This window comes from Arvicanthis niloticus, chromosome 24, assembly GCF_011762505.2.
Source record: "Arvicanthis niloticus isolate mArvNil1 chromosome 24, mArvNil1.pat.X, whole genome shotgun sequence".
Lineage (NCBI taxonomy): Eukaryota > Metazoa > Chordata > Mammalia > Rodentia > Muridae > Arvicanthis > Arvicanthis niloticus.
Window position 1 is genome coordinate 36066976 of NC_133432.1, and position 63599 is coordinate 36130574.

The 63599-nt window shown below is 41.2% G+C and overlaps 1 protein-coding gene across 1 annotated transcript; it reads left to right on the top strand.

The window, feature by feature from the left end:
* Window positions 1-21350: 21350 nt before the first annotated feature.
* LOC143438118 (cytochrome P450 3A11-like) lies at window positions 21351-53942 on the top strand. The gene is made up of 13 exons (XM_076923700.1): window positions 21351-21528; window positions 23505-23598; window positions 26738-26790; window positions 28333-28432; window positions 30691-30804; window positions 30885-30973; window positions 31251-31399; window positions 33956-34083; window positions 34966-35035; window positions 45286-45446; window positions 47164-47390; window positions 49134-49296; window positions 51871-53942. The coding sequence occupies exons 1-13, from the start codon at window positions 21458-21460 to the stop codon at window positions 51964-51966; spliced, it is 1515 nt and encodes a 504-aa protein (XP_076779815.1). The 5' UTR covers window positions 21351-21457; the 3' UTR covers window positions 51967-53942.
* The last annotated feature ends 9657 nt before the right edge of the window (window positions 53943-63599 follow it).

Sequence of the window (63599 nt, forward strand, 5' to 3'; positions counted from 1 at the left end):
TTATCCCATCTATCAACTGGGGGCATGCCTTTCCACTGGATATGGTCTCTATAGGATCTCTCTCCCCTTTGTTGGTATTTTGGCTAATGTTGGGTTCTGGGAACCTCTTGAGTCCCTGGCATCTAGCACTTTCTAGTGGATATCCCCAGTTCCCCGTCTTCCCCTGCTACATACCTCCTTTCAAATTCCTGACCCTCTGTACTTCTCCTCTATCTCTTCCCTTATCTGAACTGGCCTCTCTTCTTCCCTCCCCTTCCTTTCTCCCTCCCAGATACATCTCTCCCTCTACTTCCTGAGATTATTTCTCTTCCCTACTGAGTAGGACTGTAGCATCTACACTATGTGTGGTCTTTTTTCTTCTTGGATTTCATATGGTCTTTGAGTTGTATCATGGGTATTTTGAGCTTCTTTTTGGCTAATATCCAGTTATCAGTGAGTACATACCATGTGTGTTCTTTTGTGACTGGGTTACCTCATTCAGGATGATATCTCCAAGTTCCATCCACTTGTCTGTGAATTTCATGAAGTCATTTTTTAAAATAGCTGAGTAGTACTCCATTGTGTAAATGTACCACATTTTCTGTATCCATTTCTCTGTTGAAGGACATCTGGGTTGTTTCCAGCTTCTGGCTATTATAAATAAGGCTGTTATGAACAAAGTAGAGCATGTATTCTTGTTACCTGTTGGAACACCTTTTGGGTATATGTCCATGAGTGGTATAACTGGGTCCTCAGGTAATACTATGTCCATTTTTCTGAGGAAACGTCAGATTGATTTTCAGACTGGTTGTACCAGCTTGCAATCCCACCAAAAATGGAAGAGTGTTCCTCTTTCTCTACATTCTTGCCAGCATCTGCTGTCACCTGAGTTTTTGATCTTAGCCATTCTGACTAGTGTAAGTGTAATGACCAAATCTCAGGGTCATTTTGATTTGCATTTTCCTGATGACTAAAGATGTTGAACATTTTTTAAGTGCTTTTCAGTCATTCAAGAGTTTTTTAGTAGAGAATTCTTTGTCCAGCTCTGAACCCCATTTTTAATTGGGTTATTTGGTTCTCTGGATTCTAACTTCTTGAGTTCTTTGTATATTTTGGATGTTAGCCCTTTATGGGATGTAGGGTTGATAATGGTCTTTTCCCACTCTGTTGGTTGCCATTTTGTCCTATTGACAGTGTCCTTCACATTATAGAAGCTTTTCAATTTTATGAGGTCCCATTTGTTAATTTTTGATCTTAGAGCAGAAGCCATTGGTGTTCTATTTGGGAAAATTTCCCCTGTGGCAATGTCTTAGAGGTTCTTTCCCACTTTCTCTTCTATTAGATTCATTCTATCTGTTTTTATGTGGAGGTCCTTGATCCACATGGACTTGACTTTGTACAAGGAGATAAGAATGGGTCAATTTGACCTTAATACTTGCATGTAATTAAAATGATATAAAAGCAAAAAGCATGATGGGGATGGGATAGGGGGTTTCTAATGGGGGGAAATGGGAAAAGGGGATGACATCTGAAATGTCAATAAGTAAAATATCCAATAAAAAGAAGAAAAAAATGAACAATAGAAAGAAAGAAAGAAACAAAGAAACAAAGAAAGAAGGAAAAAAGAATGAGTCAGTTTGCATTTTTCTACATGCCAACTGCCAGTTGAACCAGCACCATTTGTTGAAAATGCTGTCTTTTTTCCACTGGATGGTTTTGGCTTCTTTGTAAAAAATCAAGTGGTCAAAGGTATGTGAGTTAATTTCTGGGTCTTCAGTTCTATTCCACTGATCTATCTGCCTGTCTCTGTATCAATACCAAGCCCTTTTTATCACTATTGGTCCATAGTAAAGCTTGAGGTCAGGAAATGTGATTCCATCAGAAGTTCTTTTATTGTTGAGAATGGTTTTTGTTATCCTGGATTTTTCTGTTATTCTAAATAAATTTGAGAATTACTCTTTCTAACTCTATGAAGAATTGAAATTTCGATGGGGGATTGCATTAAACCTGTAGATTGCTTTTTTGTAAGATGGCCATTTTAACTATGTTAATCCTGTTGATCCATGAGCATGGGAGATCTTTCCATATTCTGAGGTCTTCTTCAATTTCTTTTTTCAGAGACTTGAAAGTCTTGTCATGCAGATCTTTCACTTGCTTTGTTAGCATCGCACCAAGATATTTCATATCATTTGTGATTATTGTAAAGGGTATTGTTTCTTTCTCAGCTCACTTATCCTTTGAGTAGAGGAAGGCTACTGATTTGTTTGAGTTAATTCTATATCCAGCCACTTTGCTGAAGTTGTTTATTAGCTGTAGGAGTTTTCTTGTGGATTTTTCTGGGTAACTTATGTATATTATCTGAAAATAGTGATATTCTGACTTTCTCCTTTCTAATTTGTATCCTTTGATCTCCTTTTGTTGCCTAATTACTCTTGCTAGAACTTCATGTAGTATATTGAATAGATGGGGGAGAGTATGCAGCCCTGTCTAGTTCCTGATTTTAGTGGGATTGCTTCAAGTTTCTCTCCATTTAGTTTGATATTTGCTACTGGCTTGCTGTATTTTGTCTTTATTATATTTATGTATGGGCCTTGAATTCCTTATCTCTCCAATACATTTAAGCATGAAAGGGTGCTGTATTTAGTTAAAGGTTTTTTCAGCTTCAAATGAGATGATCATATGGTTTTTTATTTGAGTTTGTTTACATAGTGGATTTTACTGATTGATTTCCATATATTGAACCATTCCTGCATCCCTGGGATGAAGCCTATTTGATCATGGTGAATGATCATTTTGATGTGTTCATGGATTCAGGTTGCATGAATTTTATTTAGTATTTTTGCATTGATATTCAAGAGGGAAATTGGTGTGAAGTTCTATTTCTTTGTTGGTTCTTTGTGTGGTTTTGGTATTAGTGTAACTGTGGCTTTATAGAATGTGTTGGGTAGTGTTTCTTCTCTTTTTATTTTATGAAATAGTTTGAGAAGTATTAGTATTAGGTCTTCTTTGAAGGTCTCATAGAATTCTGCACTAAAACCATCTGGTCCTGGGGATGTTTTGTTTGGGAGACTTTTAATGAGCGCTTCTATTTCTTTAGGGGTTATGAGACTGTTTTAATGGTTTATCTGATCCTGATTTAACTTTGGTGTTTGGTATAGGTCTAGAAAATTGTCCATTTCATCCAGAGTTTCCAGTTTTGTTGAGTATAAGCTTTTGTAGTAGGATCTGATACTTCAAAAATTTCTTCAGTTTCTGTTGTTATGTCTCCATTTTCATTTCTGATTTTGTTAACTTGGATATTGTCTCTGTGACCTCTGCTTAGTCTGGCTAAGGGCTTATCTATTTTGTTGATTTTCTCAAAGAACCAGCTCCTGGTTTTATTGGTACTTTGTATAGTTCTTTTTGTTTCTACGTGGTTGATTTCAGCCCTGAGTTTGATTATTTCCTGCCATCTACTCCTCTTGAGTGTATTTTCTTCTTTTTGTTCTAGAGCTTTCAGATGTTCTGTTAGCTGCTAGTGTATGCTCTCTCAATTTTTTTATGGAAGCACTCAGAGCTGAGTTTTCCTCTTAGAACTGTTTTCATTGTGTTCCACAAGTTTGGGTACATTGTGCCTTCATTTTTGTTAAATTCTAAAATGTCTTTAATTTTTTAAAATTTCTTTCCTTGACCAAGTTATCATTGAGTAGATAATAGTTCAGCTTTCATGTGTATATAGGTTTCCTGTTGTTTTGTTGTTGTTGAAGACCAATCTTAATTCCTGGTGATCTTGTAGGATGCATGAGATTATTTTAATTTTCTTCTGTTGGTTGAGACTTGTTTTGTGTCTGATTATATGGTTAATTGGAGAAGGTACTGTGAGGTGCTGAGAAGAAGTTATGTTCTTTTGTTTTAGGATGAAATGTTTTATAGATATCTGTTAAGTCCATTTGGTTTATAACTTCTGTTAGTTTCACTGTGTCTCTGTTTAGTTTCTGTTTCCACGATCTGTGCATTAGTGAGACTGGTGTGTTTAAAGTTTCCTAATACTATTGTGTGAGGTTCAATGTATGTTTTGAGCTTCAGTAATGTTTCTTTTTTACAAATGTGGGTGCACTTGCGTTTGGAGTATAGATGTTCAGAATTGAGAGTTCCTCTTTGGTGGATTTGTTTTCTTTGATAAGTATGTAGTTTTCCTCCCCAACTTTTTTGATAACTTTTGGTTGAAAGTCTATTTTATTGAATACTAGAATTGCTATTCCAGCTTGTTTCTTGGGACCATTTGCCTGGAATAATTATTTTGAGGTAGTGTTTGTCTTTGTCACTGAGATGTGTTTCCATCATGCAGCAAAATGCTGGGTCCTGTTTATGTATCCAGCCTGTTAGTCTATGTCTTTTTATTGGGGAATTGAGAGATATTAAGGACTAATGATTGTTGCTTCCTGTTATTTTTTTGTTAGAGGTGGAATTATGTTTGTGTGGTTCTCTTCTTTTGGGTTTGTTTTGAGAAGATTAGTTTCTTGCTTTTTCTTGGGTGTAGTTTACCTTTATGTGTTGAAGTTTTCCTTCTATTATCCTATGTAGGGTGGATTGGTGGAAAGATATTGTTTAAATGTGGTTTTGTCATAGAATATCTTGGTTTCTCCCTCTATGGTAATTGAGAGTTTTGCTGGATATAGTAGCTTGGGTTGGCAGTTTTGTTCTTTTATGGTCTGTATGCTATCTATCTAACTAAGATCTTCTGGCTTTTAGAGTCTCCGTTGAGAAGTCTGGTGTAATTCTGATGTGTCTCCCTTTATATGTTACTTAACTTTTCCCCCTTACTGCTTTCAAGATTTTTTTCTTTGTTCTATTTGTTTGGTGTTTTAATTATTATGTCACGGGAGAAATTTCTTTTCTGGTCCCATCTGTTTGGTGTTCTGTAGGCTTCTTGCATGTTTATGGGCATCTCTTTCTTTAGGTTAGGGAAGTTTTCTTCTATAATTTTATTGAGGATGTTTTCTGGCCCTTTGAATTGAAACTCTTCACTCTTTTCTATACTTATTATTCTTAGGTCCAGTCTTTCCATTGTGTCCTGGATTTCTTGAATGTTTTGAGTTAGGAACTTTTTGCTTTTTGTAGTTTCTTTCACTGTTGTGTCAGTATCTTGGTATCTTATAGTCCTGAAATTCCCTCTTCTATCTGTTGTATTCTGTTGGTGATGCTTGCATTTGTGACTCTGGGTCTCTTTCCTAGGTTTTCCATCTCCAGTGTTGTCTCACTTTGTGTGTGTGTGTGTGTGTGTGTGTGTGTGTGTGTTTTAATGTTTCTATTTCCATTTTTAGATCCTGGACTGTTTTGTTTAATTCCTTCATCTGTTTGATTTTGGGTTTTTTTGCATTTCTTTAAGAGATTTAAGTGTTTCCTCTTTAAAGGCTTCTTGTTTACCAGTGTTCTCCTGCATTTCATTTTTTCTTTTTTTTTTTAAATTTATTTTTTATTGGATATTTTATTTACACTTCAGATGCCATCCCTTTTTCCCATTTCCCCTTCCTAGAAAACCCCTATACCATGCCCCCTTCTCCTTTTTGCTTGTATACAATTTTATAAATGTTAACCAAAGGCTTTATAAGTTTGCTAATGTTCAATATCAGTCAGAAGTGTAACCTAATACCCAACCTAGATATATCAACTATCTTTGACCGGCTATCAAATATGTGAACATCTGCCTCCATGTCTGACCCCCCTCTCTCTTTCTCTCTCATCACCTAGCTCCTCCTCTCCGTCTCCTCCTCCTCTCCTTTTCCTCTTCTCACTCCTCCTTGTCCTCTCTGTACTCCTATCACCTTAGCTCCTCCTACATATCACCCTTCCTGTTAAAATAAAATTTTTTTCTCAAAATAAAGTTAGAGCATAACTATACCAATTTATGTCAGTAACGTCCAAGATAGACCTAAGATCCAGTCCATCATTTTGTTGACTAAGCAGAACCTCTGTCATCTCTCCTAAATAAAAGACTTAGTTCTGAACCTGGCTTTTTTTTCTTGGCTTTAGAATGAATGTCAGCTGAAAACCATCCTCTCAAAATCTTTTCTCTCAAAGTAAATAGCAAGGTTTGGCTATGAGACTATAAGTTTTCAACCCCATCAGAAATCCAGAATGACTGAGTTAATTGAAATTATGGGAAGCACAAAGCATATCTTCTAAAACTTAGCCAATTTATAGAGACTACTGAACACCTGGACAGTCCCTATACTACAAAACTTTGGAGCACCTGATCTTCAGCCTTCTGGCCCAGGATCATCTGACAGATCTAGTGATGTAGAATTATTAAGAGTTGATTACTCTGTCTTGGCAGATATAATCAGTCAACTATTCTGCAAGTGTGTCCTTTTCTGGACAGTAATTTGTCTGTAGATGAAAAGAGGCAATTCTTGCCTAGTGGCTGACTCACCACAATTGGAATAACTCCAAAGATGCTCAATTTCTTCTTAGAATCCAAGAGTGGAAGCTGTCAGGAGCAGACAGGTCTCTGATCAAAATGAACATTAATACAGAAATGTTTGTAACATCAATTCTATGGACTTCTGAGGTTTTGAAAACCAACTATCCATGTAAGGTAATCTGGACTATTGTCTGTTAACTCATCTCAGCTATTTCTAAAGAAAATATAGAAAACACCCTGACAATAAACTCAATGCCATGAATTTGCTATAGGCTCTTAACTCATAGTCTAACCATCTCAAATAAGTTAAAAAAGTTAAAGAAAGACTGGGTCTAAGCCTTGTATTCCTAAATGTGTTATATAGGCACAATGCCTATGATAGTAACAATATTCATCTCACTTTTATATTAATAGGGAGCTTATACCATTGGAAACCTTAAATTTGAAATCAAAGTAAATTTTGTACCATTTAAGAAATTATAACTTCATCTTGATAACAATTATACAGCTTTCTTCCAGTAGGTTATGGCTATGTAATAAATCCCAGCTAATCTTCCCTGTTCCAACAAAACTACTACTTTTCCCTAAAAAGACAGCCCAATATTAACCACCTTAGTCCCCAAGTCCAGGGAATAGGGGCGCTGACTCTTCATTAACTTCTTCAAGCTGATTATGGCTGTTGAGATATTAAAAGAGGGGTTGGAGGAAGAGTAAATTGATAAGCCTCTGACACTGTGTCTTCACTGCATCCAGCTGGAATTCCAGGACATCAGAGTTTCGAGCAGGTCTGCTTAGCTTGTTTGATGAGTAGATACACCAAGGCTATGTATTCTGCAATATACAATTCTCAAAACCAATTTTAGTATCAAGATAATTGTTTATTTGAATTCTGGAATCTTGTTTTCTGGCAGCCTGCCTCTGTCATGTCTAACCCATATAATTTTGAGAGTTTCTATGAGGGTGTGTTCCCACTATCCTCCCATTTTTGCTTTCTTGCTTTCAAATTTCTCAACATTCAAGAATCCAAACTTTCAGGCACCAAGGCCCTCCACTTCCACTGATGCCTAACCCCTTACCCCATCCCCTCTCATCCAATTACTATAAGGGTGTGCTCCCAACATCCTCTCATTCCCGCCTCCCTGCTCTTGCAATTCCCCAACACTAGGGAATCCCAACTTTCAGGTACCAAGACTGTCCACTTCCACTGATGCCTGGCAAGGCTACTCTCAACTACCTATACTCACAAAGGTGAGTCCCTCCCTTTGTGTTCTCGGGCTGCAGGTTTTAGAATGGCTACTCCAGCTTGTTTCTTAGGACCATTTGCTTGAAAAATTGTTTTCCAGCCTTTTACTCTAAGATAGAGTCTTTCTTTGCACTGAGGTGGGTTTTCTGTATGCAGCAAAATGCTGGGTCCTGTTATGTATCCAGTCCATTAGCCTATGTCTTTTAATTGGGGAATTGAGTCCATTGGTGTTAAGAGATATTAAGGAACAGTGATTGTTGCTTCCTGTTATTTTTGTTATTAGAGGTGAAGTTATCTTTTTGTGGCTATCTTCTTTTGGATTTGTTGGAAGAGGGTTACTTTCTTGCTCTTTCTAGGGTATAATTTCCCTCCTTGTATTGGAGCTTTCCTACTATTATCCTTTGTAATGCTGGGTTTGTTGAACGATTTTGTGTAAATTTGGTTTTGTCATGGAATATCTTGGTTTCTCCATCTATGGTAATTGAGAGTTTTGCTGGGTATAGTAGCCTGGGCTGGCATTTGTGTTCTCTTAGGGTCTGTATGACATCTGTCCAGCATCTTCTAGCTTTTATAGTATCTGGTGAGAAGTCTGGTGTAATTCTGATAGGTCTGCCTTTATATGTTACTTGGCCTTTCTCCCTTACTGCATTTAATATTCTTTCTTTGTCGTGTGCACTTGGTGTTTTGATTATTATGTGACGGGAGGTATTTCTTTTCTGGTGTAGTCTATTTGGCGTTCTATAGGCTTTTTGTATTTTTAAGGGCATCTTGTTCTTTAGATTAGGGAAGTTTTCTTCTATAATTTTGTTGATGATATTTATTGGTCCTTTAAGTTGAGAATCTTCACTCTCATCCATACCTATTATCCTTAGATTTGGTCTCCTCATTGTGTCCTGGATTTCCTGGATATTTTGTGTTAAGAACTTCTTGCATTTTGTGTTTTCTTTGGCGGTTGTGTCAATATTTTCTGTGGTATCTTCTGCACCTGAGATTCTCTCTTCTGTCTCTTGTATTCTGTTGGTGATGCTTATGTCTATGACTCCTGATTTCTTTCCTAGGTTTTCTATCTCCAGGGTAGTCTCCCTTTGTGATTTCTTGATTGTTTCTACTTCCATTTTTATGTCCTGGATGGTTTTGTTCAATTCCTTCACCTGTTTGGTTGTATTGTCTTGTAATTCTTTAAGGAATTTTTGTGTTTCCAATTTAATGGCTTCTACCTGTTTTAAATCTGAATCTTGCTTTTCTAGTAGTACGGGGAATTCAGGACTTTCTTGTGTGGGACAACTAGGTTCTAATGATGCCAAGTACCCTGGGTTGCTGATGCTTATGTTCTTTAACTTGCCTTTTGCCATCTGGATCTCCTTAGTGCTACCTGCCTGTATCTGACTGGAGCCTGTCTTTCATATTATCTTGGTTTTATCAGAACTGTGTGGGGTGGGTGTAACTACTGGGGTAAGCGCTGGGGCCCAAAATCTGCTCAGTGCTCAAGCGCAGACAGGATGCTGCCCAGGTTAGAGCTCTGGGAGCCCGTCTTCCTCTGAGTTCTTGGAGATTGGGGGCAGAGCTTCTACCCAAGATCTGCTCAGTGCTCTGGCCCAGACCAGAAGGAACCAGTGCTCCAGGCCAGGAGTGACTTCTTGGGTCCTTGTGAGTCCCAGTTACTCCTTGTTTGGGACAGACATTGCTGTCAGCTTACTTAAGATACTGCCCAGTTTAGAGTTCCTGGGAGCCCTGCTTCCTTTGGGTTCTTTGTGATTGGGGGCAGAGGTGCTGTCCGGGATCTGCTCAGTTTTTCTCCTGTATTTCTTTAAGGGAATTATTTATGTTCTTCTTAAAGTCCTCTTTCATCTTTATGAAATGGGATTTTAAATATGAATCTTGCTTTTTCAGGTGTGTTGGGGTATCTAGGGCTTGATGTGATGGGAGAACTGGGTTTTGACGTTCTCAAGTAGTATTGGATTCTGTTGCTTATGGTCTTGCCCATGCTTCTTGCCATCTGGTTATCTCTAGTGCTAAATGCTCCTGCTATCTCTGACTAAAGCCTGTCCCTCCTGTGAGCCTGCTTTTGTCAGAATTTCTGGGAGTCTAGCTGTCTCTGTGATCCTGTGATCCTGTGATTCTGTGATTCTGTGATTCTGTGATCCTGACATCCTGGATTTGGGAGAGCTCCTTGGAGTCAAGCTGCCTCTGTGATCCTGAAACCCTGGTGTGTCCAAGCTCCTGGGATCCTGTTGTGTCAAAGCTCCTGGGAGTCAAGATTTTTCTGGGTGTTGCAGGAGTGGGTGGAGAGCCAGAGTCCTGGGCCTGCACCAGGCACACGTACATGCTGGAAGGAACCTGTGTCTCTGGCTGGGCAGGGGTTTCTTATTCCCTGGTTCTGTGGGTGGTCTCAGTTATGCTGGGTTTTGGGGCAGATGTTGTGACATCAACTGTGATCTTCGGTGTGTCAGATCTCCAGTGATCCTGGGTGTGTCAGATCTCCTGGGTGTTATGCTTCCTCTGTGATCCTGGATGTATCAGAGCACCTAGGAGTTGAGCATTTCTGGGTATTGTATGAGTGAATTGTGAGCCTCTGCCCTGGATCTGCTTTGGGTACTGGTTCAAAAGGGAAGGAAGCCATGCCTCTGGCTGGCTGGGGGTTCCTGCATCCCTGGGTCCTGGGGGTCCCAGTTACAACAGGTGTTGGGGCAATTATTGTGGTCTCAACTGTGATCTTAAGTGATATATATATATATATATATATATATATATATATATGAAAATTTCATAGAGTAAATACATATAATTTTAAAGAGTAGCAAGAAACCCTCAAAGGCAGTTGTTGCAAGTGTCTTGTGGTAGAACCTTGTCCAATGATAAACCAAAGAAATACCAGCTACCTACCCAGCTACCCAAGAGGTGGATTAGAGTCAGTGGATAAAGCATGGTGTGAGAGCCTGAGGACCAAAATTTTGAACCCCAGACCCAAAAAAAGGTATGCAGACACGACATACATTTGGTAGAACCAGACAGGATTCCTGGGTCAAGCTTGGCTAACTAGACTAGATAGGCTCATGAGCTCAGAGCTCACACTGAGATAGTAGATGTAATGAGGAGCTACTGAGAGAGACACCTGACAGCAACCACTGGCCTCCACATGCATACACTGTGCTATGCAGTTTATGTGAACCTGTGTGAGCATGTATAACCCTTCATATACGTATACAAAACCACCCTCCTCAACAATAAAAAAGCATAAAACAAACAAAAAAAAACCAGCAGAAAGTTCCCCCAAACAAACCAAGGATGAAAGTAACATTGAGAGTAGCCTGCTTCTGCATACATGATGACAGAATGTTGTGGGGACAACACTTTTTACAAGAAAGAACATTTCCCCTTGTCTTCTCTTTTTTTTCTCCCTTAATCTCATGAGGAATAAACACAGTTTTCTCCCATGAGCCACAATAAATATGCCCTGAATCATTAAGCACAGATGTCCACTCCTTCCCACTTCTCAATCCCTTCTCCTCTCCAGTCAAATTTGTGCCCCTTCCTGCTCCACTGCTCAATGGCAACTGGAATATTCTTGTCTCTCTTTCTTTCTCCCTTTGTATCCCTTTGTTTCTCTCTCTCCTCCCTCTGTGCTCTCCGGAGTGCCTGCTAACCCCTCCACCAATGACATTATCACATCTTGACAACAGTCACTAAACCTATCTGTTCTTGATAAATAAGTCACCACCCTCAATGGACTTGTGACTTCAACACAGAATGAACCAAGACAGCAGTCATAATTAAACAGGGCTGTCTTAGCTTTGGAATGACTTCTCTGTTGATCTTCTGCCATAGTATTCTATGGTAGAGCTTGTAGAGGGACATGTTCGTGATCCCTGACACTTCCAGGGCACCTCAGATGTTTTGTACCTTCTCTAAGCTCTTGGAGCCTCTGAAGACATCTTTCAGTCAGTTATATACCCAGTGGCTCTCATTGCTTTCCCCTCAACCAACCCTTTAGGACGGGGTCTCTGTATTTTGTAGCTTTGGTTGTCCTGAAACTCACTATGAACACCAGGCTGGCCTCTAACTCACAGATATCCATTTGCCTTTGTCTCCTTGGTGCTGGGCTTAAAGGCTTGCACCCCTCTCCCTGGCTCAGTGTCTCTGCTGGTCTTGTTTATGTCTCATCTTACTGCTTGGTCTCTGACAGATGTATCCAAGTCCAGTACAACTGAAGACTCAATTTGGGAAAATAAAGGAGCTTCAGAACTCTAAGGAAATGTGTGAGATAAGACTAGGGTACCAGCATTGAGACTAGGAGTGGCTGCAGGTGTGGAGACAGGTGCTGATAAGAGGACTGGACTTGCTGTTTCTTAAAGAAGGAGGTCTGTGTGCTACTCTAAGAGAAGAATGTTAAGGTTGGACCAGAGACAGAAAGATAGAGGGGCGCAGCAAAGTTGATTTGAGAGTTGGTTCAATAAGTCCCCTTGGATGACGACCCTATTATCCTCCCTTGCTGGACCACTTGTGAACTATAGGTCCTTGCATTTTAAATAGATTAGTAACTTTTGTTAGAGGAAGGATAAGTGCTGTTCAGCTTTTGTGTTACGCCATCGATATAGAGCTTTAGGTCAAGAAAATGATAATTATGATGACACTGGAGTTTAAACTTTTCTAAAGATCCACATCAGAAAAAGTGGGGTGAGAATGGGCTTATTAATTAGGTTTTTATGATTAAAAACCTAACCTAATCAGAAAATGGGGGATGTAGAGTGAAAAATTATAAAGACCATTTTATGAAATATATATAGGCTTTTTCTTTACCCTAAACCTGAGCAAAAGAATGCAAGTTCCATAAAGTGGAACTGGATGTAAGATTTCAGGCTTTTACTGCCCTGGGACACATTCCGGGTGGAGGGCATTATCCCTGAATCAGAGGATACTTGCTGGAGTAACATTCCTCAAGCCTCAGGGTGGGGCTATGGCAAGTGAGAAATAGTTAACCTGAAATAGTTGGTAATGACAGGGTAGGGCACAGTGTCATGGTAAAACTACATTTTTGAGAAGAATGAGTATGCAGAGTGATTTTCACGTGGCTCTAAATTATTTAGGGTGGGTTCCTCTCAAATGTTCCACTGATCTTGGTTACCCCCCCTTGAGGTTTTCCCAGTGTTAAAGCCTGCTGATGTTCAGAATTTGTAAAACAACCAATCATGTGTAACTGCACGAAAATGCAACCAATCATGTGTAACCATGCAAAAATTCCTTTCTTTTCCCATCCCATGCTATAACCCCCCCCTTCAGCTTGCTGGCCTTTTGTCAAAATTCTGTTCCTGCGTGGATGAGCAGTTTTGACCTTTGCTAGCCAACTTTCCCCAATAAACCTCTGCTGTTTGCATCCAAAAGGACTAGGGTACCAGGAGCTTATCTAGATGCAGAACCCCTGGAAAAAAATCAAAGGATAGTTGTTGTTTCCTTAGATATCCTTTACCACTGAACACAAAAGGGGATGTGAGCTGGGTGGTGAAAGGGCAGTGTGTCCTAGGTGTGTCCCAGGCCAGTGAAAGCCTGAAATCTTACATCCAGTTCCGCTTTCTGGAACTTGCATTCTTTTGCTCCTTAGGTCCTTCCTGACCACAGCAGGTGGCCTCTTCAGGTTCCACATCCCAATTGCTATGCTTTTAGTTAAGGTCCTCCACAGTCATTCCTGAGGTTCTTCCATATCCCAGGTCTCTGGCATCTCCTAGAGATGCCCCAACCCCTCACCTCCAGCATCTGCAGGTTTTTATTCACTCTCCTGGCCCTCTGGCTTTCTTTCCTGTTTCTCCCCATACCTGATCCTGAAACCCCATCTCTCTTATCCCACATTCCTGGGCACATTCTTTTAATCCCAGCACTCAGAAGTCAAAAAGCAGGCAGATCTCTATATGTTTTAGGCCAGCCTGGTCTATAGAGCAGTTCCAGGACAGCCAGAGTTACACAGTAAAACCCTATCTCGAAAAACAGAAAACAAATAAGTGTTTATTACATATTTACTTATTTATGTGTGAATATATATGTGTGTGGGTTGAAGAGCCTAGAAGACAACCTGTGGGAATTTATTCTTCTCTTCCATCACAACCTGAGAATTGAACTCAGGTTGTCAGGTTTAAAGACAAGTGATCTTGTCTCTGAGCTAACTTGAGAACCTATAACTTTTCCTTTCATTGTTAGTGTGACAGCTAATATCCACATTGTTTTTTGTACTAGCCATGTTGAGTTTGGGTTGAATCCACATTGTCATGGAGTATCTTCTTGTGACCCATGGCACTGGGTTTTGTTTGCTACTATTTATCTTAGGACTTTTTTTGGTATTGATTCTCAAAAGAAAGTCACACATATTGCTTTGTTTTTCTCTCTTTTGAGTTTGATTTGGAGCAAGTTATAAATGTGCTGGGCATGTTGCCCTTCTCTCTAATTCTCTAGGTTGCTATGACTTTGTGTAATCTTTTAGATTTTATCTTAAAAACAAAAAAAAATTAAAAAAAATTCAGTAACAATCACTTTGTGCAAGTTCATTCCTTAGCTGTAGGTCTCTACTTCTGTAACATGGGCTTTAGAGATTTAAGAAGAAATCTTTTTGCTTATGATTGTCCTGATGGCATGTATATCCGTACAGTATGTGTATGCCTAGGTGCCTGTGGAGACCAAAATATAGCTGCAAAACCCCAGGAGCTGGAGCTAAAAACTGTTATGAGCCACCATGTTCCGAGCCCCTCCGTGTCCCCTTCGCCCGTGAAAAAGACACGTGAGGCAGTGTTCAGGTGGTTACCACAGCGAGGCTTTATTCTTGTATAAGCAGAAGCGGAAAGACAGAAAGACCGGAAAAGGCACTGCTTATATACACCCTAGAGTGGCGTGTTCACTTCTGATTGGCTGTTCACTCATTACCCATAATAAGCCCGGGATGGGCAGTGACTTTGGCGCGCTTTTTGCCTTTTGCACCTGCGCAGTCAGTTGTTTACTTGTGAGAGGACAGGATGCCCACGCCATCTTGTAATGGAGAATGCTGACACGCTCACTGTGGCTCCCAACATCTCCCCCTATCTATATATATATAAGATGGAACAGCCTATTGCCTATCAAGCGCGGCACCAAATCAGTGAGCAAAAGCAGAGGCCTGATCCCCTGTGCAAAATGAGATATTGTAATGGCTTTACTTCCCATACCCATCTCGATGCCTTTTGACAGGGAAAGGGAGCCTCCACCCTGGGGCGCCACCAGGGGAGGTTTCTTGGCATCAAGCCTTTGTGCAATCAGGCATATTTTTGGGAAATCTAGCCACACTTGTGGAACATTCCCTGTCGAGTACCCACTCACAACACCTCTAAATATTCAGGTACCACAGTTATTCAGGCAAGGGCTGGCTAGACTTAGACCTCTCATTGACCCAGTGCAATGGGCTGAACCCTTGGGGTGCATCGATCGACTGAGGGTCTCAGTCATCAGCTACTTTCTTAGCCTAGATAGCCAAATTTCAGGGGGAGATGCTTGCTCAAGGCTACGAGTGCTTGGTCGATAGCGACCTTGTCACGTTTTTGTTGGGCTCTGAGCTTACAGACCAACCATCATGAACACTAATCCACAACATAGGGCTGCACCAAACAGGCCTATCCCCACCCTTTAAGAAAGAAGGAAAAGGCAGAGGTAAGCCAAGAAGTAAAATCGCCAGGGGTAATGGGGTCCACTCGTGTTCTATCAAGGCTTGAAATCCGGATCTGCAATTGTTGCTGTATCTGGTCCAGCTCCCTAGTCTACTTCCCTTGAAATAAGCAGAAAGATTATGGCTTTAAATAAATGTATCATTCATAAATCTCAGAGGTGTAATATTTAGATGTGGGGTTGCTGACACACAGCTCATTTGAACCACATCCGTGAGCTGCTCCACATGGGCTTGGAGCAAATCAACTCTCTGACCAACAGGATGCCTGATGCCAGGTATGCCTCCACTTTATGTAGAATGGTCAAAGCCTCAGAGCTCTTTTCTGAAATTTGATTAACAACAGTAGCTGCTGTAACTTGATTAACCATGCCTGTGCTGGCTGTCACAGCTGCAGCTGTAGAGATGGTAATAGCAGTGATAATGGCTGCAGTAATGCCAAAGTCTCTTTTATGTCTCAATAATGATGTAGTAGGGAAAGTTTCAGGATCAGCTTCTACTGGGATGGGCACAAAGGTAGGCACATGCACAACCAGCATTGTGCCAAAAGGCATGTAACATTCTTACAATCCAAGATATCAGAATTATACCAGTTGTGTAGATGCATTCCTAAACACCTTATTAACTTTAATGTTATTCAAATGGCTAGAGATATTAGATCGTGTAGTTGAAACATTTTGTACTTCATGAAATATATCATTCAACAAGACAAAGGCAGATACACCTTTTTAACATTCTAAACAGTGGCTACAACACATAATTTAATTGTGTTGAAGCAGGGTAAACTCAAGAAAATACACATATGATTTAATTACATATACTGTCTTTGAATCTTTTTTTTTTTTGGAGCAACAAGTACTCTAAAATTTTTTTTTAAAGCTCATTATATTTGAGCAATGGCTTGCAGAAAAACTTCTTTAGAGAAATTCACTAATAAAGTATAAAATGTAAAACAATTAACCATTTTCTGAAGCAATTATTTCTAACAAATATCGCTTCATGGGCTCTTAAAAATTATGAATAAATTTACTGACTGTAAACCTCTCACCTTTACCAGAAACGTAAAGGGATAGTATAAAAACATCTTTTATATCTATAATAATTCTATAAGCATTTACTGAAATGGCAGCTGGAGTAGGCAAGTTAGGCTGTATAAATCTTAAATTTGAACTTTATTTTGGATTAATTTAATAACCAGTCTTTTTTTCCCAATGAATATATCAGATAAAAGCCAACCTTATTCTCTAATAATTGTTATATATATTAGAGGAATCCAAAGCATCTCATTTTTAATAACTTTGAATATAAAGAAATTAAACCAATTTGAACAATATTTTATCAGCAGGTACAGTTATACTCATGGAGGGAAGTAGGCATAATTTTAATGTCTCCAGCATAATCATAACTTTTAGCCCACAGACTGTTGTAAAGTCTTTGGGTCTTAGATTTATCCCCCTTCTCACAAGAAACAATGAAGACAAAAGACGAATCCCCACATAAGCACATTTCTAGGACCAGGTGGTAAAGACCCAGAACAAAAGGAGCTTTTAGCACCTGAGCTGCAGAGCTCTGTCTGTATTGTCTTAATTCAAATGTAAATGTGTTTAACCTCCCTCCAGCCTGTTCTCTGAGGCTTGGCTAGGCCTGAACTGTTGGATTTTGACTTTAACTTTAAACCTTAAATTTAAATTGTAAACTTTAAAAGACACGTATTGTATCTTTTCTCTATAAACATAGGCAAATCAAAAATTTTCAAACTCTCTGTTGAACTACCAACTGTAGCCAATGGAGTATTGGCAGTTTAACTATGTTTTTAAGCCTCTTTTGTAATATTAGAGTATAACCATATTTTTGAGAAACAAAACCAATCTTTAATGATGTAAGCAATCTATTTTCTCTAAAATCAACACCAAGAAGATTACCTTTATGCTATAAAGTTTTGCTGCCACAAAACAAAGTGTAAAAATTTAATGGAAAACTTGTAGCATTATATAACTCAGGTTGCTGGTGGGTATGCCCTGAGGATGGGGCAACCAAGTAACACTCAATAGCTGTAAACAACGGCAGCACTGAAGAATTTGAATGTACTGGCATGGGAACAGGCCAAGATCTAACTATGGCCCATAGTGGTATACTTATCCCCAAATTGAACATCAGTATCAGGAGAATCAGAGCCGTCATCTTGCAATCTAGCTTCATTCTTCACAATCTGCACCAGCTGAGTAGAGACCCAAATTGGATTGTCTTCACCTGTAGAATAAACACAAACAGCCCCCCTCCCCGGCCATGGCAGGGGCCTATCGCCTCCCTGACCTTGGAGAAGTGCCGCAGCAAGTCCTGCCTTAGTGAGGAGGCCTCCCAGGCAGCAACAGGCTCTCAGCCAGTCTTGTAGTCCCTTGTTCCTACGAGGGACAATGGCTGCACGACATTCAGCGGTGGCATTTTCAAAGATCATCTGTTCTATCACTGGCATTGCTTGCTCTGGTTCCCCAAAGATTCTGCCATAAAGGAGGGTCCTTTTGTCCTCCACTCTCTCCACCAGCCGGTGGAGGGTCCTTAACCTTAATAGGCTCTGCAGTAGCCCTTGTTCCTTTTGAGTACTCTTTCCTATGACCAGGCATTTTGCCTGCTTCTCCTTTCCAGGCTCTTTGGCCTTATCTTTTTCTCCAGGCTCTTTGGCCTGATCCCCAGGCTCTTTGGCCTGATCTCCAGGCTTCTTGGCCTGATGCCGGCTAACACGCTCTGGTTCTAGTATGCTAGGGTGGCCCTCTCCTGAAACCTCTTGACTTCTACTAATAGCTGAAAGCAAAAGCAATGCAAGCAAGAGGCTAGCTAGTGGAGCTGCGGCAGTGAGTGAAAGTTCGCTTGCAATGAAGGCTTCCAACCCAGGCATATCTCCCAGAGACTTACCTCATTCCTGTAGTCTTTTAACCCACCCCGAATTTCGGGGGGTCTCCCGCGGTGCCTTGAAATTCCCAGGTTTTTGGTGCCAGATGTTCCGAGCCCCTCCGTGTCCCCGTTGCCCCCGAAAAAGACACGTGAGGCAGTGTTAGGGTGGTTACCACAACGAGGCTTTATTCTTGTATAAGCAGAAGCGGAAAGACGGAAAGACCGGAAAAGGCACTGCTTATATACACCCTAGAGTGGTGTGTTCACTTCTGATTGGCTGTTCACTCATTACCCATAATAAGCCCCGGGATGGGAAGTGACTTTGGCCCGCTTTTTGCCTTTTGCACCTGCGCAGTCAGTTGTTTACTAGTGGGAGGACAGGATGGATGCCCGAACCATCTTGTAATGGCGAATGTTGACACGCTCACTGCGGTTCCCAACACCACCAGAAGGATACTGGGTGTTGAACCCAGGTCCTTTACCAGAGCAGACAATGATCTTAACTGCCGAGCCATAGCTTCAGCTTCAACATGGGGACAATAGCTTACTGATCTCAGGGACTTATCATGAGGACCACAAAGAAAGTGTAAAGGCACTTATAAACTATCATGTGTTGTGTGTGTGTTAATGACTAGCTAACCTCAAGACAGTCTCTTAGAAGGATTGGGAAGTAACCATCATGTGGAAATCCTTGTTGGTTTTCTTTGCTATAAAATCAACACCATGGCTTTCCCTTTAGAGCAAGAAGGGCAGCATGGAATTCCTGCTTTACCTTCCCCAGTCCTCATTGTAAGCTTGCTAATCTCCCTTACCTTGTTCCTGCTTAGAGGCATGAGTGTGGGGTGTTCATTATCCATTGGGGGGCATTCCAATCAGAATGAGGTGCTATTTCCCCTGCTAATCCTATATGACACAAGGCAAGGGTGAGTCTGTTAAAGGCAAAGACCTTGCTATCTAAAACACAACCCCACACCTAAGCCTCAGGGAACACTGAGGAAGAGGGGCAGTAAGATTTTAAGTCAGAGGTCTTGGAAGTCTGCTGTAGGATGGTGTCTCCCAGAAGTGACGGGGAGAGACACACTCGTGAAACATTAACAATATGGTTACCTAAACAAGATCTGAACAATGACATCTCAAATAGACATGCTAAAGTGAACTGGGAAATCTCACAAGACCCATCCCCTAGATGAAGAACTACAGGCAATTACTGACTTCTGAGAGAGGGAGACATAGTCTTCCCCAGGGATGAGTTCCTCAATTGATTGTCTGCACCAAGTGGTCAGTGCTGAAAAAAAATATATATATACACATACACACACACACACACACACACAAGCCACACTAAATGGACTCAACAGGTTATATTCACACATTTATATTTATATATGTAGAACAATAATCATCAAAATAGACCATGAATTTGAGAGGGAGTTGGGGGATGGGAAGAATTGGAGGGAGGAGATGAAGGAAGATGATCTAATTTTATTTTAATTAATAATTTAAGAAAAGACGGAAACCTTGAACTTCAGAACTATGTGGTCTCTTGGATCCTGGCTTCATTAGGAAATTATTATGTAGCCCTGATTGAATCAGTTACCATGTGAGTTATGGTTTGTTCTCTTGTGACAGTGCTATCCTTCACAGGGTTGTATAGTGGATTATATCAGCTAATATGGGCAAAGTCCTCAGGACAGTAAATATTAGCAATCATTGTCTGATGTCAGTGTGGTTAGGTATGAGATGCATGCATATGCATGCACCTGTGGTTGTGTGGCCCTCTGCACTTGTTCCAGGTGAGAAAACAATGATTTTTTTAGACCCCAAGAGCACAGTGTTATTTGTGGGCTTTTTCTAAAGTCAATCTTCTTTTTTTAGTAATCCCTCCTGCACTCCTTGGATCCTGGTTAGATTTGGGGACTTTGTTGTTTTTTTCTCCTTAATTTTTTAAAAAAGATTTTTGGTAGCAGCAACCCCTCCTTCCTCTCTTCCCAGTCCCAGCCTCACAAATCCCTTTCCTGTTACCCTCCCCCTCTTCTCCTCAAGGAAGGCAAAGCCCTTCCTTGGGTATCTTTCTTCAGTCACCAAGTCTTAGTAGGAGTAGATGCAACCCTTCCCTCTGAGGACCTACCAGGAAGTCCAATAGGGGAAAGAGATCCAACGGCAGGCAACGGAACCAGAGACAGTTCCTGCTGCAATTGTTGGGGGACCCTCATGAAGACCACACTGCACATCTGCTATGAATGTGTAGGGGCCCTAGATCTAGCCCCTGCATGTTCTTTGTTTGTTGTCTCAGTCTTTGCCAGGTCCATGGTTCTTGGTTAGTTGACTCTGTACATCTTTTTGTGGTGTCCTTGACCCCTCTGGCTTACTTAATCCTATCCCTAACTCTTCCACAGGTCTCTTTGGGCTTCCCCTGATGTTTGACTGTGGCTCTCTGTATTTCACTAGTTATTTTTTATTAAATCAATGTCTTTCTCTCCCTCTCCCTCCCTCCCTCTGTCTCTGTCTGTCTGTCTTACAACTTTATGTGTGAGCACACATTTTTGTTAAATTTCATCCTCTTTCTTACCCTACCCCTGTCACTCTCAGTTCTTCCCTGCAAATCTCCTTTCCTTATTCATGATTTGTTTACTGTCCTAAAGACTCTTTCTAGTGCCATGTGTGTGACTGTGTGTTTGAAACCATCCATTAGAGCCTGTGGGTCACCAGTCACCAGTGAGTCACAACTGAGTACAATTCTCTCAGCAGTGACTGGCAGGGCCTGTCTATTTCTCCCTGGCACCATAGTCAAGGGATGGCAGGTGTTGAATTTTGGTGGATAGATGTAGTAGAATTTTTTTGAGACATGGTTTCATATCCAAAGCTGGTCCCAAACACCATATGTGGCTTTGAACTTTGTCTTTGAACTTATGATTCCCCTGCCTCTACTCTCTACTCTCTACTCTCTACTCGTCTCTCTGCCAAGAACCTTTGGCCTTACCCATGTGGCACTGTTGTTTACTGAAGTCACACAGAATGTTAGCTCAAAGGGGGTCAAAATATGCCATGGATGACCTTTATGAACTGTCTAGGGTAAGAGAGTACCAAAGTCCAGGTGAGGCAGAGGTGATCCATCTACTGGCTGGATCCCTGATGCCACCCATCTTCCCAGCATATAAGTACTGCAGGCTGGCCACAGTGCAGCAGAGTGGGCAGAAGGGAAGGCCTGCAGAGAATCACACACAGCTGGAGGGAGAACACAGAGGAATAAATTGCTGACAGACAAGCAGGGATGGACCTGTTTTCAGCTCTGTCACTAGAAACCTGGGTCCTCCTGGCAATCATCCTGGTGCTCCTCTACCGGTGAGTGACCCCCAGAGTTCCTCAGGATTGGGGTGATACTCAGACCTCTATTCTGTTATTGGGAGGATCAAAAGGATATGAGAATCGGACTGGACAGATGATGGCTCAGTGATGAAGTACACTGGCTGCTTTTTCAGAGGACTGCAATTTGAACCCCAACATCCACAAGCAGCTCAGAATCATCTGTAACTACAGTTCCAGGGAACTGGACTCCTTCCACAGGCATATCCAGGATGATATTTAAAGTTGGCAGTTTTTAAACCTGGCTAACTCCTAAATAATTGAGACAGAGACCTATTACGTTTATTGACACAGGCTTTAAGCACTATGATTGGCCAGATTCTAACATATTCTAACCCATAAAGCTATCTATATCTTATCCATAGGGTCCATTTTACTTGCAGTGTGACTCTTTTCCTGGCTTGCTCTGCTCCATGTTTGTCCTCATGGTGAGCTCCCTTGGTGACTCCTTCTCAGGCCTGACCTCATGGCGACCTTATTCCTCTACCTGCCTCATGGTTTTTATTCTCCTGGACCCTCACCTGCCTTGTTGCTTACAACTTCTCCTCTGTCCAATAATTTGCTGTTTAGTCTTTTATTAACCAATCAGAGATAAATGGGAAGCATTCTTTACACCACATTGATACAGGAGATTTTTCAATACTTATGACATTGCCCATGTCTGGATTGTCTCGAGGTCTCAGGGTACAGAAACCAGCATATGAACACAGAGAGCACACCTCCTCCAACAGATAGCAGAAGTTGAAATTAACTCTTGCAAATAGTTTTCAAAGTTTCATGTGTTTATTTATTGTGGTTAAGGAAAGCACATGCTACAGTGTGTGTGTGTGTGTGTGTGTGTGTGTGTGTGTGTGTGTGTGTAGGTCAGAAGACAACTTTTGAGAGAGTTCCTGAAGACCAAATTCATTTATCAACATTATTAGCCAATGCCTTTACTTGTGAAGTCATCTTGAAGGCCCAAAATGAAATGACAAACTGAATTAATTTTGCAGTTTTATGTTTTGGCAGTATGGGGGAACAAGGTAGAGCCTACATTTGCTAGGCAAACTCTTTACTTCTGAGCTATTGCCCCAGTGGTAGTAACTTTTATTAAAGTTTACACTGACATTATGCAGATCTTCTGGGCACCCCAACTTGCATCCTTCTTCAACTCCGTATTTGGAGGTTTAGTGTAAAGGTATGGGGTATTCTATACCTGCCTTTGGTTTCTATAATGACACATGCAACACACACACACACACACACACACACACACACACACACACACACACACACACACACACCAGCTTCAGGCACTAAGCTGTACAGATTTTGGGGTATTCTAACCTGACTATGCTGACCTGGCCTACTTTCCAGCCTACTTCCCAACCCTGTTGCCTGTTACCTGTCATTGTAGTGTTGCTCTGGCACTTCCTTCTTCTTTGTGTCCTGATTGCTGGCTCTCCAGGTCCCACCTGAGATCCCCTCCCTCTCTCTGGGCACAGAAGTCCCACCTTTTTCTCTCCTGCCCAGCTATAGGCTGTTGTACCCTTCATTTGACTAATCAGAAGATGGTGGAGAACAATGTATTACAAAATACTGACTCAGAAGATGCTTCGTGATGATGACAATATCAAAGTCTGAACCAGAGCTCTGTAACTGGATTTGTGGGTACAGAAATCAGCAATTGAATGCACAGTGCACAAAAACATCCCCCAATAGTTTAATGATATCACTTAGGCTAGGTATGACCTAACTTAGTTTTGGTTATCCCTAGATCCATGAGAACTCAGCATACATGAATACCTGCAATTGGCTGACATGCAAACTGGCCCCTTACCATTCCCAAAGCTCTCTGGGAACTGGAGGGGGGCGGGAGCCAAGTTGTTGGTTTGTTTCAGTTTTTGATGATAGTCTTGCTTGTGTCTTCTCTTCTCTGTGTGTGTGGCCACAATTCTTTCTGTTTCCCTTTATAGATATGGGACCCATACACATAAACATTTTAAGAAACAAGGAATTCCTGGGCCCAAACCTCTGCCTTTTTTAGGCACTCTGCTGCATTACTACAAGGTGAGTGTTGACTGAGCTTTCAATATGGCTTCTGCTTGTGGTCAATAATACTGTAGTTCTATTAAATTCTCTTTATGTGGAAACCGTTAGACATCAGGCCCTCATACTGTGTGTTCTCTTGATTCCTGACAATGTTCAAGGGCTCCCTGGGACTCTTTTTGCCATATAAAACTTAATAAAATATTTGTATGTGTGTACATTTTTATAGTATGTATATAGGCATTTACATGTATGTCTATATGTGTGTGCAGGGGCATATGCATGTATATGTGCTTGTATATGGATGCTGTGTGTTGTCGGGAGCCGACAGAAAGCGGCTATCATCCTTGCATCCATCTTGAGCCATATACCCTGACCAGAGACTTGATTGCATCAGCCTACAACAGCTGAGCATACTCTGATAACATCTTGCCTTAGATACCCAGGATTTTTCCTTGGATGTGTGAGACTTAAAGGTGTGTGACTTAAGGGCGTGACTTAGAGATCAGATTTAGAGACAAGGCCTAAGGGCATGACTTAAAGGCGTGACTTAGAGGCGTGGCTTAGAAGTGAGACATATAAAAGGCAAGAGGCAGACAGGAGAGAATCAGAACAATTTGGAGTAACAGATTATTAGGCACTCAGAAGTACAACTTGGAACTAGGAATTAGGTTAGAGAGTACAACTTAGAGTACAACTTGGAGTAGGAATTAGGCATTGAGGAAGATGACACTTGGACTAGAGAATTCAGAAGAAATGATTGTTAGGTATTAGGCACTTGGCACTTGGATGAAGAACTTGGAATTAGACATTAGGCACTTAGCAATTGGAGGAAGAAACTTGGAACTTGGAGGCACTAGGGACTAGGAACTAGGGAATAGGAACTCAAGAGTTGGGACTGGGAGAGAAGAGAGACTAAAGAATAAACAGGATTGAATCACACTCTGTCTGGTCTCCATTCCTCTCTTCCGTCCTCACTCTCTCTCTTGCTGAACCCAGACCCACAGACTGGAGCAGCTTGGGGCAGTTCAGGCTCTAACAATTTAGCCCCCAAGGCTTTGGCAGTGTGGGTCCAACATTGACAGAGTGGTCCTAGACATTTTGGCAGCCAAATGTGGGGCAGCTCGGGCTGCAACAGTGTGTGTATATTTTTATAGTATGTATATATTCATTTGCATGTGTGTGAGTGCCCATATGTGTGTGTAGGTGCATATGCATATATTTGTGTGTGTATGAGAAGTTCAGAGGTTGACATAGTGTGTCTTCCTGATTGCTCTGCACTTCAGTTTTTGAGGCAGAGTCTCTCACTTTGACCTGGCTCTCTCTGACTTGACTAGTTTATATAGCCAGCTTGCTCTTGGGGTCCCTTTTCTCTGACTCTTGCAAACTGGTTCTATTACCCCCTGTCATGCATTTACAGAGTCAAATTCTGGTTTTCACAGGGTTCTTCTCCCACTGAAGGATTTCCATAGCTCCCATTGTCACCCCACTATTTACTTATTTTTTGGGGTGAGGGTGTGTATTTGCTGCAGCAGGCATGTGTAGGTCAGAGGTCAGTTTGTGGGAGTCAGTCTGTTTTTGCCCAAGTCTTAGTTTTAGGGATGGAGCTCAGGTTATCAGGCTTGGGGCAAGTTCCTTTTCATTTGAGTCATCTCACTGGGCCTAATGTCAATTTATTGAAATTCACCTTGAGTAAAATGCCTAGATCTCTGTCTCATTCAATCTTAATACTGAGGGTGTGATACTCTGATCTTGTGAGCAATAAAGGAAGAGCTGTTTCTTGCTCAGTGTGGAGTTCGTGAAGGCACTGCTGTAGTTATTTGAAGAAAACCTTGAAGGGGTTTCCAACTTCTAGGACACCAATCTATATTTACTAGATTAAAATTCTCTTTGTATGTGGTCTTATGAGTGACATTATTGTTCTTTTTTTCTGAATATTTCTGAAGCATCAGCTTATCACTGTCTCCCTACCTCACACATTTAAGAGGCTTTTTTTTTTATACTTGAATTCTCTGCTCAATCTTTGACCCCATGGAGATTTTCTATAGTAGTAGACCCAGCAAGTACTATTCATGTTTGGGTTCTTCAGAACTAGAGCATTTACCTTCTTTCTTCGTTTAGGTACTGGGGTCCTGCTTCAGTTGAAAGCTTTTAGGTGTATGTGGGTGTTATGTGTGTTTTTGTGCATGTGTGTGCAGTACCTATGAAGGACAGAAGAGGGCAGCGGATTCCCTGGAGCTTGAGTTAGAGATGGAGGTAAGATGCAGGAAGTGGGTTCAGGGAATGGAACTTTGACCCTCTGCAAGGTCAACCATTGCTCTAGGCTTAGTGACATGGTTTAGGTTCTGGGATTTTTTTGGTGCTGAGGATGAGATCTTACACACGCTAGGCAAACTACTCTACTGTAGCTGCTGAAATGTACCTACAGCCTCCTCTCTTTCTTTAAAGGCAGCAATCTTATGTGTGTGTATGAGTAGCACGTGAGAATACATGAGACAAGATGATGGTTGTCAATCACCTTAGATCCTTACCTACATAATGAGTTTTTTATTTTCTTCTTCTCTTTTAAAGATTTGTTAAAAGCAAAGCCACAAGGGAAAAGATGATTTAACAAGATTATTAGAAAATTGAGAAATGAGAATGTAATGTGCCCTGTAGGTTCTAAGTCTAGGTGACTGTGATTAACCTGCTTTGATACCTGGCCCATGGTCAGTCCCCCAGACAGTCATTCCCAAGCTCACACCTAGAGGGTGAGTGGCAAAGCTTGTGCTGCTGTCTGCTCAGGATATTCTTCTGACAGGATCTGTGCTTACCTTGCACATTCTTTATAATATTTGGGTTCATCATCATCATCATCATCATCATCATCATCATCATAATTAGTGTATGTGTGGAGAGTATGTGTTGTCTGTGTACATGTCTATGTCTGTGAGTCGGTATGCAGAAGCCACAGGAAGGTGTCATGTTTCCTGTTCCCTCATTCTGCACTTTCCCACTGACACATCCTGCTCTTGACACATCAAACATTTCTGAATAATAGCTCTTCTGTGTCAAAGATAATAGGCCTACCTTCATGGGATCTGATGGTTTTGGTGTTCTGGTTATAGAACAGTCAGTACACACAGGACAATAATGAATTTCATGCTATTTCTCTTTTTAGGGTTTATGGAAATTTGACATGGAGTGCTATAGAAAGTATGGAAAAAGATGGGGGTGAGTATTCTGTAACGTTCTATCAAGTTGACCGGTTTTAGGAGGAGGCACCCCAGTTGTGTAAGGATGAGGCCAGGCTGAATTGTAGCCATGTACTTATCTGTGTAATGGTGATATCGCATGTCATTAAGTGCCAGAGTTCAGATGTCTAATTGACATGAAAACATTGTACACAGTGGCTTTTTGACAGGCTTTGATGTTCTATAGACTCAAGTTCCTTTTTATTCCATTAATTATTTATTTGTTCACTTTACAACCTGGTCACTCCATTTCCCACCCCCAATGCCCATCACACAGTCTCCCCCTCCCTCATCCTCTGAGAATCTGGGAGCCCTGGGAATCTTCCCAGGCCTCCGGTTTTATCCAGTGTCCTCTTCTCATTTGTTTTCTCCTCTGAAACGTCCTTTTCTGACATGCAATGCATTGCCTCAGCTCCTTGTGATCTGCTCTGAAAAATGTCTTCTTCCATCTTCTTGCCACACTGGCTCATGTTCGTATAGAAGCCCACATTCCTTCACTTCATTATTGAATTTATTATGTCATTTGACAGGAGGGGGAGGGCATGACTTAGCTAAGGGGTTGGTAAATGGTTCATCCTTAGCATTAAAACAAAACCAGCCTCTGTGCATATAGAGACTTTGTTGTTGTTTATATTTTATTTTAAATTAACTTTTTTTTCCTGGAAGGGGGACACGTGTCCTGGTGCATATTTGTAGGTCAGAAGATAACTTGTGGAAGTTAGTTCTTTATTTCCAGGGGATTGAGCTGAGGTTATCAGTCTTGGTACAGGTGCCTTTATCTGTTGTGCCATCTCCTCAGCCTCTGCCAAGGTTTTTGGTAAAAGTGTGTATCAGATGACAGCTTCTGCCAGTCAGTTCTCTCTTTCCATCACATAGATTTCAGGGACTGAGCTGACATCGTCAGGTGCCTCTACCTTTGGGTATTTTTAAGATTTATATTTTTTCTTTTTCAAGTGAGGTTCCTCTGTGTGTAGCACTGGTTGTCCTGGACTTACTTTGTAATCTAGATTGGCCTTGAACTCACAGAGATCTGTCTGCCTCTGACTCCTGCATACTCCAGAGGTATTGGATATCCCTTTAGCTGGTGTTACAGGTGATTGTGAGCTATCCTATGTAGGTGTTAGTAACAAAACTTGGGTCTTTGGTGAGAGCAGTTTGTGCTTTAACTGTGGTGCCATCTCTCCAGCCCCTCACAATATTTCAAATATGCAAAATCATAGAAAATGGTATAGGCAACTCTCACATATACGGTTCTAGACCTGGCAAATTTCTGCTTGTTATTTCTAAGTGTGATGCCTTTCAGAGCTACTTTATCTTTAATCGACTGATTGTGTATTGAATGACATTACCTATCATTTTACAAAGACTCCATTTTGTCTGTGATCAAAATCCCTAAGCTGAACTGGGAACTCATGTGACTCTGTATCATATAAGCAGAGTAAGGGTCCTGTAGCATTAGGATCAAAGTTTGTGTGTGGCTTTCACATCAGAACTTGGTTCATCAGCTATCTTCACCACACAGGTTGTTTTTTGGTCAAATGCCTATGGTTGCCATCACAGACCCAGAGACGATTAAGAATGTGCTGGTGAAGGAATGCTTTTCTGTTTTCACAAACCGGCGGGTAGGTCATGTTTTTTCATGAATTAATTATTTAATTTATTCACTTTACATCCTTATTGCAGCTCCCCTCTCTTTTTTTCCTCCCAGTTTCATCCTTACTAATTCATCCCCACATAGCCTCTATCCCCTTCTACTCAGAGAAGGGGAAGTCCCCCTTGTATACCACCTTGCCCTGGGATATACAGTAACATCAGGACTAAGTGCATCCTCTTTCAATGAGGCCCAACCAGGAGGTCCAGCTAGGGGGAGGAGATCCAATGGCAGGCAACCGATTCAGAGACAGCCTCAAGTCCAGTTGTTAGGGGACCCACAGAAAGAGCAAGCTGCATATATGCTACAAATATGCAGGAAGCCCAAGTCCAGCTCCTGTAATCATATTGGTTGGTGGTTCAGTCTCTGTGAGTCCCCATGTACCTAGGTTAGTTGACTCTGTATGTCTTCTTTGGGGTCCCCAATCCTTCTGGCTTATTCAATCCTCTCCCTGGCTCATCTACATGACTCTCCAAGTTGTGCCTCATGTTTTGGCTGAGGATCTTTGCATGTGTTTCCATCTATTGCTGGATGAAGCCTCTCAAGGGTCAGTTGTGCTAGGTCTCTTTCTGAAAGCAGAATATCATTTATAGTGTCCCTCATTTTATGGGTCTCACGTTTGGTCAGGCATCACTCGGCCATTCACTCATCTTTATCCCTGCACATCATCTAGCAAGATAGTTATTGGGTGGATGGTTTTGTGTGTGGATTGATGTGGCCCCTCCCTCCTCTGGAAGTCCTGCCTGGCTACAGGAAAATCTCAGGGGTTTGTTTGCTATTGACTCTAGCCAAGCCAGAGCCTTCTAGATTCACAGAGAGACCTTGTCATAAAAATGCCATAGAGTTATAGAGAAAGATGCCTGGTCTCTACATGAGCACACATGGACATGTGCACATGTAGGGCTATGGGGGTCCTGTGTCCACTCCACCACAGGGCACAGCTGATCAGAAAGTCAGCACATGGAAAGTTGACTGCACATACCCCACACTGTCGTTGGGTAGATGTTGGCCTGTAGGGAAGCCTTGGGACCCCACTCTAGGGGTGGGAAAGTACAGCCTGAGTTAGGAGACAGCCAGAACTGGCCCTGGGGGTTCCCAAGCCTGCAAGGAGGCCAGGGCCATCTGGGTCTTAGGCTCTTGGACATCCAGGAGCCACAGGAAGCTGCGGAAGTGCTGAGACAGAGTGAGGGGTCCGCAGGCTGGGTCTACCCTGAGGCTGGGGATAAAAGGGAGCTCTGGCTGCTCCAGTGGGGAGAGTCTTTGGCTTGATGGTTGGCAGCAGGCTTGAGCTTGGGCTTGGTGGCAGCCATGGCTGGGAGCACAGAGAGGCCTCCTACAGGAGATTAGATGGCGGCTCTATAGGCAAAGGCCTTCTCCATGGCTCCCCACAGCGGATCCTGAAGAAAAGAGGCAGTCCACAGTTTTAAGGCATTTATCGTCATGGCTGAAGGTGGATGTGTACCATCATACCACACTCCTCAGGGTGGGCCTAAGGTTAAATACGTTTTGCAGGGAGGAGTGTCTGGGAAGGAAAGCTTATTGGCCAAGCCCTCTAGGCCTTTAGGTAGCTGGTTAAAATAAAGATCTGTCTTGAGCCTGTGTGACCACAGGTCATGTCCTCTACATGTGGAGGGACTTGGGGCATTGCTTTTATGTGATTGATAGCCACAAATCTATTGGGGGGCTGCAACTAGTGACAGAGGCCTTGTGTCTGGGAACAGGTGAAGTGCCTACTGTCTCTTGAGGGTTTCCAAGGCTTCAACCCTTAGCTTAACCAGGGATCAAGCTACATTTCATAGTCCCACATGCACCAGCATTCATGTGTACACACACACACACACACACACACACACACACACACACACACACACAGATAGACAGAGAGACACACAGAGAAACACATATACAGGGAGACAGACAGACACACAGCATATAAAGACATCCTTTTCATATGCTCATGTTATAAATACAGAGCTGGAGAATTTGTCTGACTCAAAATTAACTTTCTATCTTTCTCCAAGCCAAACATCATCTGCACAGGTATAGAGATTGACTAAGTCTTATTCTCATCTTCTCCCCAACCCCTGCACCTAGTTTTCCAACAATAGAGAAATTTCCATTTAAAAGGGTCCCGGAATATAAAGGGTTGAAACCACAATAGGAAGCTGAGTGCACAGCTGATTTCTCATAGATTGTGAGGCATTCTGAGGTTATTTTTTTTGACTCTAGGATTTTGGCCCAGTGGGGATTATGAGCAAAGCTGTCTCTATATCTAAGGATGAGGAATGGAAGAGATATCGAGCCTTGTTGTCCCCCACGTTCACCAGTGGAAAACTCAAGGAGGTGAGTGAAATTCTTTTAACTGCAGCCTGTGTGACTGGGAGTCCCTACCCTAACTGTGGATGCTTTTCTGTTTTGTTTAGATGTTCCCTGTCATTGAACAGTATGGAGACATTTTGGTAAAGTACTTGAGGCAACAGGCAGAGAAAGGCAAGCCTGTTTCTGTGAGAGAGTGAGTGCTGGTCCATCACCATGGTTCTGGGAGAGGAAAGGTACCTGGGGAGCAGCTCACATGGTCCAGCTCCTTGTTCTTGCCCCTTTAGACACTAAATGACATTAGATACAGTTTAAAATGAAGAAATGAGAGAAAGAAATTTGCAGGAGTAGATGGTGGGAAGGCTGGGAAAAGCTTAGTCCATACTAAGGTGGGTTTGCCCATCTCCTGAGAATACAAATGCTTTCCATCTCCCTGATGCATGTATTAAATTCCCACACATCTCTCTCCTCAGAGTGTTAGGTGCCTACAGCATGGATGTGATTACCAGCACGTCATTTGGAGTGAATGTTGATTCCCTCAACAACCCGAAAGATCCTTTTGTGGAGAAAGCCAAGAAGCTCTTAAGATTGGATATTTTTGATCCATTGCTCTTGTCAGTAGGTGAGTGGACAGATCTGCCTTTTGATTATTGCTTTTGTCTGTGGCCATGTTTGTCAGTTCTGTCTTTCTCTTCCTCACTTCCCCCAAACGACCAGCTCTAGTGGTGTGTAGTTCACTTGTCATGTAATTCATCCCCTAAGGCACAGTTCAGTATTTTGAGAAAATTCAAAGACAATGTAGTGTGTTACATCTGCTTTTGAACTTCGTTTTTCTTTGAGACATAGTCTTAGCATGTATGTAGCTCTAGCTGGCCTGGAAATCGCTGTGTAGACCAGGTTGGCCTTGAACTTACAGTGATATCTCTACCTCTGCTTCCTGAGGGCTGGGATTACAGTGTGTACTCCAACATCTAGTTTTATTTTAGAATTCTTTCATTTGTATAAATACAAGTTTGGCCCTCTGTAAGTCCAGAACTCTCCATGGTTGCAATATCATACAGGCATATCTTCTGTCTCGATTCCACCTACCCTAACTCATACTTCCCACATTGCTTAGACACATCAACAAATCTTCCTTCCAATTTCCTGTCTCTTTCTCTGCTTTGGTAACTGCTTGAGTCCATTCAGTGCTGCCTGCTAGGATGCTGACCAATATCATCTTGATCTGATGCAGGCGGTCAGTTCAGAAGAGGGCCGTACCATGTCCTGGATATGGGATTCCACTACCCCCTCATTCCTGGTCCTGACTTAATTTTCACACCCTTTTTCATCATGTTCCTTGAGCCTTGATGCATGGGGGTGCTGATATAGATGGTCCATTTGGGACTCAGTACTCAACAGCCCCTTATTCTCAGTACTTTGATTTCTTAGAAATCAGCATTGACTGAAGGCCTACATGACCCATTAACCAATTTCAATCATAGAGGACTTTGTTCTGCCCATGTTGTAACTTTCAAGCAATCTTGACCTAAGCAACCACCAGTTCCCTTCCTCTGTATCCGAGTGTTCTGGGCATTTCACATGAGTAGGTTCATAGACTGTGGTCTCTGTGAGAGGCCTCTTTCATTTAGCCCACTATTAAATGAACCAGGCATCATTATGTCTTGTGTTTATGAGCAGATCTGTGAGGAACATTGATGTTAATCTCACGTTTGCCATGAATTTCACTGCTAAGAGCCTTCATATAGAAGTTTATGTTTAAATATTTGGTTTTATGTTTTGGGGGTTATATTCAGAATCAGCATTGCTGAGTTAAAAAGTAACTGAAGTTTTAACATATTAAGATACTGAACATACATTGTCTGTAGTAGCTGAGCTTCTTGTACTTATAAATGTCTGCCATAAATGCAGGAGTTAGATGTTTTAATGTATGATTTTAGATCTTCTTCCTCTCTGTCTCTGTCACTGTCTCTGTCTCTCTCTCTCTCTTAATTTTTAGGGTCAGGGTTTTTTTTCATCTTTGGGTATTCCTGAACTGACTCTCTAGACTAGGCTGGTCTTGAACTCACCTAGCTCAACCTGCTCCTGCCTTCTGAGTGCAGGGATGAAAGGCATGCACCACCACTGCCTGGCTAGATATTCTCTCACATAGCTTAACTGCTTCATCATTTTTATAAGATTTATTTTATTTTATTTTCTCTGTATGGGTATTTTGCTTGCATGCATGAAGTGCCTAAAGAGGCCATAATGGGGTCTTGAATCTTTTTGTACTGGAGTTACAGGTGGCTGAGCAACCATGTGGATGCTGGGAATCAAACATGGCTGAGTGCTAACTGGGTGTATATATATACATATATGTATATATATACACATATGTATATATGTATACATACATACACACAGAATATGAATATATATATATATATATATATATATATATATATATATATATATTCATATTCTGGGTACAGTTAACAATGGTGTATTATTTAGGGTTTTAATACTTTCCATGTTAGTTATATTTCCATACACACTTCATGTGTCCCTTTGCTTCTATTCCATCCTTGTTACCTAATATTATCCTAGGTGTCTGCTTTTATGTGTTAGATGATATCTACACTTAGGCCTGTTTACATATTTATTCATATAAGCTAGAATCTGGAAGTGAAGGAGAGTATGTGCTTTTCCATTCTTCCTGCTTTTCGGTCACCTGTCTTTGAGCTTGGGTGTTTTCTTTTTTTGAGACAGGGTTCTCTTGGCTGTTCTTGTGTGTGTGTGTGCACATGTGCATGCCTTGGTGTTTGTGTGACATGTGGAGATCAGAAGACAACTTGCAGCATTTGGTTCTTTCCTTCCACAGAGTGGGATCCAGGGACCAACCTCAGGTTGTTAGGCTTTTCTGCAGGATCCTTTTGTTGTTGAGCCATCTTGATGGCCCCCGTATTTTCTTTCTGAATCCACATGAACTCCAGGAGCAGAGATAAATTTAAGAGTCGGGTTGCAGCTTTGTCTATTCCAAAGCACAGAAAGAGAAGTATAGTGCTGACCCAGTGTGAGCAAGGTCGCAGAGAGAATGGCTTCTGGTTGAGACATTGGTGACTTATTCTAGAGATTGCTTTATGATTTCTTTAAATGAAACTTGCATTTCAATTAAAACTTATTTTTAATTGTTTTCCAGCGCTGTTTCCATTTCTCACCCAAATATATGAAATGTTAAATATCTCCGTGTTCCCTAAGGATTCAATAGCATTTTTCAAAAAATTTGTGGACAGAATGAAAGAAAACCGTCTGGATTCTAAGCAGAAGGTAAAACATGGTTTCATGAGAGATTCACAGTGTGATAACATGTTGGGCTGTGAATAGGTGAGCCATGTGCTAACAGTAGACAGGGAAGGCTAGATTTAGAGAGAAAGAATATTTCTATTTCCTGAGGGAGAAAAAGTTGGATTTTTAAAGAGTTGACTGAGAATAGCTAGGAATTAATCCTTAGTAATAGGAATGAAAACTAGGGTACCGCTCATAATGATTGAAATAAAAAAAAATGGCATGGCATAAGGCCTGAACAAGATCAAGGCTTTCAAAACTTCAGCATACATGGGGAAGGATCTCTCCAAAGTCTGTCCTTTTCTGAGGAACAGTGGCAGTTGATAGCTGTGGAGGGAGGGTGTGGACACAGGTAGGTTTCCCATGAGGCACTGGATGGCCCCACAGCCATGCACATGTGAGCAGGACTAGTTGGACTTGTGGGTAATTAAGAAGAGGGCCTGCACTGTGGAGGAAGAAATGTTACAGATGGTATAAAAGGAATTGGATGGAGGAAATAGTGGGGTGGAGATGACCATGTCTGATTGCGTGCATGTATGGAACTCTCCAATAACAAACAAAAATGATTAAAAAGGGGGAATATTATTTTTCTCTCCTTCAAAAACATTTTCAAAGAGTAAAAGTGATTGTTTAAAATTTTGTCTATTGTAATTGACTGTAAAAGTGGTTGATGTGGAAGCTGGATGCTTCCTGGTTTAGCCACTCCTGCTTTTGCACCTTGATGACTCAAGCATTCCTAGCCACAGTTGTGAATTTAAGGGAGCCACGTTCTCAGAAATGAGAGAATAAAGCGTCTGCACTCCTGGTCCACCTCTGACCTTAGCATTGACCTTCCATTTTTGCAACTTCTCTTTCTGCTTTCAGCACCGAGTGGATTTTCTCCAGCTGATGATGAATGCTCATAATAATTCTAAAGACAAAGAGACTCATAAAGGTAAGCCAGCCCTTCCTGGTCATTGGACAATGAAGCTCTTGGGGAGCCAGTGGTTCACTCAGAATATATGTATGGAGGCTTTTCTAGGTAGAGGGACACCTCTGTCAAGTTGCTGAAAGACAGATGTGGCTATTATCAACATGGAATTTTCTGGATGCACATGGGCAAAAGTTTGCTCCTAACAGGAAGGTTGGCCGTGATGGACATCTCCAGTTGTCTGTTTGTTACCTGGGTGAACATAGGTTCTGTCTGTGTCTTTCCCAGTATGCAGTCTGCCTAGACATCTGTGTCTAAACACACTGTCTTGGGGCATGTACCTAACTGGTGCTGAAGCTCTCTGGGATTCCCTGCTGGACATGTGCTCTCTAGCCTAATCCATGGCAACATTTATTTTTCCTTTGTGTGATATCTAAGTAGCTTCTGGCAAAAGCCCCTTTGTACAAATGCACTAGTCCTCTTCATTCTTTTATGTACTTAAAAATCATTCAGACCTGGGCAGAGAGGCAGAGACAGATCTCTGTGAGTTCAAGGCCAGCCTGGTCTAAGTCATAGATTCCTAGACATGCAGGGCTACACAGAGAAACCCTATCTCGAAACCCCCTAAAAAATCAGTTATAGATTTTTATCTTCTTTGTGTAGTACATGCATGTGCAGAAGTATGTACACATGTGTTCCACGCACCTTCCGAGTCCCCTTCGCCCGCAAAAGAGACACGTGAGGCAGTGTTCGGGTAGTTACTACAACGAGGCTTTATTCTTGTATCAGCAGAAGCAGAAGACCCCAAGCCCAGGAAAGGTACTGCTATATGTACCCTAGAGTGGTGTGTTCACTTCTGATTGGCTGTTCACTCATCACCCCATATTACGCCCCGGGATTGGCAGTGGCTTGGTGTGCTCTTGCCTTTTGCACCTGCACAGTTAGTTGTTTACTTGTGGGAGCACAGGATGCCCGTGCCATCTTGTAATGGCAAATGCTGTCACGCTCACCCCGGCTCCTAACATCTCCCCTAACATTATTAAGATGGAACAGCCTTTTGCCTATCAAGTGCAGCACCAAGTCAGTGAGGGAAAGCAGAGGCCTGATCCCCTGTGCAAAATGAGATATTGTAATGGGTTTCTTCTCTTGTCATTGTGCAATGAGTAATACTTCCCATACCCATCTCAATGACTTTGTCGGGGAGAGGGAGCCTCCTCCCTGGGGCGCCACCAGAAGAGGAGGTTTTTGGCATCAAACCTTTGTGCAATCAGGCATACTTTCGGGAAATCTATCCACACTCGTGGAACATTCCCTGTTGAGTCCCCACTCGCAAACACCTCTAAATATTCAGGTACCACAGTTATTCAGGCAAGGGCTGACTAGACTTAGACCTCTCATTGACCCAGTGCAATGGGCTGAACCCTTGGGGTGCATCGACTGAGGGTCTCAGTCATCAGTTACTTTCTTAGCATAGATAGCCAAATTTCAGGGGAAGATCCTTATTCCAAGGCTATGAGTGCCTGGGCGATAGCGACCTTGTCATGTTTTTGTTGGGCTCTGAGCTTGCAGACCAACCATAACATGAACACTAATCCACAACATAGGGCTGCACCAAACAGGCCTATCCCCACCCTTTCCTTAAAGAAAGAAAAGACAGAAGAAATTCAAGTAGAAAGTCCTTTAATGGAGGGATCCAGGCGGGTGGAGTTGACAAGAATAATTTGTCTGCAAAGTTGTTCAAGAAGGTTACCAAAATTTTCAGACCAATTTCCTGAAAGATATAAGGACAATTTATGTGAGAGATTGGCTGCTTTTATAAATTTTCATATTTTGAACGTTGGTAATACACAAAGCTCCGAATTTCCTTTCACAGCCAATTTATGTCAACTGAAATAAGATATCCAGTCTTTCCTCAACCAAATCTAATCTCTGATTGAGTATCATGATACCTCCTTTCAATTCTGCTGTGGAGGAAGAGTGGGTAGCCATTGCCTGGCTAACTCTTTCTGCCAAATATTGACAAATTCAGTGGTTTGTACTTGGTGAATCATGGCAATAGCTCCAACGGTAGCACCGTCTGCTCTGAGCATAATAGCTGTGACAATGGCTGTCGTTATATCAAAATCTCTCTTCTGTGAAATAAAGTCAAGGTCCCAGACGTCTGAATGGGGATAGGGATCTATTGTGGTATTCTGGCTATTAGGGCCTGCTTATAGACAAGAGCAGACCAGCACTGGGACATAAAGCAAGTTACATTGGTACAAGTATTAAAGGAGTGGTTGGATAAGATGAAAAGAAATGGAGGATACACACAAACTGGAGTGAGGCATTAATTCGCTCGGTATAGTTAAAGGTATAGGAGAAATTCTGTTTAGCAGAAGCGGCGCCTTTTAAGAAGGCAAGGGCATAGGTTTTGGAAAAGCAGATAGGATAGCCCATCTAAATTCACTATATATACTAGGAACCCAAGCTTGGAGAATCCATGTAGCGATCAAAAGCATTCGTAGGGGAACCCACTGAGGAATCATCGTCCACAACTGTGAGGTGTCTTGTCAGGCATTCCGGCAACCAAAACAGGTTGTCTTCTTCCTGTGGAAAAACACAAATCGCTCCCCTGGATCTTATTAAAATAGGATCTGGGCCTTTCCATTGACCAGTCAAAACATCTTTCCATTTTATCATTTCTTTTGGCCTAGTTTGTTCCAGGCAATGGCGATCAGCCGCCGTGTTGCCCTGACTGTCCAAATTCAAAAAGTTGAGAGCAAAAAGTGCCAGAGAAACAGTAACCTGTGGCACCGTGGGCAGAGCTTCCTCAACTTCTCCTTTTTGTTTTATCAAATAAGTTTTAAGGGTACGATGAGCACGCTCAATGATGCCCTGTCCCTGAGGGTTGTAAGGAAGACCCGTCAGGTGTGTCACCTCCATTTGGTGACAAAATTGTTGAAATTTTTGAGAAGTGTAGTCTGGTCCATTGTCCGTTTTAAGGATTTTAGGCTTTCCCCAGGCACTCTAAGCCTCGAGACAATGTTGAATAACATGGGCCGCCTTTTCTCCGGTCAATGTAGAGGCGAACATAACTCCAGAACAGGTATCAATGGAGACATGCAAATATTGTAATTTGCCAAAGGATGGGATGTGAGTAACATCCATTTGCCAGATCTGTAATGGCCTAATTCCCCGAGTGTTCCACACACCTCCCGTGTCCCCCCTCACCCGTGGGAGAGAAACACGAGAGGCAGAATTCGGGTAGTTACTCTGTAGCAGCAAACGTGGAAGACGCGGAAGGGGCAAACACAGGAAGAGGCACCGCTTAAATACACCCTAGAGTGACGTATTCACTTCTGATTGGCTGTTCACTCATCACCCAATATTACGCCCCGGGATTGGCCAGTGACTTTGACAGGCTTTCTGCCTTTGCAGCTGCGCAGTTAATTGTTTACTAGTGGGAAGACACGAAGCCAGCGCCATCTTGGAATGGCGAACGTATAACCACTGACCATGGCTTCCTACACCCGAGGGTTAATTCCGGTATGGGGAACAGGTAGGAATTGACAGCAGTTTTGGCATTGAGTCACGATATCTCTAGCCTCCTTTCTAGTGATGTTAAATTGACATCGTAGCGCCTCGGCTGTCACATGAAACCTTTTGTGAAAGGCTTTAGCCAAATCCAATTTTGGCGAAAGGGCAATTGCAATCAACTTTGTGGCTCGATCTGCCTGGTCATTTCCACGGGACATAGGTCCTGGTAAGCTTGAGTGAGCCCTAATATGAGTTATAAAGAAAGGGAATCTTCGCTTAGCCAGGGTAAGCTGAATCTTTTGAAAAACTTGTACAAGTCTGCTAGATGTCTTAATTAACCCAGCAACTTCTAATGCTTTCACTGCATTAACCACATAGAAGGACTCTGAAACAATATTTAAGGGACCTGGAAAGATTTCCAGAACCTCTGACACCACTAGGCATTCCACAATTTGAGGTGAGGTTTCATGGTATTGTTTGGATGTAACCTTATCATTAACCACATAGGCACCCACTCCTGTTTTTGACCCATCCGTATAAACTACCTTTCCATCTGGGAGTGGCTCCTGAGACACAATATGTGGAAATATGATAGCTTGAGTTAAGGCAAATTGTAAGATGGGATGCTTAGGATAATGATTATCTATTTGACCATTGAAGGAAGTAACCAGCACTGCCCAAACATCAGAGGTTGCCGTTAATATTTGGACTTGATGGGCAGTATAAGGCACTATCAAAACCTTAGACTCCCTTCCAAAATGGGTAATGGCTGCTTTAGTCCACGAAGGGCAAGTTGAGCAACTGCATCTGGATACCATTCAATGGTCTTTGCAGGAGAAGCATTGGGATGGATCCATAACAAGGGCCCCTCCTGCCATAACACAGCGGTGGGTAAGCATCTAGTTTTAAAAACACATAAGTCAAAGGTTTTGGTTTCATCTATGTGTTTCAACTGGGCATCTTGTAAAGCATTTTCTACTACTTGTAGAGCATGGCTCGCAGCTGGTGTTAAGGCCCTCGGTGAGGAAATATGAGCGCCACCTTCCAAAATATCAAATAAAGGTTTCAGCTCGGCCGAGGGAATTTTTAAAAATGGTCTTAACCAATTTATATCACCTAATAATTTCTGAAAATCATTCAAAGTATGTAAATGGTCTCTACGAATCTCCAATTTCTGAGGAATTATCTTTTCTGGATAGATAACCGTCCCTAAAAAGGAGCCAGTTTCTGAAAATTGAACTTTCTCAGTAGCAACATGCAGAACCCACTGTTCCAAGGTGTTTAATAATAAGGGGTATGAGGTTTGTAAAGTAATTAAATCCTTATGACACATAATAATGTCATCTGTGTAATGGGCCAGCAGCAGAGAGGGAAATTGTCTCTTAATTGGCTCGAGGGCCATTTGTACATACAGCTGACATATAGTGGGGCTGTTGGCCATGCCCTGAGGCAGAACTTTCCACTGATATCTTTTATCAGGTTCAAAATGATTAATAGTAGGTAGTGTAAATGCAAATCTTGGTCTATCTTGTGAACACAAAGGAATTGAGAAAAAACAATCTTTAATATCTATAATTATGATTTTCCACTGCTTAGGCAAGGCAGAGAGTAAAGGCAAGCCTTGTTGCAGAGAGCCAAATAGTCGCATCTGTGCATTGACAGCTCTTAAATCATGTAAAAGTCTCCACTTTCCAGATTTCTTTTTAATGACAAATATGGGTGTATTCCAGGGAGAGGTAGAAGGTTCTAGATGACTGAGCTGCACTTGTTCTTTAATTAGTTTTGTAGCAGCTTCCAATTTTTCAGAGGATAGGGACCACTGAGGAACCCACACGGCCTCCTCTGTGAGCCAGGGTATGGGCATAGAACCCTCAATGGCAACTAGGGAAAACCCAGGCCTTGTCTTCATGTGTTTGATTCTTGTGAGACAGAATCTAACCTTCCTTGTTCGTTCCTGTCAAGACCCTTCCCTTCTTTAAATCCCATTCTCTTTATAATGTTTATAGCTTGTGGGGAGTACTCACTGGTCAGAACTAGCCCTAGGTCTTGTAAGATGCCTCTTCCCCAGAGATTGACAGGGAGAGGAAGCACATAAGGTATAAAACTCCCTGTTTGACCTTCTGGTGCCTGCCAAGTCAACGAGCGAGAACTGACTGTGGGGCTGGCCTCATATCCCAATCCTTGTAGGGAGTGGGACGATCGTGTAACAGGCCATGTCTTAGGCCACCAATTAGAAGAAATAATACTTTTATCTGCTCCCGGGTCCAGAATTCCAGTAAAGTTCTTCCCCTCTATTGCTAATGTAAGGTGGGTCTAGTTTTAAGGTCAACCCCCAGATGAGCGAAGTCAGTTCTTGAGGAACCAAGCCCGTGAGCACCTCTAAGCTTCTCGGTGGATGGAAAACAATCATGCAAGCTTGGAAGGACAACCAATTGAGCAATCCAGTCCCCAGGGGAGATGGAGAATACACCCTGTGGGCTAGAACAGAGAACTTGCAGTTCTCCGGTATAATCCTGATCTATTACTCCGGGGTGTACCACGAGTCCTTTTAAAGTAAGAGAGGAGCGACCTACAATAAAGCCAACACTTCCCCCTGGCAGGGGGCCTCTATAATCAACCAGGATCGGCTGCACCCCCATGTGTGGCATTAGTAGGACTCGGGAGGTGGAACGGAGGTCCACTACTGCGGAACCCCTTGTGGCTCTGCAGCGAAAAGGGTTCCCTGAGTGTTCAGCAGTGTCCCATATCTTTTGGGGCCCTGGGATCTTGGACCCATATATCCGTTTTTTGAAAAATTTTCTTCCTTAATGGCTGAGGGATTTGGAGGGAGGATCTGACCTCTTATATCTCTAATAGAGCGGCAATCCCGAGCCAGATGATAGCCCTTTCCACACCTGGTGCACAGTTTTGATGGTATTTGATTATTTGGGCACTCTTACTTCATATGTCCTGCCTTCCTACAGGCAAAGCATCGGGCCATATGTTTTGAAGGGAATTTTCCACGATTCTGACTTTTACGGAGGACTGCAGCCATTTCTAAGTTTGTTGCTGCAAGTCCGGCATTAGTAAGGGGACCTCCCAAACCACGACAGACTCTTAACCAGTCTTGTAGCCCCTTGGCTCTCCGAGTTGCAATGGCTGCACGGCATTCAGCTGTGGCATTTTCAAAGATCATCTGTTCAATTAATGGCATTGTTTGCTCTGGTTCCCCAAAGATTCTGCCAGCTGCCTCAGTCATGCGGGCCACAAAGTCAGAGAAGGACTCACTGGTCCCCTGAGTTATTTTGGACAAATAAAGATTACTGCCTTCCTTCCTAGGGAGAGACTTCCATGCCTTTATTGCAGCTGATGCTATCTGTGCATAGACCTGCCAGGGATGAGTGGTCTGGTTGTTCTCGTGTACGCCAACTTCAGCCAGCATGTCAAAAGTCTATAATTGTTGTCCCTCCATGTTTGCATTAATCCTGGCTTGTGCTTGCAGTGCCTCGTGCCACAAGGCCTTCCACTCTAGGTATTGGCCCATATTGTTAAGTACCACCTTCACTGTGTCCTGCCAGTCTCCTGGCGTCATAGCAGCTGCACTTAATCTCTCCACTTGAGATACGGTGAAATTAGCCCCAATTCCATATGCACTTACTGCCTCAGCTAATTCTTTGACCTGCCTATACTCTACTGGGGCATGAAAATGGGCACCTTCTGCCCCTTCAAAGACCGGAAATGCCAGCTGTAGCTGTCTCTGATCTCCTGGGCTGAGAAATGAATTAGAGACACTGCCCGGGGCATAGGCCAGAAGCAAGGGCAGGGCCGAGGTACTCAAGGTCTTTCTTAGTATTATCTCAGCCTGGTTATTTTTTGCATAGGCGGCTGCCTCCTCCTCTAGGCTTTCTTCTTCGGAGCTGCTAAGGTCTATGGCGGCAAGCTCCTTAATGCGGTATAGGGGTTTTTTTTTGACCTCCACTCTCTCTTCACCAGTCGGTGAAGGTTTCTTAACCTTAATAGGCCCTGCATTGGCCCCTGTTCCTTTTGAGTACTCTTTTCTTTGACCAGGCTCCTTGGCCTGTCTCTGTTGCCCAGGCTTTTTTGCCTGCTTCTCCTTTCCAGGCTCCTTGGCCTTATCTTTTTCCCCAGGCTCCTTGGCCTGATGTCGGCTGACACACTCTGTTTCTGATACCCTGGAGTGGACCTCTCCTGAAACCTCTTGACTTGCACTAATAGCTGTGCTGCGAGCTGGATCCCCACAACACAAATAAGCCAAAAGCAAAAGCAACACAAGCAAGAGGCCAACTAGTGCAGCGGCGGCAATGGGTGAAAATCCGCCCGCAACGAAGGCTTCCACCCCAAACATATCTCTCAGAGACGTACCTCGATCCTGTAGTCTTTTAACCCGCCCCAAATCTTGGGGGTCTCTGCAGCGCCTTGAAATTCCCGGGTTTTGGCACCAGATATTCTGCGCCCCATCCGGGTCCCCTTCACCTGCGAAAGAGACACGTGAGGCAGTGTTCAGGTAGTTACTACAACGAGGCTTTATTCTTGTATCAGCTGAAGTGGAAGACTCCAAACCCGGGAAAGGCACTGCTATATGTACCCTAGAGTGGTGTGTTCACTTCTGATTGGCTGTTCACTTATCACCCCATATTATGCCCCTGGATGGGTAGTGGCTTGGTGCGCTTTTGCCTTTTGCACCTGCGCAGTTAGTTGTTTACTTGTGGGAGCACAGGATGCCCATGCCATCTTGTAATGGCGAATGTTGTCACGCTCACCACGGCTCCTAACACACATGTACACATGTACACATGTACACATGTACACATGTACACATGTACACATGTACACATGTACACATGTACACACCCCTAGGTGTGTGAACAGATAAAAGATGAAAGCACACAGTATCTTTCTGAGTCCCTTTCTGTCTTATTTCCTGGGAGACAAGGATTTATTTATTTATTTATTTATTTATTTGGGTTTTTTGAGACAGGGTTTCTCTGTGTAGCCCTGACTGTCTTGGAACTCATTCTGTAGACCAGGCTGGCCTCAAACTCAGAAATCCACCTGACTCTGCCTCCCAAGTGCTGGGATTTATGACATGTGCTACCACTGCTTGGCTGTTTTCTTTTAATTTATTAAACCCGGGGTTAGGCTGGAAGCCAGGAGGTCCCAATGATCCAGAGTTGTGATTACATGGGTGTGCTGCCCCACCTGTGATTATTCATTTAGTTTAGAATCATTGTTACTATCATGGCTGCAAACTGATGTCGTTCCAATTCCAGACTTCGTTCTACACATGTGCATCAGTTGCTAATGGAAAGGGAACCTTCCATTCTCACCTATTTGGTTATATCTCCCACTACTTGCTTATATGTACCAGTATGATTCTGGGTCACCATGTTTACTTTTAAAAGTGATCGAATACTTTGTGTTCCAAGACTTCTCCCTTTTGGCCACTTGAAACCCTTTCATGTGATCCGATAACTTCAAATTCTTCTATACCCCCTACTCCTTTTGTCACACGGTCCATGTAGCCCAGGCTGAGCCACATTCACAATGTGCTTGAGAATGACCTTTAACACCTGAGACTAAAGGCATGTGCTACCATGCAGCAGTGTTTTAGTAGAACTATTGTATCTGGCATCAATGTGGAGTGATGGCGTCTCAGCTTTGAAGTAGTCAGCGATTGTTATCGGAGATTTTATGGTGTTCTATGAAAATATTCCCAGAGCCTGTGCTTAACTTAGTGTGAAGGCAAGCCTGGCAAACCAGGCAGTCTCCTATGGCTGAAAATTGCTTAGGTGATGGGTCTTTCAAGACAATCCCTCTATCAGATGAGAGGTTTTTGGTATGTGGAAATTGACTTGCTAAAGGTGCCTTCTATGTAACAGTAAAAAGAATTTCTAGGAAGCTGTCAGTGTTCAGTTCTTGAGGGGCTAATTCTCCCTGCTACTGAGAAGCAGAATTCTTCCATCACTGGCTCTCTTCTATCCAGTCAATCTTCCAGTGTAATCCAAAGACAAACATAATCCTGATGTATAAAGTGCTGAGGAGTGAAGCTGAGGCTTCCTAAATACTAGGGAAGCACCCCCATCTATTGAACTGCATATCCTCAGGCCTTCTGTTTCATTTTTGATTGCTAAAATAAGTATTATTTTTAAAAATAACCATTGATTGTGGATTTATTGTCCAGTTTCAGTTTAGTAGCAAGGACTTACAGTAATTGGGAGAAAGAATTTATCATAATCACATCATTCATGGTAGAAGATGTACAGCTAACTGACTGTAACACTAGCTCTTTGAGCTCCAGTGCCATCTTTGGCTTCTACAGGAACTTAGACAAATGCACATAAATAAATAAAATTAAAAAAAAATCTTAATCTATATCAGGGACCTTCTGTAACTTCTTCTCTAAGGAATTAGATGCCCTCTTCTCAGCTCCATGGGCACCCTCCCCAAACACATGGCACACCCACACACATACAGAAATACTCATAAATAAAAACAAAATTTACAAAAAAAGAAAGTCCATGTCTTGAAACTGCCCACTGGGGATAAGAAACAGTAGAAACATTGGGACAACCTGCCTGAAACAGTCTCCTTTTCTGAATGTGTCACAAAGGTGTCACGGTGACGATAGTCATAGTGTGACTGAATGGCATTTCTATAGTCTCTCTAGGAACATGGGGGCTCATTTGTTTTCTCCTCATCTTCTCTGTGATGGTCTATCCTGACATGACTTATCTTAGAAGTTTTTTTTCTTCCAGCCCTGTCTGACACGGAGATCACAGCCCAGTCAATAATCTTTATTTTTGCTGGCTATGAAACCACCAGCATCACACTTTCCTTCGTCCTGTATTCCCTGGCCACTCACCCTGATATCCAGAAGAAACTGCAGGAGGAGATTGACAGGGCTCTGCCCAATAAGGTGAGAGGATGATGTAGGAGGGAAAAGGAGAAGCCTCAACAAAGACACCTTCTTGTTACCTGCAATGTTGTGTGTGTGTATGTGTGTGTGTATGTGTGTGTCGTGTGTGTGTGTGTGTGTGTGTGTGTGAGTGAGAGAGAGACAGAGGGAGAGAGCAAGAGAGCAAGAGAGAGACAGAGAGAGTGAGTGAGAGTTAGTGTATGTATGTTGTGTGTGTGGTGTGTATGTATTTTTGTGTGAGTGTGAGTAAGTATTCACACCACTGAGCCATCTAATTCTGGTGATTTTTTTATATTTTGTATGTATGTATGTATGTATGTACGTACGTACACATATATGTACTTATGTATGTATATGAATACACACACACACACATATATATATAATATATATATATATATATATATATATATATATATATATATATATATGCATGAGTACTGTAGCATATGTGTGTAGGTCAAAGGGCAACCTGTAGGAATTTCTTCTCTCTTTCTATTACATGTGTTTTAAGGGTCCAAATCATGTCAGTAGGCTTAGTGGCAAGTGCTAGGCTCACTGAGCTGTCTGAACAGCCCGTGATAATTTGTAACAAGAATACAAGTACTGGTTTTCCCTAGCACCACTTAGAAATTATCATAAAAGTGCCACAGAAGAAGAAATTTACAATAAATTCTCTCATGGTAACAGAAGGTTGTGACAAACGTCTGGACTTGGTGTTTCTGTTATCTAGGAGCACAAGAATACCTAGCAAGCAACATGCACACTACCTGTGTGATGTTAAAGATGTGCACTTAACATACAACTCTCTGCATGGTTCAATCATATTACTGGATCTGCTGTGGCCCAGCTGTGCACCGAGGGAGGCTCCCATGGCCTTGGTTGAGCTAACTCAGCTCTGTGCCATGATTCCCCCCATCCATTCATAGTTATAGGAGAAGAAGCCAAGGTGTGAGACTTGGTGTCTAAATCGTGAGCCAAACTTCTGCCCTCTCTCTCAATGTGTGTGTGTTTATGTTTGTATGTATATATGTAAATTTGTGCACACACACGTGTGTGTGTGTATGTGTATAGGTCATAGACCTACATTGTGTATATTTCTAAATCACTCTCCATGTTTTGTGATACAAACTTTCTTACCAAACCTGGAGCTTATTGATTGGGTTAGGTTGTCTAGCCAATGAGCACCACACATGTCCTGTCTAAGTCTAACTACTGCTGGGATTATAGGTGGGAGCCACTATGTCAGGCTTTATAATGATTTGTATCTGAGCTCTCATCCTCAGGCTTGCATAGTAGACCCTTCTTTAATTGAGCATTTTCCAGGCACTAAGTGATAGTTATTCTACTTTGTAAGGAGCTTGAGAGGTGGCACAATGGTTAAGAACACTGCCTAGTCTTCACTGGGTCCATCCACAGTTGAGTCCCAGCATGATAATGGCAGCTCTCTACTGCTCTGAATCTGGTTACAGGAAATTTGATGTTCTCTTTTGGCTTTTGTTGGCACTGTACTCATAGGGTGTACTCAAATATACACAAGTGAAACATCTACATATATGAAATAAAACAATTTAAAAACCCTTTAAAATGTATTGTAAATACTAACTAAGGTCCTTTGAGCTGCTTAGCTTGACCTTGGGGATGCTGAGAATTTAACACTAGATACAACTGAATGTTAATCTAAAATCTCAGCACAAATCTTTTTCTTTCTCCCCAGGCACCTCCCACCTATGATATCGTGATGGAAATGGAGTACCTGGATATGGTGTTGAATGAAACCCTCAGACTATACCCAATTGCTAATAGACTTGAACGAGTCTGTAAAAAGGATATTGAAATTGATGGTGTGTTTATGCCCAAAGGGTCAGTAGTGATGATTCCATCTTATGCTCTTCATCATGACCCACAGCACTGGCCAGAGCCTAAGGAATTCCGCCCTGAAAGGTATCAGAACAGGAACCCACTCTGCACTCTGCAGGCTTGTGTATGCTATGATGTTTCTGATAGGAAGGTGATCTAAGTATGGCTTTGCATCCATTTCTATTCTGTGAGGACAATGGCAGAGAAAGGGAAGAAAGAGAGGAGAGGGCAAGTGAGATGTGAAGAAAATATGAGCATTTAAGTACAGAGTGTTTTTCTCCTTCTTCCTCAAGTAGTTAATGCCTCACTTAAGTGTGGGGCTGGAACCCAGTTTTAATACATTTAAAATAAAATGTGCTTTTCGGAGATAGAACAGAGTATTATCCTGAATGGATTTTTAATGTTTAAAGACGTAGTTCCTTTCTTATTCTTTTCTATTTTTTTGACAGTCATATGAAAGGATAATGAATTCTGGTCATTTTCAACTCTCATTGCTCTGTCTCTTCTCACTCTCACTTATGTGGAATCCCTGTTTTTATTTGTTTTTGAATTTTTCTTTTTTGTGACTTGTGAGTTTACTTAGGGTTGCTTGCATAAGCATAAATGCAGGAGTTAAATCCTGGCAAAGGGGAAACTCTCCAGCAGCTTCACCATTGAAGAAAAACATCTCCTCCTCCAAAACATCTCCTTAGGGAGGTGGCATCTCATGAGCACCTTCCCCACCCATGATGGAATGATGTTGTGTCTGGTCTTGTGTAGGTACCTACAGCTGCTGTGAGTTCATGAGTGCAGTGGACATGTCATGTCCAGAAGATAATACTCACAGCACCCATTCATTCACTGGCTCTTACATTCTTTCTGCCCCTCCTTCTGTGATATTTCCTGAGCTTTGGAGGGGCTGAGAACTTCAACAGTGATTATTTTCAACACTGTGATCATTCACGAGCTTCTGTGTTAAATGTCTCTGATTGCAAACTGAAACTGTTCTGTCCAAGGGTGACATCAACACTAAAATTTGTGTGTAGAGATAAATATTTAGAAGACATTTTGATACCATGTTCACTTAGCAAAACAACAGCAGTACATTGTCATCTAGTGCCTATGATGTTTGTAACCATGAGATTTTGACCAGATTTAGAGTACCAGGCATTAATTTCATCTGTGATTTGAACCTCCAATTCAATCAGAAAATGGTTGGTTCCCCCTGCCCCATATCACCACTATTACACTAGTGTGTTCCCATGCAAAGATGTATTTTTAAAAAGATTATATATATATGTATATATATGTGTATATATATGTATATATATATACACACACACATATATGTATATATATATACACACATATATACACATATATATGTATACACACATTATATATATGTATATATATATGTATATATGTACATATATATGTGTATACATATACATATACTGTAGCTGTCTTTAGACACACCAGAAGAGGGCATCAGATCCCATTACAGATGGTTGTGAGCCACCATGTGATTGCTGGGAATTGAACTCATTACCTTGGGAAGAGCAGTCAGTGCTCTTAACCTCTGAGCCATCTCTCCAGCCCAAAGAATTATTTTTTTAAAAAACAGGATTTATCATATCTTTATCATATGGAGACTCTTATAAAGGAAGTGGAACAAAAAGGACCTTTAGTGTAAACTTCTCAGAGCCAAATACTTGCAAGCAGAAGTTCATTGAACTTTTTCCAAACTACCTATGTGTACTGGTTAGATGTCAAAAGGCAACTTCACATGTGTAGTTCTTATACTTTCATTCTTTGTTAACTTGTCATCTACTGTTGTGTCTCCAGGTTCAGCAAAGAGAACAAGGGCAGCATTGATCCGTATATATACCTGCCCTTTGGAAATGGCCCCAGAAACTGCATTGGCATGAGGTTTGCTCTCATGAACATGAAACTCGCTCTCACTAAAATTCTGCAGAACTTCTCCTTCCAGCCTTGTAAAGAAACACAGGTGATGGAGAAAACTATCTCTATAAATAGTGTTTTATGGAAGGAATTTTTCCAACTGAAGAGTCTATGTATAAAAATCATTATGTGTATTTGAGTTTTAATCATTTGTTCTCTGACAAATGAGCTATTTGTATCTAGGTATTAACTAATGGGCCTTTTATATATTTGTATAAAATAGAACTTAATATTATGAGGAGTCAGTGTAGGCCAGTGTGACAGGATTCCATGCATTCTGTTTGAAATTCTAGTCATGTCCATTGTAGACATTGGGTATGTCATGTGCCATCCAGAGGTGCCATGGTCATGTCTTCAGTGTTTGTTGTATGTTGCCCTCTTCTCCCAGAGATCACAGAAGCCCTCTTCCCACAGTCTTCTCAACCAGTGATGTACATTAGAATTGCAGAGAAACTTTAAAACTTATACATGGGGTCTGGGATGTTTCTCAAATGGCAAAATGTTTACCTATCATGCACAAATTTCTGGTTCTAATCCCCAGAAATACATGAATAAGCTGTACTGATACATATCTGTAATCTCTACAGTCAGGAGTTAGAGGATAGAGGATCATAATTTCAAGTAATCCTTGGCTCCCTAGTGAGTTTGAAGCCAACATGGGCTATGTGTCTCAAGAAGAAACCACAAACTCAAGATGTCCGGTCTTTTCTTGAAATTCTAATACAACTCACCCAGAGTGTGGCTTTAGAAGCTTGTCTCTGATTTCTCATGTCATACCAAATTGAAAATCACTATTCTAAAAGACAGTTTCTCAGTCTCATGACATGACTCAGTCATTAAGAACACTTGCTGCTCTTGGAAAGCACTTGAGTTTAGCTTCCAGTACCCATGTAGTGGCTCACAATGATTTGTAAGTCTAATTCCATGGTTTCAGTTGGCTCACTCTGGGTTCTTTTGAGACTTCCCACTTGTGGTATATATGCAATGTGCAGGCAAGACACTCCTATACATAAACTATAAGTCTTTAAAAAGTTGTATGGCATGATTAATTTTAACCTTATGGAACATCTTGATGATTCTGAGTTATTTTTCAGGAGCTCTGCTTCAGAAAATGGATAGTTTTCATATTTTCATAAACTGTTTTTTTTTATTCCCCTTCTTATTTTGTTCTCATACTTCAAGTTCCTGTTCACGCTCTTAAGTGAATCTTCTGTAGGTTTATGTCCTATTTACTCCGTGTTCTACTTTTGGCTCTTGCAGGTTATTTTCACAATCTATGTGTCATTAAAACCTCCAGTAATTTTTTTATGTCTGTTTTCTCTGTATTGAAGGATATTCCCTTTCTTTTGTATATCACCTTGTATTATTCCTTTCACAAACTCCAAATGGTTCTTTGAGGAGTATTTTCACATTGAAAACCTTTCATAAATGTTTGAAAGCATGGCTTACAGATATAATTTTCTTTCATAAAAACATTAATTAAAATTAACTGTATCATTTATGTAAATATTTATATGAGCATCTTTTTTGTATGCCCCAATCAAAAACATGTGTATATTACTTAAAATATAAAAGAGTAAAATAAGACATTTAGAAAAAACATTTGCATCGCATTTTTCTGAATAACTTGTTCTTGTTTCAATTAAAGGGATGGGTGAAATATATGGACTTGTGTACTTATAGTGTGACTTCTTTATATTATTGAGTGTCTTTTTCTGGACAGAGACAGATGTGTTTATTTTTTAATCTGTTTCTTAAGGCAGTTGTATAGCTTTATCCACACACACACCTTTACTTAAATTATTCCTTTTCACTAAGGCATTTAAATTATGTACAAGGATTTAGACAGATAAAACAAAGTTCTAGTTTTGAGACCCGATGGCCTACCTGGCATGAGGCAGATGCTCTTTCTAGCTCCCGTCATTTTAAAATGGACACTTCTCTGTCTCCATGACAACTTTGTTTCCCTTCCTTTTCCTGTGACTAGATTTTTCCATTGGATGCTTTCCCCGTTCATGACTGAAGGCATGAGGCTAAATCATTTTTGAAGAATCTTGTAAAATTAGAGTTTCCCATTCATCCAGTCCTTGGAAGCCAAGAATAGATTCTAGAAAAGCAAGTAAAATATCTGTCCTCCATAAGACTTGCCCTGAATATGCTGTGGTATAGTAGTGAGATATGACCTTGGAGTTAGAGACTGTTAATAGAGTTGAAATGTATCTTCTCATGGTTATCTTGAAAAACAAAAAATAACTTTTCATGAGTTAAAAAATAATATGAGATAAAAACTAAGAATAAGGTTAAAAATGTTAAACTTTCTGTTTTACTCTAAATCAGCACAGAACATAGTTAGTATAAACCAGCATGAGTTCATCTCAGGTCCTGAATACAGTATATTCTCAATCACTATTTTACATAATGTACATTTAGATGCAAGCTCAGGACAACAAATTGACATAGCTTTTAGAATAATGGAGAATTAGTGTCACATTACATAATATTAAATGCAGCTTTTTGGTTCTGCAAAGCATTATTATCCAAAATACTTTTTAAAAAACTTTTCTTCTGGGGATCTTGTTGGTTTACTCATTGCTTTTCATTTTTTCTTCCCCTGTTACAGATACCTATGGAATTAAGCAGACTAGGACTTCTTCAACCTGCAAAACCCATTGTTCTAAAGGTTGTGCCAAGAGATGCAGTCATAACTGGAGCATGACTTTCCCTCAAGGAGTTCTATTGGATTCAGAAATGCAGTATCTAAGAACATTGAACCCTTTAATTTATCTCACGAATGAATTCCAGATAAAATGGGGTTTAATTGGCTGGTCTTGATTCATGGTTATAGATTCAGTACATCCATTGATCTTTGTCAATGTTTATACAAATTACCATCTAATATATAGGAGATGACAAGCCAGTGACAGAACAGGGATTCACCTACTGGTTCACATAAGACCATCTCCACCCACATTTGATTGTTTCTGTTAATTTCTTTTGATATTAACCATGTCTCTGTAACTTGATCAATAATTTTTTGAGAAAAAGGTAAACTATTGTGATAACTTTAATTGTAGAATCGGTATCAGATATTTTAGTTGCACTATTCTACAGTAAAAGTCCTGTTCCTGTTTTCCTCACCAGCCATTGGCTGTTGGCAACTTTATTTGTCAATCAGAGCCAACTGGGGGCAGGCTTCCTTTAACTTATATGTCGGACTCTGTAAACAGGTTTTGGCGAAACATGATTAGCATGAGAACACAAGCTGCTACATTCTCCCTATTTTGTACAGTAAATGGCCATTTCTTCGAGAGATACACAGAACATAATTTTAACAGTTATGTAAACTATGAGGCATGATATACAGCAATAATATTCAGTCCATCAATCTTGTCAGTATAGGTACATTGTTCTAACATCTATCTTAACTTAAAGAGATTACAATTTTGTATTTGAATTCTGTTCTGATTTTCCTTGCAGTACCATATGAAAAACATCCTTTCAAATCTACATCATCTTTCTTAATGTTAAACAACTTGTTTGAATATGAGACTATAACTAGTCTTTAACCCCATCAGAAATCAGAGAGTGAATTACATTTAATCTGAATATATATGAAGTAAGAAAACATAGCTTTCAATACTTAAGCAAATTATAGACACAGCTAACTACCTGGACAGTCCCCTAATTTTCTTTTTTCTTTCTTTCCTTTTTAAAAAAATTTTATTTATTCACCATTGTTCTCTTCAGACACATCAGAAGAGGGCATCAGACCCCATTGCAGATGATTGTGAGCCACCATGTGGTTGCTGGGAATTGAACTCAGGACCCCTGGAAGAGCAGTCAGTGCTCTTAACAACTGACCCATCTCTCCAGTCCTCCCGTATTTTTCAAAACTTTGGATTATCTGTTTACAGCCTTCTGGCCCTGTTACATCTGACGGACCTTAAATAAAATAGCAACTATTAAAGACTAGTTTACTCTATCTTGGCAGAGCTTAGGTTTCTACTATTCCACACTTGCATCCTTTCCTGGAAAGTATTCTTTGTCTGCAGATGAACTAGGACAGTTCTTGCCCAGTGGCTACCTTGGCACAATAAGCAACTCTGCGTAAAAGTAATGATGCTCAGTTTCTTCTTTGAAGTGTGACAGGGGTACTTTCAGAAGCAGACATGTCTCATAGTCAAATGATCTTTAATGATGAACTAATATTAAATGTCATATTTTGTGTATTTCTGATGTTTTTGAAGACTATCTATAAAAAGTTAAGCCTTGACTACTCTTAGCTATTTCTACTTAAATAATATTGAAAATACTTTATTATAATTAAATTAGACTCTAATATAATCATGAGTTTACTCTCTGGCCCTTAACTTGCCTTACTTAATCATCCTAAACAGTTTGTAATAGTAGCTAGAAGGACTGGGTCAAAGCCTTATGTTTTCAAATGAGTTGTATAGGCATAATGCCTATCTAAGAGTAACAATATTAATTCAAATTTTATATCAATAAACAAAGATTTACACCAATGAAAACCTTAAATCTGTATCATATATAAATTCTGTACCAATGTAAGAAATGATAACTTCAGTTTGCATCAATTATAAAGATTTTTACCAATGTAAGTTTATTGTTATATGATGCTTTGTTTAAGAATAAATTTGGAGACATTCTGGGGGCTCCACAGATGCCACAGCCAATGTTATGACTCCCTTTCCGCCGCTCGCCCCTCTTTCAGTCTGAGGCCTGGACTAGACCTCTGCCCGGCCTGTTGGTGAGTGCATCCCGGAACCCACCAGAGACATTCTGGGGGCTCCACAAATCCCACAGCCAGAGCTATGACTCCCCTTCCACCGCTCACCCCTCTTCCAGTCTGAGGCATGGACCAGACCTCTGCCCGGCCTGCTGATGAGTGCACCCCGGAACCCGCCAGAGACATTCTGGGGGCTCCACAGATCCCACAGCCAGCGCTAGCACTCCCCCTCTGCCCCTCGCCCCTCTTCTAGTCTGAGGCCTGGACCAGACCTCTGCCCGGCCTCCTGGTGAGTGCACCCCGGAACACGCCGGAGACATTCTGGGGGATCCAAGGATCCCACAGCCAGCTTTAGGTAGGAAAACCCTCATACTGCCCTGAGCTCATAGCTGGGTGCCCTGAGTGCTCAGATTCCAGCAGATACCCCCACCCCGCCCCTGCTGGCTAGCACCCCCCTTCTGCCCATCTCTCGGGTCTGAGGCCTGGACCAGACCTCTGCCAGGTCTGCTGTTGTGTGGACCCCGGATCCCGCCTGAGACATACTGGAAGGTCCACTCAACCCAGAGCCACAGAGGAACAACTGAACTCAGAGCATCAGACAACATATCCTGAGATATCCAAGAGGAGACACTGCACCCAGAACAGCAGACACCTAGCTGGACTGCCACCTTGGAGGCACCATATCCTGAGGCATCCTAGAGATACCACTGTAATCAGTGCAGCTGGAAAAATCACAGAGACATCTGGACCCCTAGAAGACCAGACACAAGTGAGATAACTGGAAAGGCAGATTGTCTCTGTCAATCAGAGACAGAAGTACAGGTAGCACTAGAATTAACCAGATGGCAAAAGGCAAGCGCAGGAACGTAAGCAACAGAAACCAAAGTTACATGGCATCATCAGAACCCAGTTCCCCCATCATAGCAAGCCCTGAACACCCCATCACACCAGAAAAGCAGGATTCAGAATTAAAATCACTTCTCATGATGATGATAGAGGCCTTTAAGAAAGACATAAATAACACTCTCAAAGAACAGATAGAAACCCTTAAAGAGGAAAGACAAAAATCCCTTAAGGAATTGCAAGAAAATGCAACCAAATGGGAGAAAGAATTAAACAAAACCATGCAGGATCTAAAAATGGAAGTAGAAACAATAAAGAAATCACAAAGGGACAATACCCTGGAGATAGAAAACTTAAAAAAATGATCAGGAGTCATAGACACAAGTATTACCAACAGAATACAAGAGATGGAAGAGAGAATCTCATGTGCAGAAGATACCATGGAAAACATTGACACAACTGTCAAAGAAAATGCAAAATACAAAAAGCTACTAACCCAAAATATACAAGAAATCCAAGACACAATGAGAAGGCCAAACCTAAGGATAATAGGAATAGATGAGGGGGAAGACTCCCAACTTAAAGGACCAGTAAATATCCTCAACAAAATTATAGAGAAAAACTTCCCTAACCTAAAGAAAGAGCTGTCCATAAACATACAAGAAGCCTACAGAACTCCAAATAGTTTAGACCAGAAAAGAAATACTTCCCGTCACATAATAGTCAAAACATCAAATGTACAAAACAAAGAAAAAATACTAAAAGCAGTAAGGGAAAAAGGCAAAGTAACATATAAAGGCAGACCTATAAGAATTACACCAGACTTCTCACCAGAGACCATAAAAGCCAGAAGATCCTGGACCGATATCATACAGACCCTAAAAGAACATAAATGTCAGCCCAGACTACTATACCCAGCAAAACTGTCAATCATTATTGATGGAGAAACCAAAATATTCCATGACAAATCCAAATTTACACAGTATCTCAACACAAACCCAGCACTTCAAAGGATAATTGGTGGAAAACTCCATCACAAGGAGGGAAACTACAACTTAGAAAAAGCAGGAAAGTAATCTTCCAAAAACCATAAAAGAAGGTAGCTACACAAACATATCTCCACTGCCAATAACAAAAATAACAGGAAACAACACTCATTTTTCCTTAATATCTCTTAATATCAATGGACTCAATTCTCCAGTAAAAAGACATAGACTATCAGACTGGATACGTAAACAGGACCCAACATTTTGCTGCATTCAGGAAACACACCTCTGTGGAAAGGACAGACACTACCTCAGAGTAAAAGGTTGGAAAACAATCTTCCAAGCAAATGGTCCCAAGAAACAAGCTGGAGTAGCGATTCTAATATCAAATAAAATCAGTTTTCAACCAGAAGTAATCAAAAAAGATAAAGAAGGACACTTCATATTCATGAAAGGAAAAATGTACCAAGAGGAACTTGCAATTCTCAACATCTATGCCCCAAATGTAAGGGCACCCACATACATAAAAGACACTTTACTAAAACTTAAAGCATACATTGCACCCTACACAATAATAGTGGGAGATTTTAACACCCCACTCTCAGCTATGGACAGATCATGGAAACAGAAACTAAACCGAGACACAATGAAACTAACAGAAGTCATGAACCAATTGAACTTAACTGACATCTATAGAACATTTCATCCTAAAAAAAAGAATATACCTTCTTCTCAGCACCTCATGGTACCTTCTCGAAAATAGACCATATAATTGGTCACAAAACAGGCCTCAACAGATACAAAAAGATTGAAATAATCCCCAGTACCTTATCAGACCACCATGGATTAAGACTTGTCTTTGACATGGACAAAAACAACAGAAAACCGACATACACTTGGCAACTGAACAATGCTCTACTCAATGATGACTTCGTCAAGGAAGAAATTAAGAAAGAAATTAAAGACTTTTTAGATTTAAATGAAAATGAGGACACATCATATCAAGACATGTGGGACTCATTGAAAGCAGTACTAAGAGGAAAATTCATAGTGCTAAGTGCTCACAAAAAGAAAGTGGAAAGAGCATACATTAACAACTTGACAGCAAACCTGAAAGCATTAGAACAAAATGAAGCTAGTATACCCAAGAGGAGTAGACGGCAGGAAATAATCAAACTCAGGGCTGAAATCAACCAAGTCGAAACAAAAAGAACTATACAAAATATCAACAAAACCAGGAGCTGGTTCTTTGAGAAAATCAACAAGATAGACAAACCCTTAGCCAGACTAACCAAAGGGCGCAGAGATAGCATTCAAATTAATAAAATCAGAACTGAAAAGGGAGACATAAGAACAGAAACAGAGGAAATTAAAAAAATTATCAGATCTTACTATACTCAACAAAATTAGAAAATCTGGATGAAATGGACAATTTTCTAGATAGATACCAGGTACCAAAGTTAAATGATGAGCAGATAAACCATCTAAACAGTCCCATAATGCCTAAAGAAATAGACACAGTCATTAAAAATCTTCCCACCAAAAAATGTCCGGGGCCAGATGGTTTCAGTGCAGAATTCTTTCAGACCTTCAAGGAAGACCTAATACCAATCCTCTTCAAGCTATTCCATCGAATAGAAACAGAAAGAACACTACCCAATTCATTCTATGAAGCTACCATTACACTCATACCTAAACCACAGAAAGACCCAACAAAGAAAGAGAACTACAGACCAATCTCTCTTATGAATATTGATGCAAAAATACTCAATAAAATTCTCGCAAACCGAATCCAACAACACATCAAAACAATTATCCATCAAGATCAAGTAGGCTTTATCCCAGGAATGCAGGGATGGTTCAATATTCAGAAATCCATCAATGTAATCCACTACATAAATAAACTCAAAGAGAAAAACCACATGGTCATCTCACTAGATGCTGAAAAAGCAATTGACAAAATTCAACATCCCTTCATGTTAAAAGTCTTGGAAAGATCAGGAATTCAAGGCCCATATCTAAACATAGTAAAAGCAACATACAGCAAGCCAGTAGCCAACATCAAACTAAATGGAGAGAAACTTGAAGTAATCCCACTAAGATCAGGGACTAGGCAAGGCTGCCCACTCTCACCTTACCTATTCAATATAGTACTGGAAGTCTTAGCTAGAGCAATTAGACAACAAAAGGAAGTCAAAGGGATACAGATAGGAAAGGAAGACGTCAAAATTTCACTATTTGCAGATGATAAGATAGTATACTTAAGTGAACCTAAAACTTCCACCAGAGCACTCCTAAACCTGATAAACAACTTTAGCAATGTGGCTGGATATAAAATCAACTCAAACAAATCAGTAGCCTTCCTCTATTCAAAGGATAAACAGGCAGAGAAAGAAATTAGGGAAATGACACCCTTCACAATAGCCACAAATAAAATAAATTATCTTGGAGTGAATCTAACCAAGCAAGTGAAAGATCTGTATGACAAGAACTTCAAGTCTCTGAAGAAAGAAATTGAAGAAGATCTCAGAAGACGGAAAGATCGCCCATGCTCCTGGATTGGCAGGATTAATTTAGTAAAAATGGCTATCCTGCCAAAAGCAATCTACAGATTCAATGCAATCCCCATCAAAATTCCAAATCAATTCTTCATAGAGATAGAAAGAGCAATTTACAAATTCATTTGGAAGAACAAAAAACCTAGGATAGCAAGAACTATTCTCAACAATAAAAAAACCTCTGGGGGAATCACCATTCTGGACCTCAAACTGTACTACAGAGCAGTAGTGATAAAAACTGCATGGTATTGGTACAGAGACAGACAGGATGATCAATGGAACAGAATTGAAGACCCAAAAATGAACCCGCATACCTATGGTCACTTGATCTTTGACAAGGGAGCTAAATTCATCCAGTGGAAAAAGGACAGCATTTTCAACAAGTGGTACTGGCTCAACTGGAGGTCAACATGTAGAAGAATGCAAATTAATCCATTCTTATCCCCTTGCACAAAGCTCAACTCCAAGTGGATAAAGGACCTTCACATAAAGCCAGGTACACTGAAAGTATTAGAAGAGAAGGTGGGGAAGACCCTCGAATACCTAGGCACAGGGGAAAAGTTCCTGAACAGAACACCAATGGCTTATGCTCTAAGATCAAGAATCGACAAATGGGACCTCATCAAATTGCAAAGCTTCTGTAAGGCAAAGGACACTGTCAACAAGACAAAACGGCAACCAACAGATTGGGAAAAGATCATTACCAATCCTACATCCGATAGGGGGCTAATATCTAATATTTACAAAGAACTCAAGAAATTAGACGCCAAACAACAAAATAACCCCATTAAAAAATGGGGTACAGAGCTAAAGAAAGAATTCTCAACTGAGGAAACTCGAATGGCCGAGAAGCACCTTAAGAGATGCTCAACATCCTTAGTCATCAGGGAAATGCAAATCAAAACAACACTGAGATACCACTTCACACCAGTCAGAATGGCTAAGATAAAAAACTCAGGTGATAGTAGATGCTGGCGAGGATGTGAAGAAAGAGGAACACTCCTGCATTGTTGGTGGGGTTGCAAGCTGGTACAACCACTCTGGAAGTCAGTCTGGCGGTTCCTCAGAAAATTGGACATAGCACTACCTGAGGACCCAGCTATACCACTTCTGGGCATATACCCAGAAAATGCCCCCCAAAATAACAAAGACATATGCTCCACTATGTTCATAGCAGCCCTATTTATAATAGCCAGAAGCTGGAAAGAACCCAGATGCCCTTCAACAGAGGAATGGATACAAAAATGTGGTACATTTACACAATGGAATATTACTCAGCTATTAAAAATAATGAATTCGAGAAATTCTTAGGTAAATGGATGGAACTAGAAAATATCATCCTGAGTGGGGTAACCCAATCACAAAAGAACACACATGGTATTTACTCACTGATAAGCAGAGATTAGCCCAAAAATTTGAAACAACAAAGATTCAACTACCAGGTGACATGAAGCTCATGAAGAAGAAAGAACAAGTGAGGATGCCTAGGTCTTTCTTAGAAGGAGTAACTAAATACCCAAGGGAGCAAATATGGAGACAAAGTGTGGGTCAGAATCTGAAGGGGGGGTTGTAGGGAGACCATTCCATCTGGGTATTCATTCCATGGGCAGTCACCAAAAATAGACACTGATAGGGATGTCAGGATGGGAAAGCTGACAGCAGCCTGATAAGGCTGTCTCCTTAGAGGTCTCCCAGAGTCTGACATACCCAGAGACAGATACTCACAGCTATCCATTAATCTGATCAAAGGTTGCCAATGGAGGAGTTAGAGAGTAAACTGAAGGAACCTTAAGGGCTGGTGGCCCCATGAGGAGAGCAACAATACCAACCACCCAGAGCTCCCCAGGGTCTAATCCACCAGCCTAGGAGCACATATGGAGAGACACATGACTCCAGCTGTATATGTAGGGAAGGATGGCCTTGTTGGGCATAGGTGGGAGACAAGGTCATTGGTACCCTGAAGGCTGAGCACTGAGGTGGGGGGAATCTGATGGTGGGGAGGGGGGCTGGGGGTAGGTGGGTAAACACCTTCATAGAAGCAGGAGGATGTGGGATGGGATAAGGGATTCCTGGGTGGTGGGGGAAATGCGGTAAGGGGATAAAATTAGAAATGAATATATTATATCCACTAAAAGAGGGGAAAAATTGAAAAGTGGTTAGAACCAACATACTTAATGAAATGTCAGCCCTCTTAAAAAAACTATGTTGATACTAAAATTTGTTTTGAGAATTGTATATTGCAGAATGTTCAGCCTTGGTGTATCTACTCAACAAGCAAGCTGGGCAGACCTGCTCAAACCTCTGAGGTCCGGGAATTCCATCTGGAGGCAGCGAAGACACAGCATCAGAGGATTGTCAACTTGCTCTTCCCCCCACTCCTCTTCTAATATCTCAACACCCATAATCAGCTTGAAGAAGCTAATGAAGAGTTAGCGCCCCTATTCCCTGGGCTTGGGGACTAAGGTGGTAAATGTCGGGCTGTCTCTCTAGGGAAAAGTAGTGGTTTTGTCAGAATAGAGAGAATTAGCTAGGGTTTATTGCATAGCCATAACCTATTAGTAGAAATCTATATAATTAATATCAAGATGACGATATAAATTCTCAAATGGCACTAATTTACTTTGATTACAAATTTTAAGGTTTTCATTGGCATGAGCTTCTTAGTGATATAAGAGTGAGATGAATATTGTTACTCTCATAGGCATTGTACCAGTATAACACACTTAGGAATACAAAGCTTAGACCCAGTCCTTCTTTAACTTTTTTAAACTGATTTGAGATGGTCAGCCTGTGAGTTAAGGGACTATAGCAAATTCATGACTTGGAGTTTATTATAAGGGTGTTCTCTATGTTTTATTTAGAAATAGATGAGTGGAGTTAACAGGCAACAGTCCAGATTACCTTACATGGATAGTTGGTTTTCAACACATCAGAAATCCTTAGAATTGACATCACAAACATTTCTGTATTAATGTTCATTTTCATTAGAGACCTGTCTGCTCCGGACAGCTTCCTATATTGAATTCTAAGAAGAAATTGAGCATCCTTGGAGTTACTCCAGTTGTGGTGAGACAGCCACTAGGGAAGAATTGCCACTTTCCTTCTACAGACAAATTACTGTCCAGAAAAGGACACACTTGCAGAATAGTCGACTGATTTATCTGCCTAGACAGAGTAATCAGCCCTTAATAATTCTGCAGCACTAAGGTCTGTCAGATGATCCTGGGCCAGAAGGCAGAAGAACAGATGCTCCAACGTTTTGAAGTAGAGCGAGTGTCCAGGTGTTCAGAGGTCTCTATAAATTGGCTAAGTTTTAGAAGCTATGCTTTATGCTTCCCACAATTATAGTTAACTCAGTCATTCTGGATTTCTGACGGGGTTGAAAACCTATAGCTATTTACCTTAAGAGAAAAGATTTGAGTGGATGGTCATCAGCTGACATTAATCCTAAAGCCAGGTTCAGAAGTAAATGTTTTAGTTAGGATAGATGACAGAGGTGCTGGTTAGTCAACAAAAGGATAGACTGGGTATTAGGACTATCTTGTACCTCACTGGTACAAATTGGCATAATTATGCTCTAATTGTATTTTGAGAGAAAAGTTTCATTTTAACAGGAAGGGTGATGTGTAGGAGGAGCTAAGGTAGGAGGAGTACTGAGAGGAAGAAAAGGAGTAAGAAGAGGAGAAGAAGAAGGAGAGGAGAAGCTAGGTGATGAAAGAGAGTAAGAGGGGGGAGACAGGGAGGCAGATATTCATGTATCTCCACCAGTCAAAGATAGTTGTTATATCTAGGTTGGTCAGTGGGTTACACCTCTGATTGAAGAATTCCAAACTTATAAAGCCTATGATTAATATTATTTTAAAAAATGTATAAATGCAAAAAGTAAAAGTGGGCATGGGATAGGGGTTTTCTAAGGGGGGGGGATGGGGAAAGGGGATGGCATCTGAAGTGTAAATAAAATATCTAATTAAAAAAAGAAAAAAGAATAAATTTAGTAATCTATCCTATATATTTCCTTTCTGTTCAAAATTATGACCATTTAAAATTGTTCCTTAAAATGACCATCTATAATTCATAAAATAACAATAACCATACACTCAAACCCAAGGAATCAGGATGATGATTCTCCACAAGTTCTTTATGCAGAATATGGGCAATCAGGATTTTTTTAATAGGTGTAGGGAGAGGTAGGAAAATTAGAAAAATCAGTTAGACTTAAGAAAACTAGCTTAAAAAAAAGAAAACTAGTTTTAGCATCTGTTATCCAGCCTTTGTAAGCTTAGACTCTTCAGGGTTTATCTGAAGTTCTGGGATCTGTCTGAAAGGCTAGATAAACCAAGTCTATTGGGAATCAGCCCCAAGTTCTGAAGCTGTTTTGAAAGAAAATCTCTGGACAGCATCAGGAAGGAGGTGTCTGAAACACCAGGTTGTTTCAGCAACCCTGTGGATGAATCTTGTTAGAGCTGCAAATTCTGCGATATATGAATTTTACAACCAAAATTTTAGTACTATTAAGATATTTGTATGGATTTTGCCAGGTGCACAAATCTGGGAAGTATTAATTTTTGCTCCTTATTTGAGGATCTGAAAGACAACTATCCTTTTATACAACAAACCAATATCTAACAAACTAAATGAAGAGAAACTTGAAGCAATACCACTAAAATCAGGGACTAGACAAGGCTGCCCACTCTCTCTCTCTACCTATTCAGTATAATACTCAAAGTTCTAGCCAGGGCAATTAGACAACAAAATTAGGTTAAAGGGATACACACTGGAAAGGAAGAAGTCAAGATGTCACTATTTGCAGATGATATGATAGTATACCTAAGTGACTTCAAAAACTCCACCAGAGAATTTTTAAGCTGATAAACAACTTCAGCAAAGAGGTTGGATGTAAAATTAACTCAAACAAATCAGTAGCCTTCCTCTACTCAAAGGATAAATTGGCTGAGAAAGAAATTAGGGAAACGACACCTTTCACAATAGTCACAAGTAACATAAAATATCTTGGTGCAACTTTAACCAAGCAAACTAAAGATCTGTATGACAAGAATTGAAAAGTCTCTGAAGAAAGAAAATGAAGAAGACCTCAGAAGATGGAAAGTTTTCCCACGTTAATGGATCAGCAGGATTAACATAGTAAAAATGTCTATCTTACAAAAAGCAATCTACATATTCAATGAAATTCCCATCAAAATTTCCACTCAAT

What these genes read in the sequence shown, in the direction of transcription:
- LOC143438118 (XM_076923700.1), top strand. Translation starts at nt 21,458, where the DNA reads ATGGACCTGTTTTCAGCTCTGTCACTAGAAACCTGGGTCCTCCTGGCA. An exon ending in CTCTGCTGCATTACTACAAG is followed by an intron (nt 23,599 to 26,737) that starts GTGAGTGTTGAC and finishes TTCTCTTTTTAG; the next exon opens with GGTTTATGGAAATTTGACAT. An exon ending in AAGGAATTCCGCCCTGAAAG is followed by an intron (nt 47,391 to 49,133) that starts GTATCAGAACAG and finishes TTGTGTCTCCAG; the next exon opens with GTTCAGCAAAGAGAACAAGG.